This window comes from Lactuca serriola, chromosome 6 (assembly GCF_051521515.1).
Source record: "Lactuca serriola cultivar US96UC23 chromosome 6, Lser_US96UC23_V15, whole genome shotgun sequence".
Taxonomy (NCBI): Eukaryota; Viridiplantae; Streptophyta; class Magnoliopsida; order Asterales; family Asteraceae; genus Lactuca; species Lactuca serriola.
Window position 1 is genome coordinate 3,648,837 of NC_136413.1, and position 72,089 is coordinate 3,720,925.

The following is a 72,089-nucleotide window of genomic DNA, read 5'->3' on the forward strand; positions in this document are numbered from 1 at the left end:
AAGCTTCCATCAAAAATATTGAGACTCAAGTCGGGTAAGCTACTACACTTGTGAAGGAAAGATTGTCACTCAGAAATTCTAATCTAATACCGAACCACATGTCAATGGCCATATCCACTAACGAAAACCATAATTTAGAGCATATAGAGATCCATAATGAAGCCTCTAAGCAACCCGATCCACAGCTAAATAGAATGAAGATTAAAGAAAAAGAAAGGGTTGATGCGTAGTTCTCACGACGTGAGGCATATATTATCACATCGTGGGCCTAGTCTGAAACAAAAAAAAATCATCTTTTGTTAAACCATATCAGCCTCCATTACCTTTTCCTTCTCGAGTAAGGGTACATTCACTGGAGCAAGAGCAATTGAGATTCATCAAGCAGGTCAAGGGTATTCTAATCAATACCCCATTTATCGAATTGTTATAAAAAATTAAGCTAACTATATTGGATTGATTGGTTACTTGATATGGTCAAATTGTTGAAAATATTGACTTCTTGATGACTAAAAACCCAAAAGTTCAAATACCACTTGTTGGGATTTTAGTAGCACCAATTTACATGTCCCAAGTGAACAACCAACAACAAAACATTGGACCGAATTCACCTACCAAATATGGCTTATAAAATCAACCACATGAACAACATGACGATTTACCGTTGTTCCATTATCAATGTGATATTGTATATGCCCACGTGATTAGATGATATATTTTATTTTAAATAAGAACCAAAAAATTGTCATGTCCAAAATATTGCTAGTGTTCTACGGTTTTCCTTCCCCCACCCTACCCATGTGATGGGAATCAATGTTTTAAAAACCGGTTTGAATCGGTCGATCAAACCAGTTGAACCGGGAACCGCACTACAAGAAACGAGACCTATAGGGACGACAATTGTCGTCTCTATAGATACTAAAGTTGTACCTATAGATGGTGGCAATGACAAGTCGTCCCTATAATGTTCGTCTCCATAGCCCCGTCATAACAGATTATTTTTGTCGTCGTTGTACATATCGTCGCAATAGCTTACCTATAGAGACGACATACTGTCTCTAAAGGGTTCGTCACTTTAATTTTCCAATCACCATAGATAAAGCTATAGAGACGACATGTTGTCCCAATAGAAACAACTATAGAGACGACATGTCGTCTCTATAGATAAAGCTATTTACCATGACATACACCGACCTATAGCAACGGCAGATCAAGATAGTAGATTAACCTATAGAGATGATTTGTCGTCCCTATACATTTACCTATAGAGACGACACGTTGTCTTTATAGGTATGCCCACAAGTTTACACCCTGCTCTTTTTTCTATGTATTTTTCGAGTTTTGACAATCCCAAAATAGTTAAAGCAATATATTTACAAAATAGCTAAAATCGTAAATTTAATTGCAATAAATAGTGTTAAATGATTTTATTATATGCTTTAAACAATACAAATTGAAGGAAGATTCCCAAACATTACATGTTGTAAAACTATACTAGTTCAGATCTACCAAACTTTGCATCAAATTCTTCAGTTGTTTATACTCCCAATTTCAGAACACCTTCCTGCAAGTGAACATTTGGAAAATGTTGCAACAATTACAGAGAGATTGCTTTGCTAACTATTTGTAGTAATCACCTCCAATAACTTGTAAAGCTTCAAGCACAGTACCTATTGAACCTCCAATAAGCAACACTTGCATTTTCAAATTTAAATTACAAAGTGAGAAGAGCCTATCTACAAGCAATGTTTCTTTTTTTTCATTATTTATTGTCTGCATAAAGTGTTGACTGGATATATGATTATTTAAAATATGGTGAAACCCGACTTTCTCTATTAAGCTCTTTTTGAACGAAAACTACAATAAAAAAGGAAGGAATCAGATTCTTTCAAGAATGGTCCATTCCATTCCACCACACAAACCAAACAGACATTTTTTTTCAATTCGATGGAATGAACCATTCCATTCCTTCCCCAATTCCATCATACCAAACACTACCTAAAAGTTTACCTTTCCCCTCCTATTCCGCCACTTGTTAAAATAGAAACAACCACCACCACCTGATCCAGACTCATATCCCCTATATAACAAAAAGCAAAAGAATTGTTACCAATTATTGCATTCTGCAAAAGGGTATTTCGGTCTTTTACCTTCACGCAAGAAAAAAAAAGAACTAGTTTGTTGACCACTTACTTGCCCGTTAAACTGCCATCATGCAACAAGCTCGGTGACATCAGAAACTGTCGCCCAATATGTTCCTTCGAAAGGGTATTTTCGTCTTTTATCTTCAAAAGATTAAGTTCATGTGTCAACTCATCTCATTTCTCCTGTGGCAACAGGTCCATCGCCACCATCCGCCGCTGGTGGTCACCGCCATCTTGCGGTAATACCTGATTCCGTTCCGGTTTTGTAACCACGCAGTTTCTAACCGTTGTTCGTGAATGATCGATTCTATTCTTTGGACCAGATTCCCGGTTTTGGGGGGTTTCCCCCTTTTGCAACAAGTGGAGATGCAACTCTGGAATTGATGATTTTGGACATCTTTCCGTTGGAATCATGAAAGCTTCCTTGCGGTACCTTTTGTGAATCTCGATTGGGTTTTGGTGTGGGCCCGTCATCTGAAAGTAATATGATTCTGACTTATATATTGCAGTGGAGAACCATTTCAAATGAGTTTGTGATGCTGCTAAGAAACCTTTCGGTTCGACTTTCTATATCTTTACCAGATTAAATCATGTCCATTAAGTAAAAAAAACAAATAACACTTAAGTTAGAATAATCTAATTTATGTATTTCATGCGCCCTATTTACAATTTAGTCCGAAGATATTTTGCTTAAAAAGCAAAGTCAAAAAACAATTGAAAGGGAAAGAAGTTTGTCCAATCAACATAAGTAGAAGTAGAACTTTGAACTGTAGAAACAGAATAGGAAGACAATTAATTCTCAAGTCAAATCATCAACTTTGTGATATAAATTTAAAAAGTTGAAACTTTAAAAGTTTAGATTAAAGTCACATATACAGCTCTCAACGTCAAATGATTCTCAAGAAAGTACACATTCATTGTAAATAGGCTGGAAAAGACAGTTGTATAAGTTTGCTGCCATAATAAATTTATGTTTATACAAAATAAAACAAATGGATATGCAGTTTGTTCATATTCCAAATGTCTAAAAAAATTCTATCCATTTCAGTTGTAATATGAAAAGAAGAGTCATAGAATAGAGTCAAGGATCATGGCAATGTATTTTCTTAAAACATGTATAATTGTTAGGATAAAGAAAGGTATTTTTCATTCACAAACAAGAAATTAGGTGAAAATAAAACATGAATGGCTTGAGCATTTACCACTCGGTCCATCCTCCGATTTCTTTCCGTCTTTATTCAGAATGAAAAAGGGAATAACGTGAGACCTTAAGCTTACTTGAGGAGGGCATTTTCGTCCTGTGATCCTGTCACTAGTTCATGTAACGAAAAAAGGGAATAAGGCTCAGAGTAGATCTATAGTTTATATCTTATACAAAGAGGCTTTTTATAATCATAATAATGATATTATCAAAACAGATTTCAACCTCCAAATCAGCAATAGAAACAGAGCCTGTTATGGTGCCAAAGCATCAAATTTGATGCATGTATCAGAATTAAAGATTAATTCTGATACAAGTTTCTCAAAACTTGAATTTCAATTCCATATATCATTATCAATGTTATATACAAGGATCAAACTAGGTTCATTGTCACATACACAATTTTGTCCTATAATGTTGGTTGAATATAAAATCATATACATTCAAGATTTACAGCACAAGCAGGACACAAATGCAGATTTGATCCAAATCGAACAATTATTGCTAATAATAGGTTAAGTGATCAAAACTTACACAATCATAGATACAAAAAAGCCTACATGATCTACTGGTGATATCATGCAATTATAACATCCTTTTTATCAGTTTTACCTTGTACATTACTTTACACAATCCGATATCAGAGAAATTTATTGGTATATAAGTTTGATGATAAGAAATCGCATGTAGATATTCATCAATGTAACAAAGATTTCAAATTTGTGGTGTACCTTTACTGAAATCGTCATGCTAGTAATGTACAGACATAGAGTCGTTGTGCAGTGGAGTCCGGGTGGTAAAGTAGCCGTTGATTTCGTATCCGGAAAGCAACAAACCGTCGATCAAAGGAGAGAGAATAGTTGTTGTTGATGAGGCCGGAGTTGAAGGCAATCGTCCCCTGTTCCGTGTATACTTTCCTTATCCCGCGAAAATTTCTGCCTAAATTGTTGGGACGACATGTCGTAGCTACATCTTTTTCAGAAACCCGCCAATTATCCGCATAACTTGTTGCAGCAACACGTCGTCTCTATAGGTTAACGAGTCAAAAAATGTTGGTCAACCCTATAGAGACGACATGTCGTCTCTATAGATGATCTATAGAAACGACTTTTGTCGTCCCTATAGGTGTCGTCCCTATAGATGTTTATTCTTGTAATGCCGGGGGAGGGAGCGGTTCAACTATCACCGTTTTTATATTGATTTTTGAACTAGATTGAACTGACCGGTTTTTAGAAAAACTCGGTTGAACCGTTCAAAATAAACCGGTTAAACCAAATAAAAACACATGGAAAAGAACCATTTGCATAATAAATTTTGATGATTTTTTTTTCAAATCTATTTAGTTTCTCTAAATAAAACATATGGTAAATGTTATAAAGTTTTTTGATGTGTTTTTATTCATCTAAAATCATATTTTGTTGCGATATTATATTTTTTTTTATGTATATAGATTGACGTAAAACATTAAAATTTATGGTTATGTGTTACTTTAATGTATTTGGATTAATCTACAACTTATTTTTATGTGTATTTTTAATGTTTGAACTTGTAAATGTCAAATTCATAATTTATGTATGTATGTATATGTAGGAAAATAAAAAAAAATATATATATGAAAATTATAGAAGAGAAATTAAATATTTTCCTACTTTTTGTTCTTAAATATACTCCTACTCAATGAAATTGTGACATTTGTAACGTTTAATGCTCATTTAATGAGATTTTATGATATTTTAGGATACTAATATGACACGTGTCATCATTTAAATAGATTTAAATAGGTAGGAGGATTGGTAGGATCAAAAGGTAGGAGAATATTTAATTTCTCATTATAGAAACGGTTGACCCGACGCCATATTGATTTAACCAATGTTGTAAAAATCTCGATTAGGTCCCGATTAATCTCCGATTAATCCCTAGGCGCTACTCGACCGATTAGATGGCGCCTAGCGATTAATCCTTACATACACAGATGAGTGAAACAATAGAGACCAATGAAATTTTAACACTTTGAAGAAGTTATGTCTCAATAGAAACCTTTTGAGGTACTATTAGTGTTGTATTTATCATATTAACCTATTTTGTTATGATATCAGTAGTATTTACGAACTTTTATATGATATTAGTCATATTTAATTTTTTAAAATCTAACAAATTAACAATTAATGGTCCCGGATTAATCCCCTGAATAATCTCCGCCTAGCCGATTAATCCCTTAACCCCAGTCCACCAACTAGCTAACGTCGAGCGATTTTTACAACCTTGGATTTAACTAAAAAAACAAGTTTTTAAAACATTGGTGGGAATTGGGATAGGCATGGGGTGCCCAAAGGTAAGAACTAAAATCTGAACAATTGCAAACACATCCAAAATACCGGATTGTTGTGGTATAAGTATATTGCTTGCCCAATATGTTATAAATGTGTTTCCCGAAACCCAAAATCAAAGCAATATATAAAGCTTTGATTAAGAACACTCAATCACTAATTAACTCACAAAGAATGAACTCTCAAAATTAGTATTTCAGATTGCTTCGTGGAAACATCTTGGTGTATAGAAATTGTTAGGTTGAATCCAAAAAGAAAAACCGTAATGGTATGTCCTTTGCCTGTAATGGCCTTTGAAAATCCATATTGTACACAGGTTTGGCCGTAAATGGTCGAATGCTTGGGCGGATTAGTCTTCCGATGTTGGTCCGCTTTTAACTTAATTACGACAAAACCATTTAAAACCGATAAAATTAAATAAGTTGAATTTACGAAGTAGAAGACACAATTAATGCAACAGAGTCAGGTATCATCATAAATTTCGTCCTTTTTCTTATGCATGGTTCACGTTGCTAAAATCCATGCATGATGCAACAATATGACCCAAACGATAACACTTGTTATTTCTTGCATTGACACATGTAGACGTCTTGGATAAATTGTGATACGTGTAATAGACATACTAATTAATTACTACAACAGTTATAGAGTAGTTTAGCATGATTTTAGTTAATTTTAAAATTAACAGATCGATATTGTGCTTTGAGTTTAAAGCTTGTATTAAATAATAATATTGTAACGACTACAGTGAATTCTTTCGAATCTTTGAGTATTGCATGGGAAAAAATTGTAACAGATTAACACATTAACTCATTCAAATTAAGTAATTTTATTATACGGATATATTTATGTTTTATTCGTTTGTATAAACATAAATACCAGTAGTTTTATCGTATTTTAGTTGAATGGATACTGAAACCGTTGACAATTATCAGGCTTACAGCAATAAAGATAGAGAATATAATTAAATAAATTTATAATCAGTTAATCACTCACCAAATACTTATACATTATTATATATTATATATATTATTATTATTAGAGAGGATTGTTTTAAAATAAAACCAAACACGTTTAATAATAAAATATAAAATAAAATGTAGAAAAGGGTGTCGGCCATGTGCGTATTTTGTCGGTATTATAGCATTTTTAGCATCACGTGAAACATCATGGCTCACTTGGCTATCTCAACCTCGATTTTATCGAATATTCTTCGATGAGCGGCGTTATATCCCTTCAAGCTTTTTTTTTTTTTCAAATCTCATTATGAGGTGTTTTAGTGATACGTATCATATATATATATATATATATATATATATATATATATATATATATATATATATATATATATATATATATATATATGAAATATGAATATATATGTGATTTGTACATATCATTTTTTTTCTTGTTAGAATATTATAACAAGGTTATCTTATTAAATGGGTTTATTTTATAAAAAAAGAAATGAAAGATGTTTGAAATGACTAAATAACTCATAAGCAATTTTAATGCCCGAATTAAACAAACGAAACATTCAAATAAAACAATGCCAAGTACTATATCTTCTCGAACTGCACCTAATTATAATGCCTTGGTGATATTTAACACTTGTATCTTATAAATTTTTAATATTATTTAATAAATGTTAATAATGCATAATATATATATATATATATATATATATATATATATATGGGAAAAGTGAATATACTCTTAAGGGTATATAAGCTTAGGTACCCAAACCCACTATAATACGTTGTTTTGTTTTATATATTCATTATAATGTTCTTAAATTTCAACTCCTAACTTGATTTACTTTCAAAATTTTCGAAATTTCACTATTATTTTCTTCTTATATCACATTTTTATGTCGAACGCCTACTAGGCTATATATATTATAGTTGAAAATGAAAATTATGTAAAAAGAAGATACACGTAAAATTTATAAAAATCTTGAAATTAAATTAAGTTAGAAGTTAAATTAAAATAATATTGGACAATTACAATGTGTATATATGATAGAAAACGACACAATATGATGAGTTTTGGTACCTAAGCTTATATATCCTTAAGGGTATATTCACTTTATATATATATATATATATATATATATATATATATATATATATATATTGCAATTTACAATCATATTTATTACAATTAATATTTTGTATATATAACTATAAGTATTATATGATTTTTTAATTTTAAAATTTGTAAAAATAATAACAAAAATTAACGTGTAGATATTATTTATTTCAAAAATATTAACAAAACTCATGAGAAATTAATGTGGCAAAATAAATCTTATAGTATTATAATATTGTGATACGCCGTCAAGTCTAGTTTAAAATGTGATAACCTTAATTCAAGTTCATACTTGCTTTTCAAAGTGGGGGTGGCGGAAACATTACTCCAACACATTTATTTGCTTTTTGTTTCCATTTTTTTATTTTAAAATAAGAAAGAAACAAAAAACAAGTTAGTGGTCATCTTTATATAATATAAGAAAATTAAGAAATTATTTACACCAAATGGTTAAAAAATAATATTACACTTATTAATAATATTATAAAAGTCTATTGATTTTTCTAACTAATCTGAAAATAAAATAATCATATTAAACATTAAAAAGGAATAAAAATAACAAAATATAATTTCTACAAAAATACATATTATCATTAATATTTGAGAAATTAAACTTGAAACGTTGTGTATAAGTGAGAGAAGAGGGTCTTGAAATCTAATCCAGGAAGAAGGGTGTTCTTCTTTCTCCCCTTTGGATTTCTTGCCTTCAACTCACTGCTTTGGTTTGTAACAATCTTCATCATTCTTCAATTTAGTTTATTTCATGATCTTCTTATAAGTCCTTTTGTGTTTTGGAAATAGAAAACTAGAAGAAGAATTGTAATCCATGGAACAAGAACAGCTTGGGACTTCTTCGACTTCAATGAGATCAATTGATGATAAGAATGAAAGGAAAATCAAACAATCAGCAGACTCAAGATTCCCATTAACGTTTCTCGAAATGGCCGGTGCATCCGGCGTCGTTTTGTGCTTCGTCGTTGGTCTCGCTGGAGTTTACCTAACATTGCCGGATTCCGATTACAGCTTCCTCAAGCTTCCAAGAACCATCGAAGATCTTCATATTCTCCGGTATTCGATTTCCCACATACCCTTTACTTAATCACCATTAAAACCTGGATCTACTGTATTATTCATAATGGGGTTCACCCAAGATTTAATATTTTTCCTTAAACTTACGACGTTACTAGTTTGTTATGAATCGCAATCTTGTTACTTGTATTCTGAAAAAAGTGCTAGTTGTAGCGCGCATTTGACTAAAAACATGGAAAGTTCACCTGTAAACATTTCTGAAATTGATCGATCTCTTGTCATATTTGGGGGTTTCAAAAATGGGTGTTCAATTGTCAATTAGATCAAAGTTCTTCACTTGAAAACACCTTATATCTGCAAATCCATGGCGATTTGATCACAATTCTAGTGTGTGTTTGTTTCTGAAAGTACATTCCCTTTTCATGATAGGGAGCATCTCGAGAGCTACACAAGCGACTACACAATGCAAGTCCTTGTTGGATATTGCACAGTCTACATCTTCATGCAAACATTCATGATTCCAGGAACTGTGTTCATGTCATTACTTGCAGGATCCCTTTTCGGTGTCTTAAAAGGTGTAGCTTTAGTTGTCTTTGCTGCAACTGCTGGTGCTTCTTCTTGCTACTTTCTATCAAAATTAATCGGGCGACCCTTAATCTCATCTCTCTGGCCTGATAAACTTGTTTTCTTCCAAAACCAGGTGAGGACAAAATAGTCATTTCTAAGTTCTCAACTCCAACTCTCGATGTTATCATCTTATATGATAATGATGCTCTGCTTTCCATATATACTCAGGTGGCAAAAAGACGAAGTGGGCTTCTGAATTACATGCTTTTCTTAAGGGTGACACCGACTTTGCCAAATACGTTTATTAATGTCGCGTCACCAATTGTTGATGTTCCATATCATATATTCTTCTTGGCAACTTCACTCGGCCTCATTCCAGCAGCTTATGTAACTGTTCGGGTAAATTTTTCTTTTCTTTCTTTAATTGTCTTAAACTTTGTAAGATTTGTTTTATGAGTGTGAGTTGTAATTTGTAAATGTGTTTTTTTTATATATATATTAATAGGCTGGAATTGCTCTTGGTGAATTGAGGTCGATTGGGGACTTGTATGACATGCATTCTATAGGGACTTTGTTTCTGATAGGGCTTGTTTCCATTACACCTACACTGATAAGCAACAAGAACAATGCATAGTGTTTCCTTGTGGTGTCGTACAGATCTAGCATCAAATTGGAACCCGGTTCATGTTTAAAAGACTTGTGTTTTGTGTAGTGATGTTAAAGATAAACTTTGCAATGCAGTTTAGTTTTTTTTATTAGCAATTGTCTGGATAATTACGTGTTTAAATCTTCTGCTATTGGAAACTTTTAACTTTTAATCGTGGATGCAAAACATTGTGACAATCTTTTTCTACACATTCATAGGATCATAACGCATACATAGAAAGAGTATAGAGGTATGTTTCCTATTATATTATATCGGCTATTCTTATTATTGTTATCAACAAGTGCTATCCAATTAGCATTTCAGAGTTTCTTGATTTTAGTAGCATCTCTCGTATTTGGGTTCTTCATTAAAATAGCAACTATGATATTTGAATTCCTTTGTTAGATAGGACTACTACAAAATTTCTTTTATGGGACGTAAATATGAAAGACATTTTTCATTAAATGTGATCAAAATAGTTTTGTTCGGTTTTGAGAAAATGCCGGTGGTCTATTGAACAAAAGTAAATGAAGGATTTGAAAGCATGCTATCAAATTCTTTGCATTTATGTAACGAGATTTTGCAAGACGTTTTGAATATAACGCAATAATTATTATATGTTGTATCTAAATGGATATTTATATTTTCATCGTCGTTTTATTGAAAGTGGTCCCGATTATGATAATGACTTGAAGTTGAGATTTTTATGGATTCGGAAACATGGATGTCCAAATATGATGGGGATGGATTTGGGTTGATTTTTTTTTTTTTTTATGTAATTGGCCATTATTTTATTCAAAATTTCAGGATATTTTCTTATATAGTTGTGATTCTTAGATGAGGCGTATGCATCTTTAGGCATTAATGTAAGTGGCAAATGTAATGATAGGGCTTCGAGGATTCTTTGAGAATTCGGATCGTATTTCAATGGCAAAAGAAATTTTCGCGACCATGGTAAGATTAATGGACATTCTATTAACGAGTGAGCATGGGTAAGTAACGCTTGAAATTGGGCCAAGACGTGAACATGGTGACAACTAAACCAAAGTAATTCACTGGAACCTTCAAAAACACTTTTTTTGTTTTCTTTCTCGAAACGTCTAGTGCGGTGGTACGTGTATATTTTTGTCTTTATACAGCTACAGGGATATAATCTCATTAGGATGATGTAAGAAGGGATAGATATCTTTGGTTATTACTTTACCTAGGGTAAAGCGATTATGTTCATGGATGACCTTCAGCATTGTAATGGGAATTTGTAATAGGTCATATAAGACGATGAGTTAGCATATGCAAGTTGTAGAATAATATATAGAAAAAACATTAACAAAAGAAAATACATATAGTGATCAGGTGGGTAAAAAGGGAACGTTGCCGAGTAAAATGGGAGGAGAAGCAAGAAAGAGCATTCTAAATGAAAAAGAAGAAGAAAACAAGGGGAATGTATACAAAAAGATCCAATAGTGTGCCTCCACACCTTCCTATATGAGGTTATGTCTTTGGAAGCGTCAGCTTCTTTTTCTGACGAATCTCACGGTATCTTCTTACTTCCTTCTTTGGTTTCCTCTCTTTGTTGTCCCATGCATTATGATCAACTCCACATTTCTAACCATCTTCCTTAATAGCTTTGGACATGTCCAGAAGTGTTTCTTCTCTCAACGTTTTTGATGATTGGTATCCCTCCCAACGTATTTCTAATTGTCACATTTGAATTCTTATCAAAAAAATGTTGCGCATGTACCTCAACATCCTTATTTATGCTATTTACATCTTCTTTACATGCTCCTTCTTAGACAACATTTAGATCCATAGATCATACTCGGACTAACTTCAACCTTGAAAATATTAACTTTCATTTTAACTGAGATCCTCTTATCACACAAGACTTGTATGGTCCATTTCCATTTTAACCAGCCCGCCTTTATGTGGTGGGTAACACCAACCTCCACTCCCTCTCCTTTACATATCAACTCCCTCATGTATTTGAAATTCTCATTTGAATGTAGAACTTGATCCCTAATACATACATATACTCTATCTTTCCTCTCCATATTGAATTGCACCATAAATACACTATCTGAGCAGTGTTGATTAGTAACATCTTCCCTTCCAATGTTATTCTCATAATATCCAACCTAGCATTCGACTCAGTCCCACCAATGACCAATATAATATCATTTACAAAAAGCATACACCAAGGCACAATATCATTGGACATCTCGTCCAAGATCTGAGCAAAGATATACAGGCTGATGAAACCCAATTTTCATCATGAAATACTATATGACACTTATTAGGGTCTAGAAACAAGTTGTACACCAACAATACATGTCATGAACCGGTAGTTTCCAAGGTCCTCTAATTTTCTCCCTAGATATGTTATCATAGGCATTATTCAATTTTATTAACACCATTTCGATATCCTTAATATTTTTCTTATATTTCTCTATTAGCCATATAAGGAGGTGGATCGTCTTAGTCATTAACCTTGTTGGTATGAAACTAAATTGTTTTTCTAAAACGATCATAATGAGGTTTACATTGGCCTCTAGAACTCTCTCGTATAGATTTCATGGTATGCTTAAGTAACTTAATACCTTTATAGTTTTACAGCTTTGGACATCTCATTTTGTTCCTATATATCGACATCATAGTGCTAAATCTATGCTCCCCGGTGATCTTGGTTATGTCTAATATGATGTTAAAAAGGTTCGTCACCACCTAACCATTTCTTCCCTAATTCATTGCCATGTATTAATAGTATTTAGATATGTCCATATGGATTTGTTTCTCCATATCCTCTTTATATCCATGTTCACTTCCATACTACTAATCATCTTCCACGAACCCTTATTGAGAATTTAGTTATTCCCTACAAATCCCTTAACATTCATATCCATGACCCTCATGGTCAGAGTTCCCTCATTAAATAAATAATAAAAATAGATAACATACTTCCTCCTAGTCTCTTCATCATCTACTAAAATTTGGTCGTTGTTGTCCTTAATATACCTAGCGTTATCTATGTCACTTTGTCTTTTATCTTTGGCTTTTTCTAGCTTGTAGATTCCATTCTCCCCTAATTGGTATGTAAATTCCTATACATCTCCCCATATGTCATGACCTTGATTATAGTCATTATTACTTCGTTTGGTGTTCTTTTATCTTTCTTTCACCCCGCCTTTTTCCTCTTGTTCATAACATTATAAAAACTCTTTAAAGCAAATTTATGCAGATTAAAAAATTTTGGCCTTCCATATCAACATCCCAAGTGTGTATTTGGTTGCCTTTATTATGGTTCGAATTCTACTTTTTGATAATTGTTCTTTATTTCTTGTTTGGTTGGTACAAACTACCACCTACAAGACCACCTTATTCCTAAAAGTTTCACTTATATCCACCTTCAAGTTTCTCCAAAGAATTTTCAGTTTCTATATCGTTTCCCGTTATAATGTCCTTCTCATAAGGAGATCTGCTACTAACAAAATAAGTTGTGATACGCCAGATATTAGTGTATCCTACAACAGAATGAGACGTAAGGTGTCCATGTGCCATCTAATTTTATTTAAGAAATTAGGATGAAGGTGTCCACAAAGTCTTAGGTGACTAGGGTTGTCAAAAGTAGGCATGACATTATCGATGTGATGAGAACATAAGTTACAAATTATGGTTATTATGAGTCGTTTGGCATTAATGCTCAAGATGGAGCATATTGCATGTTGTATCCCACATAGGGAGGATTTGGTAAATAAATGCATCAACAATGTCATACTCAGGCTGGGAGGCTTCAAACCAGCTAAAGGACAAGGCATTGTTTGTTGACATAGTTAACTTCATTAACAATGACATAGTTAATTCATACTCACAAACCAAGAGCTACACTTTATGAAATATTTGTTTGTTGACATAGTTAACTTCATTAACAATGACGTAGTTAATTCACATGATTCCTTACTAGGATGCTAAAGGTTGGTAAAGTAAAATATTATGTGTAAAAGCATGTAAAATAATACTTATCACTTAACAAGTATACATATGGTTGAATTACTAAAATAAAAGGATGAATATATGTAATAAAGTGAAAAGGTGTGAGCTTGAAACACAAAATGATCATATAAGGTTTAATATGGAAACAATAGTACCTAATGTTGAAGGAAGAAGAAAAAGTAATACTAATGTATAATATGATAAGGTACGAATGGTATGTATACTTATTAAAAACACACAAATAGTATAAGTACATGAAAATAAGAGTATATAAACTAATGAATTAATGCCAATTAATGCTTATATAATGATATAAAAAAAAAAATTTGTGTATAACATGATAATAACCAAAGGGCCTTCTTACGGTAAGAAGTTACTCTCTCAAATGAGAGAGTCATGGGTTCAAGTCTCACTAGGAAGCATAAGTGGTGTTTAGGATTAAATTAGGAATAGGATAGTTTGCCGTTTCAAAAAAATGATAATATAAGAATAATTCTGAATGTAAGAGTAAAAATAAAGTACAATATAAGTATTATCAAGTAATGATTCGAGGAACGATCTAAGTGTATATTATTGGTATGGTTTGTAGGTGCTCATAGATGGGGAGTTCATTCAACTCACCTCATTAGTGTCACTCAAATGATATCTTATTGTGTTGATTTTGCCAGTAAATATAAATATGTGTAATGTTAACTTATTCCCAAAAAGGGGGATAAGGAGTTGTTCCCGGGGGGAGGTGGATGGAGGATAGGACTGTAGTCGGTACCAACCATACGTGTTATGTGATTTTGTGAAAGTATGTGTTTTGTGAAGATATAATGATGAGTATTGTGTATGATTTTCCCTTAGCCGTTGTTTATTAATCTTTTTTAGGACTCTCTAGGATAAACAGATGAAAGAATATGGCATGATTATAGACAGTGCTTGCATTCTCTAGGAATTTTGGCTATAATATCATTATGACATTAAAAATGCAACCTCGGATATGACTTTCAGATTTTGGTTTATGAAACACTTTTAGTAATTCTAATAATGTGTTTTGAAAGTTTTAACATATTGTTGTTTAGAAGTATTTGATATCAAGAATGCTATACTTTACAAGCGATTTTGTTATAATTAACATTGAAAGCTATGGTTTTAAATACTCTTTTCAAAGGTATTCGCGTTTATTAATAGTTTTCCCATATAAATTGTTTTAAAAGAAAACTTTAGTTTTAACATTATAGTGTACAGTATCAAGTTCACCCCTAAGAAAACTCACCCATGTTTAGTACAATCCAAAAGAAGTGTCTTGATGTAGTGTTTGTCACACTGATAGCGATGTTATGGAAGTTTCGAAACGAGTCGGTTTTTGGAACGGTTAAAATTAAAGAAAGTTACTATTTTTAATTACATTGAATCTTTGTCTTTATTTTGGTTCTTTCATACGAAAGTTACACTTCAAATTAATTAAGTTGGTTGACTTTATAACTCAAGTATAGGGTTGTTAATAGGGTTAACCAGATCGGGTTTCGGGTTAAACGGGTTTGGTTAGTCGGGTTTTTCTAGAAAAAAATATTCACCCGAAACCCGACCCTAGTAAGGTACGGGTTAGTCGGGTTCGGGTTAATCGGGTTTCAGGTTAATAGGGTCGGGTTAATCGGGTTAGTTGGGTTGAGATTTAAATGTAAGATGAATTTTATGTTGTGTCATTTTAATACATAATCCACATGTATAGGGACTTAAAATGTAAAGTTGGTATACGAGATGAATTTTTGGAGTTTTCTGGAGTTTTCTTTACCATATTGGTAATGTAAACGCTGAATAAAATTGGTAAAACTGTTACAACACAACGGTATTGCATTAAGAGGAGAGGAAAGTTATGTCATTTTATACATCTCTATACATAATAATTTTACTATCTGGTTTGTTTAAATAAGAAATATATATTAGTTGTAAAATCTCATGGGATCTAGAATTCATGTCCTTCAACGCAGTAAAAAAAGTTTTGGTAATAAACTCTTAATCGGGTTATTCGGGTTAACCCGAAACCCGACTTCGGGTTTCGGGTTTCGGGTTTCGGGTTAACCCGAATAACCCGGTTAAGAGTATTAAATCCGACCCTAATTACCTTATTTGGGTTCGGATCAGGTCGGGTTAATTGGGTTCGGGTTTTTTTGACACAGCTAAGTAGCGTCACTTCCTCTATGTAATTTTGTATTTCTAGCATCTTCTAGTTTTTTATAATATATTTGGTGTTTTACAAAGAAAAAAAATACAGTTCACTGTGAGGCTATCAGGTATGGTAACGCGTGGAGATGGTGCCACCTCATTTCACAACATCATTACCGAAGGGGGCGATGTTCATGAGAGAGAGAGAGAGAGAAGACCTGTGAAGCCAATGTCAAAAACCCCCGTGGGACCCGATACCGTACGGAACTAAATTTAAATAAAAAAAAAAATAAAAAAAAAAAAAAAAAAAAAAACCGGGAGCGGGGACGGGGGCAATATTAAACCCCGTTTATTTTCGAGACCGGGATCGGGAGTCGGTATTTCCGTCCCGTACTCCCGGGGGGCCCTGGTTGTATATTTATGTAAAAATATATATTTTTAATATAAAATAAATATACAATATAGATTTTCTAATTTTAGGTTTAGTGTAGATTTCACTTTTCCGTTTCCAATTAATGGATGTTGAAGATATAGCGAATTGATCATATATTTTTGGACATGTAATTATTTTATATTTGTAATGTTGGATTTATAGTATTTTATATTTGTAAGATTGTTGGAATTGTCATTTTGTAATGTTGGATTTTTAATTTTTTTTGTTTGTAAAATATTAGGTTTTAAGCTTTTAAAGTTATTAAAAATAGTTTTTTAAGCCTAAAACAAAGCAGTTTTTTAGCAAAAAAAAAATCAAATTTTAAGCCTATAAACCGGGGGGAACAAGGGAACGGGGGCGGGACTAGGGGCGATAGAGGTAATCGGGGGCGGGACCAGGGTCTATGTAAACGGAGGATCCGGGAGCGGGACCGAGGGCAACAACTGATTTCAGGAGCGGGGGTGGGGCAACTATTTCCGCTCCCATTTGGTCCCGCTGACATCCCTACCACCCACTCCACAAGACGACTAAAGAAGAATTCAACGGTGTTCACATAGTAATTAGTCCTTCCACGTAAAATTCCACGCGTGGAATCATCTCCATACCTTATAGTGCCCGGCTAACCTGACAAGAATGGGGCTCCCTTTACCGACACAATTTTTAAGTACCAAACAAGAATGGGGGCTTATATTATACACCTTGTCTCCTATGCTAGAAACCAAATGTCATTTATTTTTAGGGAAATCTGCGAAAAAGTCCCAAAATTTTGCCCAAGTTTATGATTTAGTCCTAAATTAAATTTTACTTATGAAAAAGGACATACCGGCTAATACACTCAGTTTGGCCCTAACAACCGGTAATCCTTATAAGAGCCGGTTACCCCAGCTCATTGACCTTATCACCCTCCGTTAAACACCCCGTCATCAACTCCTCTGTAAAAAACCCCTTCTTACCCTCCATCAAAGCAAAATGGCATCTTCAAGCTCAGTGGGAAATAGGAGCAATATCCAATCACGAAGGCAAGCATTAAGGACAACATGCTTTTGTGAAGATCCCGTTGGTAAGTGGAAATCATGGAGGCCAACAAACCCTGGAAGGAGGTTCATCGGCTGCCCTAATTTTCGGGTAAGTATCCCTTAAATCTCTTTAATTACATCTCAAATGTCTTCCAATTAGGTTTTATTTCATATATAACAGGATGAGGAAAAAGATTGCAAGTATTTTGCTTGGGTCGATCCCCCATTACCAAACAACTGGTACAGAAACTTGTTGATGGAGTTTCACAATTATGACATTCAAGTACACAATGAGTTTGCGGAAGAATTTGTGGACGAAGCTGTAGATTTTCACAACAATGGCATTCAAGAGGTTCCTGTACAAGGTGAAGGTGAAAAATGGAAGATTGGGTTTTTTTTGTGTTTGTTGGTGATTGTGTGGATTATGTTGAAGTAGTTTTAAGTTGTTGTAAAACTGTTAAATGACAGTTGGATGTAAGTTGTATTTTGTTGAATGAAAAATGGTTTATTGGATACCTACTGTTTGAGCAATGTACAATGAAGGATATTTTTCAATATAACATAATTTATACATCAACAAAATGAACAAAATGAAGGATGTTTTTCAATATAACATAATGAACAAATGAACAAAATGGATGTAAGTTATACATCAACAAAACATACCAAAATCAGCCAAAGTGTTTACAAAAGAAAGGGCATATCCCTATTAACAAATTTACCAAAAAGGGCTTCCTAACAAATTTGCCCAATCTGAAGTCCCAAAGTGTTAACAATGCAGCCATATTGTATATTGTTTACAAAAGAAAGGGCATATTAACAAATTTACCAAAAAGGGCTTCCTAACAAAGTTGCCCAAGTAGCCCATATAACTGCTTAAATCCTAACCAATCTAATCCAAATTAAGTGGTTTTTCTGGAGCCATTCCTTTTCCTTTCTTGTCAATCACAATTTTCTTCAACATGTTTTTGGTGATCCTTTCAGAAGTTTTTCTTGTTCTAACCCTGACTTGAGTTCTAACCCTAACTTGAGTATCATCAATACCCTCCTCCTGTGATTCTTCAGCTCCATCTTTACCATTGTCCTCCTGTGATTCTTCAGCTCCATCTTCACCATTGTCCTCCTGTGTTTCTGGTACATCTTCACCATTGTCCTCATGTGTTTCCTTGCATTAGAAAGAATACAAGTTAGTTATGTTATTGAAAAATAAAATTCACTGTCAATGTTATAATATATACCTTTGCAGCTTGTTTGGATTGGTGAATCAAAGCATCAAATCCTCTCAGTTGTGATTGGGTGATATTAAGACACATAAGGATCTCTGCTTCACTGTATTTTGACTCTCTAAGGTAACTCAAATCACTCATTATTTGATCCAGGTCAGCCATATCAATACCATCACCTTCATCATCAATGTTAACATCAACTTCCTGGTGTTTCTGATACATGGTCACTGTCAACAGTAGGTGCTGTTTGGGTGACAAATTGACTCTCAACATTAGGTGTTGTTTGGGTGAAAAATTGAGTCTCAATCCCAGGTTCTTTTTTCCCAGAACTTTCACCTTCTTCATAAACACTGGTAGACCCTCTTCCACCACTTCTACCCCCTCTTCTACCACCTCTTCCACCACCTCTTCCACCTCTTCTACCACCTCTTCCACCACCTCTCCCAAGTCTAGTGCAATTGGTCAATTCTGGATTCAACCTTGGCCTTCCTATTTTCTTCTTAGGCTTTGGTGTTGGTTGGACTGAGGGATTCTTGCAAGACACTTTATTGTGCCCCATTTGCATACAATTCTGACGTTGGACAGTTCCACCCTTAGAGGAGACTTGGGAAAACCTGTCTTGATGCTCAGAGACATGCCTTTTCCTTTTCATACAAGGCCTTCCTGGCATCCTTCTTTCAATAGGTGGTAGTGGTTTGGTGTAAGGTGTTGGTTCCCACATATTACTGCCATTAACAGGAAGGATGTTAGACTCATAAGCACTTAAGAACTTGTCCTTACCAAACCATGTGCTGATGAATCTAGCTGGATCCTGTTGTGTGTAAATTATGGTTGCTTGTGCATGGACACAGGGGATCCCAGATAACTCCCAAAGTCTGCATGTACAGTACATCCCCTCTAAGTTCACTCCATATGAGTGGAAGCCATTTCTCACTTCAAAAGCATTCAAACCACTAGGATGAACATACCAAGTCCTGCAAACACATTAACAGTTTTAATTAGTGTACACATTAACAGTTTCAAACCACTAGGATGAACATAATACTTACTTGATATCAAAAGCAAACTCATCCATTTTCTTAATAGCTCCTGGACACACATTATTCACCCATATACAGTCTACGGAAATTCCTAACACAGGTATGTTGCTCAACCATTTTTTTGATTTGGAATGTTCTTTCAGTGCTCATCCATGAGGCCCTTACCACAAAGGGACATTGAAATTTCTCAGGGTCACTTGCACATACAGCCACGAGCCTTACACTATCACATTTCTTGAACCTAATTGGATAACCCCTACTTATAGAGTAATTTGTCAAACAAAGCTTTAGTTGGTGTGGTGATTCATACCTCTCTCCAAGAACTGGCTTCATATTATTCCATTTCACCTTTGGATCATGGGTTGAGTATTGAAACTGAAATTTGTCTTCATCGTCACCCTCACTATCACTCTGCTTTTCCTGCGGTGCTTCATCTTCCGACATTCCTTCAAAATCATTTAGGTTTATCTCAGGTATGGTGCATTCGTCAAGCGCTTCATCTGTGAGAGTATTTAGGAACTCATCTTTGCATCGACTTCTTTGTTTGTGTTTGAAAAACTCATCCAATTCCACGTCAATGGTATCGAAGTCATCTACTGTCTCCATTATCACTACAAAACAAAAATTAATCAAATATTTTAAGGGAAACACGATACTGGAGGACCACGTGGATTTTCTTACCTTCGATTCTTCTCAGGTAACGTCTTGCTTTGATGGAGGGTAAGAAGGGGTTTTTTACAGAGGAGTTGATGACGGGGTGTTTAATGGAGGGTGATAAGGTCAATGAGCTGGGGTAACCGGCTCTTATAAGGATTACCGGTTGTTAGGGCCAAACTGAGTGTATTAGCCGGTAATCTGTCCTTTTTCATAAGTAAAATTTAATTTAGGACTAAATCATAAACTTGGACAAAATTTTGGGACTTTTTCGCAAATTTCCCTTTATTTTTATGTCTATCAGGCCTATCAACATTACCAAAATCTCATAACAAAAATGATGTAATTAATGTAAAGGGAAGTAAAAGACCTCAACAATAACTTCTTGGAAGAAAAAACAGAATCAAACAAGAGCAAGGAAAAAACCATATCATGAAAAGAAATGATATTATCAAATTTAATTCTTTGTAACAAATTCAATTAAAACCTATAACATGCCAACACACCTATCTAAATGTCCTGGCTTTCTTCTTCTGCCCATTACTCTGTGGTGTTCGGCTTTCTGTCTTCTTGCGTTTCACACCACCACTTCCACCGCCGCCATCACCGCCATTTCTAGCTGCATTTGCCGCCGCCTTCCTAGCCAACACCGCCGGCCTCTTTTCCGATCGCACCTTCCTCTTCACCCCATTTTCACTTCTTGATTCACTCCTCACAGGCCTAGTCACTCTTGTAGCAAACTTCTTCTCCCCGCCAGATTTGGTGGCTCGTACTCCCTGATAAGAGGTGTTGCCGCCCACAACCGCCGCCGCCTTCCTGCCATATGATGATTCCGGCGGTGTTGGATTTGACTTCATGGCATGGGACAACCTCAACTCCCTGTCCCGAATCTTCAGTTTATGTTTTCTAACAACTGTATTTGCTGCTTCCTGAAATAATATACAACAAACACTTTTATGTTTGGATAATTTTATTAAATTTTTTTTTGGGGGTTATCGTGAAAAGACATGCATACCCTTGTGTTAAACAAAACATAAGCAATGCCCTTTCCCAAGCTTGTACCCGGGTCTCTCACAACACGAATTGCCTCAATGCAGTCTTTTAGATTGTTGAAACCATTAAACAACTGATACAATTCTTCATCCTGGAATAAGTAACAAAAAGATTAATTAGAAAATATATATATATATATATATATATATGTGTGTGTGTGTGTGTGTGTGTGGTTTAAACTTTTATTTATTGCAATTTTCCATTCCATGACAGCATGGGAGCAAAAACACCCGTTTGGCTAAGGAATGAAAATTAACAAAAGGAAAGGAATCACGTTCCTTCAAGAATGGTTGATTCCATTTCGTCAGGCAAAATAAACAGGAATGACCAATTCCATTCCTTCCCTGATTCATAAGAGAAATGTTACCTTGACATCAAAAGGAAGGTTGCCAATAAACACAGTTCTTTTGTTGTCATAAAGTGGGGCATTTGCGTTTTCTCCCTTCAATTTCTTGCGAGGTGGACAGGCTCTATCCACATGAATATGATTTCCTCCCACCTACATATAAAAATATATCCAACATAATATATAAAATTATTTAAGTTTTTTCCAATAATTTAGTTTACTTCTTCTGTATGCTAATAATGAGCTCACTTGGGGAAAATTGAAATCAAAACAGTAAACTTACAACTGTCATGTTATGTGACAAAGAAGCTTGCGCAGATTCCTCTGTCTTAAAAACAACATATGCATTAACCCTGAATTTCACGAAGGATTTTAACTTTAATGAACAGATTCATGATTAAGTAAGGACATGGATTATAGAAGAACACAAATCAATAACAAGAAATATGTTGTTTGTTTGAATAACCTGTCAACAGCATCATTGATTTTCTTCTTGATTATAGCACCTTTTCTTGGAGTCTTGTCCTGTAAAAAAACCAATAAACTAAATCAGATTCATATAAACTTGGGATTTAAACATGTATAAGAAAACGTACGTCTAACAAAGGAATAGACCGAATCCTAACGGATTCTATTTCTCCAAACTGGTTAAACTCTCGCATCAATGCCTTCTTCTTCACCTTCAATGGCAAATTTCCCACAAACACAGTCCTTAATAACTTTTCTTCATCATCAAATCCTTCTTTGGGAACAAGTTGATCTTCTCCCTTATCCAACTCCTTCCTCTTCCCCCCAACTTTTCCTTTAACCCCCTCATCTTCTTTCAAATCCACATCCATCGCCCCGTATTTTCTTTCTTCGTACTCTGCCTCAACCTCGCCTCTCTTCCTTTTCTTCTTCTTCTTCTCCTCATCAAAGCTCGAGCTTTTTGAACCTTCTGAAACAACCCCTTTTTCCTTTTTTGATTTCTTGACATCTCCTTCGATGTCAGAATCATCTGAGTCGATGGATTCCGGCAACTTCTCTTTCCTTTTCCTCTTGCTCGGCAATGTGTTTACAGAATCGGGGATCTTGGCGTCATTCTTTTGTGGACTATCGATGTCTAGTCGAAGAACTTCTTGGAGTTTTTGAGGAATTGATTGAGATTCATTGGCGGGTTTGCTTCGGAACGGATTGGAATCCGAGAAGATTGAATCGGAAGTTGGATTATTGGGTTCTTCTAGACCGCCACCAAAAAGGGATTTGAAAATATTGCCTGATGGAGCTGAAGCTGAAGAATTAGGGATTTCAGCTTTGGATTCTTTGGACTTCTTCCCCATTTCTTCAAGAAAGAGGTAGATGGGTTGGAGCTCTCGTCTTAAACCCTAACCTTGCGGTGTCTTGTTTGGCTAGGGTAACAATATAGCAATGTGTGTTTCTTTTGGTCTTACGTTTAGTGAACTATTTGTTTTCTCATTAAAATATGGAATCATATGGTTTTTTTATCAACCAATATGGTTGAATATGGTTGATAATTTATCAATTTTATCTATAAAAATTACTAATAAACTATAAAATACCTATATAAACTATATCATACCTATTATATATTTGAATCTCCATATCTAATAAAAGAGTCATTTTCTTTTGCCACGTGGCATATCTTCAACTCAAAAAATTTCAAAATAACTATTAAGTATATCCTTTACCCCTCGACTCAATATCTAATGGATCCCTGGTTTTAAGGAATTTACAAATTTCAAATTTGAAACTTCAACGCTTATTAAAATTCAAAGTTTAACAACTATTTTTAATCTCGATTTCCCGAATCTCGACTCCTATTTGTTGGTTCTTGATCGCCTTAGATGGCTTGAATTAAGGAGGTTATTATGGAATTTAATTTTGAAAGGTTGAATACACTTATCTCTTCCTGCTATGATTTCCTTCGAATTGTAACTTAATGGGAACGACTTGAAGCAAATGTTATCTACTCCGGTCTCCATTCCCACGATCTCTGCTCACTTTTTCATCTGTTTATTAAAATTTGGTTGCGTTTGTCTTCCTAATTTTGAAATTTTTATGTGAAGATATATTATTTGTGTAGAAAGTCTGGAAAACTCGTGATGTGGAAGTGGTTAACGGGTTCGACGTATTCTCCTATTTTCACCTCTTGTCTCTTTGGATCTTCTTCTACAACATTGGTTCTCAACAACCGTTTTATGATTGGTAAGACTGTAGTTGGCTTTGATTTTATTATTTTCTTAGATCAATGTGGATAAATGTTGGATTTTATGTTTTAGTTGTGAATGAAGAAGTGAAGTCTAAATAATTGTTTATTGATTATTTTCTTGTAAAAATAAGTTTTTATCTGATGTTTTTGTGTGTATTAAAAACGGGTTTTGATTGATGTAAGGGAGTGTAGAAAATTTTGTATGTATTTCTTTTTTAATTCATTAAAACTACTCTTTGAAAGAATGGATATGTCATTTACCCATCTTAGAGGTTGTTTGGCAGGATTTGAATTTTTAAGCTTGAGGTCTGAATTTCTAAGAGGGGTGTACAAGCGTCCGAGGCATCAGGGCCATATTTGCGTACGTGCAGCATACCCTACAGTACGCCCAGTGTATGCAGTTGCCCTCTTCTTAATCCATTTAACATTTATTTCTTCGGCTTAATGTTTCCGATTAAAGATCCAAGGCTAAAATGTCCTCAAGAGTCATAAAGTTTCCAACTTTATGACTTTACATGTCCATTACGTGCTTAAAACACAAAAACTCAACATCTTAATGCATTAATACCCCCAATAGCATGCATGGATCAAAACTAACCATCAAGACCACATTTTTATGACTTAAGACCCTTTCTAAGGTCTAAAAGGACGACTTATTGGGTCAAGAACATGCCATGCACAAGGATCACCATATTTGAGACAAAAAGTGCCTTAAAGGATAAATGTCTAGATATATAAGATGGAGTGATCAAGTTGCAAACAATATACCTCTAGGAGGTTGCTAACAAAAAGGAAATCCTAGATCCAAGATGCTTCCCAAACTCCAAGCTCTTCTCACCAATCTCTTCTTCTTCAAGAACATTTTTAAACACTCCAAAGGTCTCCAAAATGCACTCTCTCACTTAGGGTTTAATTGGTGTCGTTTCTCACAGAGGGAGGCTAAAGACGAAATAAGATATGAGGTTATAATGAGGTTTAAATATGGAACAAACCCTAAAAATTAGGGTTTGCCATTTCGTCAAGTACGCCCCGCATACGAGGTGTACGCCTAGCGTACTAGGGCACGCCCTAACACACCCATCGTACACAACGTACGCTCAGCATACTAATCCTGATCAGAATTACCATATTGCCACTACGGCCATACTAGCACCCTTCCTCATAATCAAGGGTCAAAAACGCAAACAATTCCCATGTTAAGGGCTAAATATGTAAAATTTAAGTCCTGGTAAGTTTTTCTTTTGCCCTTGTTGAGTTTATTTATGCATTTTAGTCTTTGAGTTGTATGTGGGGCGTACCACAAGGTACGCTTAGCGTACAAGCTGTAAAGTGAGTACACGGGGCGTACCAAATGGTACGCTTAGCGGCCTCATGCGAAGGCTTGGACAGGGTTTCGTATGCGTATGCGGGGCATACAGCCTTGTACGCGGGGTGTACTCATGGTTTAATGAAAACCCTAATTTTCAAGTGTGGACACTATATAAACATCATTATGGGCCATGGAACCCTTATTTTCTTAGTTTCCTCTGTCCTCCTAGCCCTATACTTGAAACCCTAAGCCTCTCTCTTGCATTTTAAGCTTATAGTGTCCATTTCGGTGTGCTTTGATCCATGTTCAAGAAGTAGAAGCTTGGTGCAATGTGGTGGATTAAGGAGGAGCTTGTGGATCTCGACCTTTTGCTTCATTTTCAACTTATTTTAGGTAAAAAGCTATGAACTTGATCAATGATGGTTTAGATTTATTTTGTTTGAGTTTTTGTCCCTCTTTGGCACATAAATGAGATCTAGTAGTTTGATACCACTCTAGGAGCTTTGAGTTGCCACTCTTGGTGTTTATGAGGTTCTAGATGCATAAAGTTTTCACCTTTAAGGTTTAGATCCATCCATGCATGAGTTTATGCCATTTTGTGACAAGTATAATGCTATATCTTGAAGTTGGGATCTTTTAGGGTATGCAAAGTCACCAAGTCAGTGACTTTATGGCTCTAGACGTCTTTTAAGGATTAGATTTGTATTTTGGACTTATGATCTTAAGCATTAAGAGCTTAAGACTGATTTTTGGCTTATTGGGAGTCATTTCGAGTATTGGGGCAAGATCTGAAGTTGTGACTTTAGATCTAGACTCCCCCTGGTCCCTATAGCTATAAAGTTATGAGATTTGGCAAGCTTGGGCCTTTCCCTTTGAGTTAACCCTTCCCTTAGTCTAGTTTTGGCATTTAGGACCACGCATGTACGTAAAGTTTTCAACTTTACATGGAAACCATGCCTAAGAGGTTGGATATGCAATATAGAGCTTCGGGGTGGCTTAAAAACATTTGTATAAGTAATGGACTAAATGAACTCGACGAGTCGCTTAGCCGACTCGGTGGGTCGGATGAAGGTTTCCCGTATATGATTATGCATAAACTCGGCGAGTCAGTAAGAGGACTAGATGAGTCAGTTAGGGTTTTCCCCGACTTTTGGACACGCATGGACTCGACGAGTTGGTTGGAAACTCGGCGAGTCGGTTAGGGTTTTATAACTTTCTAAGTTCTTAAGGAACTCGACGAGTTGCTAGCTGCACCCGACGAGTTGGGTCAACATGGACTGTTGACTTTGACTATGAACAAGGCTTGACCAGTTTGACTTATGGGGGTATTTTGGTGATTTGAAAATTTATGGAAGTGGATCATCGGTGGATGTAGGTGTTGGACTTGGAGCTGCCTTTGGTGAAGTTTGACTTTCTCACTTCGAGCTACTTGTGAGGTGAGTTCTCCTCACTATATCATTAGGATCTAAGGCACCAATGTCGACCCTTATCGGATCTATATCTGTGTTTATTGCATGATATGCTTATTGATTTACATATTGGTAGTTAGGATGGTGATATGCTTAGTGAACTACTAGGTCGATATCCTGGTTTATAGGATTATGCTATGTTAGTGATCTGTTAGATCGGTATCCTAGTTATAGGATGGTTGTTATGTTAGTGATCGGTTAGATCTGTATCCTGGTTATATGTGTTGGAATAGTGTCTAAGGCTGCAACTATATTAGGCAAGTACTTGACCCGGTTGTGCATGGTCCTTTTGGGTTGCCTTCACCATAGCAACTTGACATGATGATTTATCAAGAGAGAGTAAATATTATTAATATATTATGGGAATAGTATAAAGAATAATATATTGTTATTTGATTAATATAAGTCATAGAATTAATTGGAATTAATTTGGTGACTTAAAGAGATTAATTAAATAAAGGGGTATAAACTGTCAATTGTTTGATAGTTAAGCTTTAGACTGTAAATCCATATAGATATACAAGGGACGGATTCTAGAAGCTAGGATAGCTTCAAAATCGTCCATGACTTATCTAAGGAAAGGATTTGGATAGCCTTAAGAGAAGATTATCCAATTAGGGTTTAGATTGTAACCCTTAAGGAGTCTACAAGTATAAATAGATCCCATGGGCAAGGGAAATCGGCACCTAACCTAAAGTAAGAGAGCCCTGGCCAATTTCCTCCCCTCTCCTCTCTACTAAGTCATCTTTCTTGCTATTGGTGTTTGTAAGCCATTAGAGGAGTGACAATTGTGACTCTAGAAGCTCCAAGACAACAAGATCAACAAGGAATTCAAAGGTATGGTTCTAGATCTGTTTCAATGTTGTTATTTAACCTAATTAGCCATTAGAAGTCTTGGATTCAAAGCATGTTTAATTAGAAAGCCTAGATCCAAGCATTAGGGTTTTGCATGCGCACATAGGAAAGTTCTTATGGCTAAAACCCATCAGTGGTATCAGAGACTTGCTTGGTTTTCTTTAAATTGTTGCTTAATTAACTGAAACAAACCTGCAAAATTCAATTTTTTTGGTTTCTGAGTCATGGACTCGGCGAGTTCCAAAGTGGACTCGGCGAGTAGGCCTGACTCAGCGAGTCCCTTTGTGCACTCGGCGAGTCCAGGCGTCAGGAATGGCCAGATTCGGGATTTTTTCATAGTTATCTTATGGAAACTTACCTTAATCATAATAGATCAATCTAAATCCGATTTTTTGATATATATGGCTATTATCTTGATCTAGTTAAAGGTATTTATCAACTAATAAAATATTTGATTTCCTTGTATGATAATTAATTAATTATTTTAATTATTTTGGTAATTATCTTTCAAAGAAATCTTGAATAAAATCAAATATAGATAATTAGGATATTAATTGTTAATTGGAATTATTTGTTATTTGATCATCTGTGTTTTAAATGTTTAAAACTTGCCCTCAAGTTTTGAAATTTATATTTGTGATTAAAAGTTTTAATTTAGACAACTTAAATTTCAAACCCTAGATTTTAAAAGGTTTAAAATACAACCCTATACTAATATGATATTACTAGAATAATATATATATATATATATATATATATATATGTATGTATGTATGTATGTATGTATAACTAAATGCTAGTCTTACCGTTAGTAGGCCTCATTCACGAAGCCGATCTATAAGGTGGGTATAAGGTTGCGGCCTATAAAATGGCGCTTAATGGGTGTACACTCACACCCACCGCTTGCTTGATTGGTGGAGGGTCGTTAGCCGAACGGGTAGGATAGGGCAACCTCATCCTCTCATTAAAAGTATAATAAGTGATACAAAGTAACTACACAATTTTATAAAATTTCCCAATCTTAGTTACTTTAGGAAAAGTGAATTGATGCAATCCCATGAAATTACACTTTGCACCCTTGCTAAGAAGTTAGTGGAGCGTGTGTGGTTTACCGGCACACTAATTGGTTCTAAGCAAAGGTGGAAAAGGGTGATTCATTGTTTATCATAGTTCGATGGAGCGTGTGTGGTTTACCGGCACATCTAATAGGTGATCGTTACAATGAAGGCACCATGTGAATTTGCATGGTAATTCACACCCGCTTTGTGATCCTCGGTATCCCAGTCACAAACAAGAGGGGCATATCGAGATTTAAACATGCCATTGAATAGTTTCAATGAATCTCATTCGAACCTAGGAATTCTCAATACACTTAGGACTAATAGTTAAGTTATGTGATGGAGAATTAGTGAATCGTCATTCACTTACCTTCAATTTATTTGCATGTTAGATTACGGCATCCCTTTTCTAGTATGTAAATGTTATTGTTGGATCCTAGCCCTAATTTTCTTATTGGGTGATAATTAGGGATTCTTATTCTAATCTATCTTTGTCCTTTTCTTTTGTAGATGTCGAACGCAAACAACGCTGCTGCTAGTTCTTTCACGTTGATGAGCCTTTGCCAAAAGGTCGCCTTCGATGGAACGAACTTTAGCAAATGGATAAGATACATTTGCACCATTGCTCGCTATGAGGATAAGGAGTATGTCCTTGATGAGAAGCTCGAGAAAATCAACCCCGAAATCGCTACTCTAGCCGAAATAACCGCTTTTGAGACTCATGACCGAGATGCAACGAAGGTACATTGCATCATGATTGCTACCATGAACTCTGAATTCCAAAAGTCCTACGAGGACATGTACCCGTACGAGATGCACCAAGACTTATTGGAGAGGTACCACCAGAATGCGAGACAAGAGCATTATGAGATTTTCACTAACATGATTTCCGCTAAGATGGGTCATGGAGAATCTCTTACCGTGCACTTGCAAAAGATGCAAAGGTATGTTGACCGCCTTCGTAAGTTAAATGTTGACTTTGGAGAAGACTTGGCGATCGACATGGTGCTTCACTCTTTGCCTCCGATGTACAACCAATTTAGGATGACCTACCACATGAACAAGGAAGAGGTCACCCTAAGCAAACTCCAAGGTCTCTTGAGGGTTGCTGAGAGCAACTTCAAAGACAAGTCTATTGCGCCAACTCCCAATCCGCCTGCTGCTCCTGTCTTGGCTATTGGTCAAGGAAAGGGAAAGAAGAGGAAGGCCTCATCGAAGAACTATCGCAAGGTCAAAGCCCGAGATGGTGCCTCTTCTAGTGGGACCAAAGTTGATCCCGCTAAGCCCTGTCCTAACCCGAAGGAGGCAGAGTGCCACCACTGCCACAAGATAGGACATTGGAAGAGAAGCTGCCCAGAGTACCTGCAAGCAATCAAAGAAGGAAAGATCAAGCCATCTTTCGCAGGTATATACACAATTAAATCTAACAATTCTAATCATGCTATTTCTTGGGTTCTTGATACCGGTTGTGGTTATCACATTTGTTCTAATGTGCAGGGACTAAGAAGAAGTAGGGATGTGAAGCAAGGAAGAATCAATCTAATCATGGGGAACAGAAGATCATCGCCTGTGACCAAGATTGGAGTGTATTCTTTAGTGCTTAGGAATAATTTGTGTTTAGATTTGAACAATTGTTGCTATTCGCCAGAAATGGCTAGAAACATCATTTCATTTCATGGTTTATATAAACAAGGATTTAGATTTTCTTTTAATAATGAGAATGGTTCTATTTTGGCTTATCTAAATGGTGTCTTTTACTTTGAAGCTATACCGTGTAATGGAATATATGAAACTGTTATGATTGTTGATAACTTAGGAAATGATGTTTTGAATATAGATTCTTCCACTAGTATGGATAAAGCATCCTTGTGGCATTGTCGTCTTGGACATCTCAACAAGAAACGCATAGACCAACTCCAAAAGGATGGAGTGTTGGAGTCATTCGACCTTAGGGAAGATGACACATGCGAGTCTTGTTTACTTGGAAAGATGACTAAATCACCCTTCACAAGTACATGTGAAAGGGGTGAAGGTCTATTGGACCTAATACATACCGATGTATGTGGACCGTTTAGATCAACCACGAAGGATGGAAACCGCTTCTACGTGACCTTTACCGATGATTATAGTAGATATGGGTATATCTATTTAATCAAGCAAAAGTCAGAAACCTTGGAAAAGTTCAAAGAGTTCAAGAATGAAGTGGAGAATCAATTGGGCAGGAAAATCAAGATGCTTCGATCCGATCGAGGAGGAGAGTACCTAAGTCTTGAATTCCACGATTATCTCAAGGAGTGTGGAATAGTTTCGCAATTGACGCCTCCTAGGACACCGCAGTTGAATGGTGTGGCAGAAAGGCGTAATCGAACCTTATTGGATATGGTTCGCTCTATGATGAGTTGTGCTTCACTACCTATCTCTTTTTGGGGGTATGCCTTAGAGACTGCCGCCCGTATCCTTAACCGAGTCCCTACTAAGAAGGTTGCCAAAACACCTCACGAGATGTGGACAGGGAAAGCTCCCTCGTTGGCACATATCAAGGTTTGGGGTTGCGAGGCTTTCGTAAGACGAGATACTCACGACAAGCTTGAACCTCGAAGTGAGCAATGTATTTTCATCGGCTACCCGCAAACATCCTTTGGATATCTCTTTTATAGACCGAAGGACAATGTTGTCTTCGTTGCGAGGAGAGGAGTTTTCCGAGAGCGAGAACTCATAAGCCAAGGAGACAGTGAGAGGCAAATCGAGCTTGAAGAGATTCAAGAGTCGATAGATGAAGGAACCTCTACCGCTGGCACTCAACCCGAGGAGGAAACTCCGGTTGAACCGGTTGACGAATCCTTACCTCTTAGACGTTCCGATAGATTTAGAGTTCATCCCCAGTTTTATGGTTTTCATATTACTACCGAAGGGGACACGTATATTAGTGATGGTACACTAATAAATCTTGATGAACCTAATAGCTATAAGGAAGCCATGGCAGGCCGGGAGTCTGCAAAGTGGAAAGAGGCAATGGATAGCGAGATCCAATCCATGTATGATAACCAAGTTTGGAATTTGGTTGATTATGTGCCCGGACGTAAGACCGTTGGGTGCAAATGGATCTTCAAGAAGAAGACCGACGTGGATGGAAAAGTACACACATATAAGGCACGATTGGTTGCGAAGGGCTTTACTCAAACTCCCGGAGTTGACTATGATGAGACCTTCTCACCAGTTGCGAAGATTAAATCTGTTAGAGTGATGCTAGCAATTGCCGCATTTCATGATTATGAGATTTGGCAAATGGATGTCAAGACCGCTTTTCTTAATGGAAAGTTGGCTGAGGATGTTTACATGGCTCAGCCAGAGGGGTTTGTGGATCCGAAGCATCCGAATAGAGTGTGTAAGCTTGAGAAGTCCATTTATGGACTTAAGCAAGCGTCTCGCAGATGGAATCTTTGCTTCGATGAGAAAGTCAAAGAGTTTGGATTTGTACGAAGCGAAGACGAATCATGTGTATATGTCAAAGCTAGTGGGAGTATAGTAAGCTTCCTTGTTCTATATGTCGATGACATATTACTCATAAGAAACGACATTCCGACTCTGCAGGAGGTTAAGTCCTGGTTCGTATATGATGGAAATGTTATTTAACTTGAAGCAAGAAGCACGTAAATGGGTGAATAATGTGTGTCCAGGAGCTATTAAGAAAATGGATGAGTTTGCTTTTGATATCAAGTAAGTATTATGTTCATCCTAGTGGTTTGAAACTGTTAATGTGTACACTAATTAAAACTGTTAATGTGTTTGCAGGACTTGGTATGTTCATCCTAGTAAGAGAAAGAAGTAAGAGACTAATTGGACTTAGTCAGAACACTTACTTGGAGAAGGTACTAAAACGTTTTAGTATGGAAAACTCGAAGAAGGGAGAATTACCGATACAAAATAATGCCAAGTTGAGTAAGACTCAAAGTCCGAGTACCGAAGCTGAGATAGCAGAAATGAGCCGAGTACCATACGCTTCCGCAGTTGGCTCAATCATGTACGCTATGACTTGTACTCGCCCTGATGTAGCCTTCGCCTTGAGCATGGTTAGCAGATATCAGGGGAATCCTGGCAGAGCACATTGGATTGCGGTGAAGAATATCCTTAAGTACCTTCGGAGAACGAAGGAATGGTTCTTAGTCCTCGGAGGGATTGATGACTTAAAGGTGCGAGGGTATAGTGACGCCAGTTTTCAGACCGACAGGGACAACTACCGTTCACAGTCGGGCTGGGTCTTTACCCTAAATGGAGGAGCAGTGACATGGAAGAGTTCCAAACAGGAGACCGTAGCTGATTCAACGTGCGAATCAGAGTACATTGCAGCGAGCGAAGCGTCGAAGGAGGCAATATGGCTAAAGAACTTCATCGGTGATCTTGGAGTTGTACCCGCCATAAAGGAGCCTATGGAGATTTTCTGTGATAACGAAGGAGCGGTTGCCTTAACCAAGGAACCGAGGGATCATGGTAGATCAAGACATATCGATAGAAAATACCATTTCATTAGACATCGTGTAGAAGAAGGACAACTCGTAGTGAAGAGGATATCATCAGAAGATAACCCAGCAGATCCGCTTACGAAGGGACTGAGTAGGGTTAAGCACTTGCAGCATGCTAGGAGTATTGGGCTGAAGGATGATATTAGCATAGATTAGATAGTATTAGAAACGTGTAATAGATAAATGTAATTAATATTTGATGATTAAATAAAGGAGTTTTATTTATGAGTAATGTTACTGTCTTATGTTAATTGTTTAACTATTGTTTCATTTTGCATGTTTTGACTTCCAGAATAATTGAGTTTATTAAGAATACTCGAATTGTTCAAATTATCCACAATCGTTCATATGTTGGAAGTAGATATGAATGAAGATTGTCATGAATTGGTGTGTAGATTGTCTAAATGGTTTTAGACATAGCAAAGGGTTGCTGCAACGTTCATGAGTGCTTATGAGCTAGTTTTGAGCATTGGAACAAACTCGCGCTTGCTGGAATCACCTTATGGAATATGATATAAAAGGTGATCGCAAGACGATAATATCATATAGTCTTAAAACCTAGATATATGGTTTGTTATTTGTTAATTGATTGTACATTGATAATGCGAAAACGCATCAGTAACTCGGTGTTATAAAACGCATTGTTGTGTATAGTTGATTATTGAATAAGTAAATGCATATAAGTCGAAGTTTATCTGTAACTATTATCTAAGAAGGTAAAAGTGATATCTCGGCCGCTCGATGATTTGATTTGACTTATGTGTCGGGCCCGGTAAGAACTGAATTGATGTGTTCGATTAAGTTCTATGTTGAATAAATCAGAGATCGAGAAACCTAAATGCTTGACTAACCATTCCATAGGATTGTCAGCATGATATCTAACAGAGGACTGTACGATCCCTTATCTGAAGGACAAGATTGATTAGATCAGAGTTTGACAGCGTCTTTGAGAGCTACGATTGCCAACCAAATTGTACTTGTGCATATAGTTACTAGACTTATCCAAGTGGGAGACTGTTGGAATGGTGTCTAAGGCTGCAACTATATTAGGCAAGTACTTGACCCGGTTGTGCATGGTCCTTTTGGGTTGCCTTCACCATAGCAACTTGACAGGATGATTTATCAAGAGAGAGTAAATATTATTAATATATTATGGGAATAATATAAAGAATAATATATTGTTATTTGATTAATATAAGTCATAGAATTAATTGGAATTAATTTGGTGACTTAAAGAGATTAATTAAATAAAGGGGTATAAACTGTCAATTGTTTGATAGTTAAGCTTTAGATTGTAAATCCATATAGATATACAAGGGACGGATTCTAGAAGCTAGGATAGCTTCAAAATCGTCCATGACTTATCTAAGGAAAGGATTTGGATAGCCTTAAGAGAAGATTATCCAATTAGGGTTTAGATTGTAACCCTTAAGGAGTCTACAAGTATAAATAGATCCCATGGGCAAGGGAAATCAGCACCTAACCTAAAGTAAGAGAGCCCTAGCCGATTTCCTCCCCTCTCCTCTCTACTAAGTCATCTTTCTTGCTATTGGTGTTTGTAAGCCATTAGAGGAGTGACAATTGTGACTCTAGAAGCTCCAAGACAACAAGATCAACAAGGAATTCAAAGGTATGGTCTAGATCTGTTTCAATGTTGTTATTTAACCTAATTAGTCATTAGAAGTCTTGGATTCAAAGCATGTTTAATTAGAAAGCCTAGATCCAAGCATTAGGGTTTTGCATGCGCACATAGGAAAGTTCTTATGGCTAAAACCCATCAATATGATGGTTGACATGTTAGTGATCTGTTAGATCCGTATGATTATCTATACATGCTAGCTAGCATATGATATTTATGTGCACATGTTTGTTGGTTTGGGGGATTGGGTTGAGGCAGGTCCTGCTTTGTGTTATAGGCCAAGATACCCAGGGCGGACCGGATAGACTGCAGACCCGGGAGGGCATATAGTCAGGTCGAAGGCCCGACGAGGGGTCTGGATAGGCTGAAGGCCCTGAGAGGCGGTCCAGACGTGCCGAAGGATCGGAGAGCGGTCCAGATAGACTGATGGCCTCTGAGGCGGTCCAGTCAGACTGATGGCTCATTATGCATGTTGTATGTGTTTATATATGATATGGTTATATATATATATATATATATATATGGAATTGGTATTTTGGGGGTAACTCACTAAGCCTTCAAGCTTACATTTATCGATTATTGTTTCAGGTACTTATGATGATCGCGGGAAGGCGAAGGCGTGATCGTACAGCTCCTCATATTTCACGATTTTATGACTCTACTCTGGGATACTCTAATATTATACTATTTTGAAAACAAGTTTTGTAATAATCATTGGTTTTGAAATGTTTTAAAAAAGTTTAAATTTGGCATGATTTTTATGGATGTTACATAAACGAAAGTCTAATTCATGTGATGTCTATCTGAGGGAAAAATACCATTTTCCCTTCTCATTCATGATACAAATAGGCAAAGCCGAAAACCCTAAAGACCAAAGGTTGAAGATGTATGAAGACAAAGAACCTAAAGAGTATGAGTATAGTAGATTTACCAACCTGAAGAGTATGAGTACTATAAAGAATAAACGAGGAGTAAATAATTGATTTAATTGAATATGTATTTTCATATATATATATATATATATATATATATATATATATATATATATATATATGCAACACCCTGTTCCGAATCGTTTCCTAATTCGGGGCTGTGACCCAAAGATCGGGTATCATAAGGCTTAGGGCCTTTATAAAAGGGAGATTTAGACCCATTTAGGTGTGGGCAATGTAAGTTAGATGATCCGGGAGTCGGTTTTGTGATTTGCAGCCCAATGATATAACTATAAAATGGTAGTCCAGGCTTTTATGAATATCGGATTTTATTTTGGGAAGTTTTAAGGCAAGGATGAGTTGATAGAAGTATTGATCTTCTCGTTACCTTTCCGTGGATATAAAGATCGTTGAAATCGGACTTAAAACGAAGAAGTTATGGCCTCCAGAAGTTTGGTGGTTTAAAGGTTAAGCCTTGTACGCATGGCATACAAGGGAGTACACTGGGCGTACTAGGCAGAAGGAATCACGGGCACCTTATGGAGTACGTTGGGCGTACTCGAAGTACGCGGGGCGTACTCCAGCCAGATAAAAACCCTAATTTTTAGGGTCTTTACCCTATTTAAGCCTCATTATAACATCTTTTGGATACTCATGCTCAGCCTCCACCCCGCTTTACCCTGAAATCGAAACCCTAAAGCATTTGGTGAGTTTTAAGCTTGAAAGATTGTTTGTTGGTGGTTTGTGAAGGAGGAGAAGAAGAGGAACCCTTTGAGGAGTGACTTGAGCTTGTGGATCCTAGATTACCTTCTCATTTACAAGCTTTTTGAGGTAAAAAGCTCAAACCTTGATGATCATTTATGTTAGATCTACTTTATGGTGTTTCTTGGGTATTTTTGAGTCTTTTGAAGTAAAGATGAGCTTTTGATCTACTCCAGAAGTAATGGATGTTAGATCTTAGCTCCATTTAAGCCCTATGTTCATAAAAATGCAAACTTTATGGATGTTTTTGGTTCATGCAAGTATTAAGACCTTTAGTAAGCTCCTTTTGAGATTTGAGTCCTAATAAGCCATGCATGAGTGTAAAATTGCTAACTTCACGTGATAAGTAGCCTTATAGAATCATATCTGAGAGTTTGGCACTTCGTCTTACTCGATTAAGTACTTAATGAGATGGTTTGGTAGTTTGGGGAGTACGTTGGGCGTACCCAGCTGGTACGCTGTGAGTAATGACCCCAGACAGAGTACACTTAGCGTACGAGCTGAGTACGCCCCGCGAACTCATCAGATGGACGTTTGGGCTTAGTATTCTCGATTTATGTCATAGTTCGGGTTGTCATATTTTGGGCCATTAGACTTCTAATTTGGGATTTTGGCTAGTATTTTGGGCTTCTTTGGATTTAGGCCCATGATGGATTTTGGGCCCAATTTGGAAGAAAGGGCCATATTGGGCTTTGGGTTGCCATTTAGAATTTGGTCCTTAGAGAATAGTTGGTTTGGGCCTTGATTTTTGGCCAAGTAAGAAAAAGGGGTAAAATGGTTTGTTATCTTGGGTATGGGCTAAGTAGCTTAGATTCGTGGTTATGGGTCGAGATTCAACTGTTAATTGGATATTATTTTGATAATGATAGCATGGGGATTTTCCGAACCAGTAGCCAGAGATTCATTTGAGTGTTTCGGCAGCTAGAGGTGAGTTTTCTCACTATATCCATGGGTCTAAGGCACCAATGTTGTCCCATTACTTGTTATGTGGAATGCTAGTTGTCTATGTGATGCTTGCATGAAAGACCAAGATCTGGCCTTTGACAATCGTACGAAAGACAAGGTTCTGGCCCTTGGCAAGTGTATGGCAGACCAGGATCTGGCCTCTGGCAGTTGTATGAAAAAGCGGGATCTGGCCCCTGACACTTGTATGTAAAACTGGGATTTGGCCCTTGTCATTTCAAGGAAAGACCACGGGGGTAGCCCATGACACTTGTATGTTTTGGTATGTGGTATTTTGTGGAACTCACTAAGTTTTGTGCTTACGGTTTAATGGTTATGGTTTCAGGTGTTTCCGGTTTGAAAGGAAAGGGCCCACCTTAATCGCAACACATCCACCCAAGTTTCCGCATTGTGATGATTTTGAGATTGTACTATGATGATTGTTTTATTATGAAATACTTTCTTATGTTTGAACAAAAGATAATTGGTGTTTTGATTGTATTAAAAATGATATTTTTACCTAATAAATTTTGGGACGTTATAATATATATATATATATATATATATATATATATATATATATATATATATACACATAGTAGTCATATCTTGAATTTTAAGAGGTACAATATACAAAGTTTTTTGTACAAATCAATTATGCATAACAAAACCATTAATACTTGCCAAAACTTTAAAGACTTGAATTAAGAAAAGTTATTAAAAAAAATTAATTTGGAGCAAAATAACAATTTTAAAATATTAAATTCATCAATATAAGCTAATTTATATTTCTTAAACTAGATACCGATAATAATTAATTTATATCAAATGTATAAACATACAATATAAATATAAGTTATAAACATATATATTTTAATTAAAAGTGGTAATTTTTCTTATTACATAATAACTAATAACAAAATCTAATAATTATTTTCCCGTAAGAAAACTATACAACTTGTTGTGTGTCTAGTTGGTATGAAATGGTGGTTGTTGGTACTACCTGTTGCATGTCTAGTTGATACTGATTGTTGTGAAAACTTATGAGAATGTGAAATCATTACTGATGTAGTTAAACTACTTTCTTGATGTTGAGTGTTATTAAAGACTTGTGTGGATTGTTACTCACTAAGATTTTTAAGCATACACTTGATTAGTGATAGTGGTTATAATATTTAGGATAAAGAAGAAAAATAAAAGGTGTTATGGAGAGATCGAGATTAGATATAGCTAAAAAAACGTTGGTTGTAAGATTGTAAACCCGACTTGATCCTTGGACATGTTTTGGGTTTATTATAACTACTTGTAATGGTTATATAACGTACATGTACACCATGTTTTTTTTTAAAATGATGAAAATTTTTGGGTGTACTTTATGTTGAATGGTCAGGTATTACATAAGGCAACTTCAAAACTTAACGTATAATATTTAACTATTTGACAGTATTCATCTGATTGATATAACATCTCATATATTGATTGAATAAATTAACCATTTTAAAACTCTTTTTAATAAATAAACACCTTTTGAAAAGCAAAAGTATTACACAATGAAAGACCAATTTGTTATTAATAGAATTTTTAAAAAAGGGAACATATGATTCATAATCAAATATAATGTTAGCATAATTATCTTTTACGACATGTACTCTTACGACATCTAGTTCAAAAGTTTTCAATCTTCTAAGTTCTAATATTTCCACATTCAAAGTTTCTAATAACACTTCATTCTTAGATTCAACATATCAAAGAATACATCTATATCTATATCTATATCTATCATACATAATTATAAAACTAGTATTTTTCCTTGAACCTCATGCATTTGAAACCTCCATAAAAATTTGCAAACACCCCATGCATTTGAAACCTCCATAAAAATTTGCAAACACCTCATGCATTTGAAACCTCCTATTTTAATGAATACCACACAAAAGTCTCTTAATAATGATTAACAATTCAAAGGTTTTATAACTTATATAATATATGTAATAAACAATTAATAGATACTCTACTGTAAAAAGATCAATCTTTTTTAGTAGACACACAAATACAAATCACATCCAAATTCACAAAGAAAACAAGCTTAAAGTTTTTTGTGCTGGTTTGAGGGCTTTGAACAATTTTTCGAGTCATGTTATTATGTTGAAGTTTTTAGTTTGTAATTTTGTTATATACTAATTCTTTTTTGTATTTTCTTGATTTAAGTATTCTTTTAAAAATATCATTCTATGTTGTGGTTGAAATTTTAATGTAATTTAGATTACATTCATGTTATCGATCAAATGTTATGGAAGGTGATATATATATAATATTTAATTAACTATTGTATACATGTTTGTATGTTCATGTTGCTTCAAAACAATAATTAATTAAAAATCATGGATATGCAATATTATCCATATTATCTATGTAAGCCTTTTTTTAAAATGCAAATTGTCTATCTTATCATTTTATATATTTAGTATACGTTTCACATTTTAATTATAATAATAAGTGTTTTTTAAAAGTTTCTTTCACTTATTAATAACAACAAGTGGTTTTAAAATTAATAAGCAATAATTATAAATAATAAAATCAAATTACATGGATATAGCATATTACCCATGCAGGTCTCTTTTGAAATGCAAATTGTTTATCTTGTCACTTTATTATTTAGTGTATGTTTCACATTTTAATAATAATATTAAGTGTTTCTTAAAAGTATTCTTTAACTTATTTTTAATAATAAGTGGTTTAAAATTAATGAATAACAATTTTAAATGATAATAACATCAAATTATAAATTACATTTAACTATAAATAAATTGTATTTTAAGTGAACATCATTGTTAAAATTAGAAAATGATTTCATAAGTAAAAATATAATTAATCAATAATAATAATTGTTAAAAATAATAGAGAGTATATAACTTTGAGATAATATTTTTACACTAATTTATATATATATATATATATATATATATATGTGTGTGTGTGTGTGTGTATGTATATGTGTGTGTGTGTATATATAGTGTAAAAATATTATCTCAAAGTTAATGTCAATAACATAACCATTTTAAACATATATTTTTCAATATTTTTACAATATATTTTTAATATTCGCTGCGCAACGCGCGGGAATTCGTCTAGCCATATCATATCATACTATATTATAAAGGAAACATTTTGTTCTTTCACCACATTCATTTGAAACTCCCATGTATTTTTCCTTTCACCACATTCATTTGAAACTCCCATGACTTTTCAATTTCTTTCTAATAATAATTATAAGTTTTTTAATAAGGTTAAATAAATATCAAACCTAAAGTGTAATTATATAAACTAAATTTCAATATTAAAACAATATATTTACCTCTACTTATAAAGTTATGTTTTTTTAACTTTTAACATATTATACTTAATTTATTAGTTATAATATATTGTTGAATGTAAACCATTATCAATTTAAAGATAAATTTTGGAACAATTTGTATAAAATATTTAAATTATTAATTTGTATATAACATTACAGGGTCAACTTAAATATAAATTTTAGTTGAACTTAAACAACCCAAAAAATATTTTGTAAATAGTTAAAAGTGATTAATTGTAGTGTCTTTCTAATAATGATTATAAGTTGGTTAATAAGGTTAAATAAATATCAAACCTAAAGTGTAATCATAAATATACTAAATTTCAGTTTTAAAATAATATATTTACTTCTACTTATAAAGTTATGTCTTTAACTTTTAACATATTATACTTAATTTATTAAATTAATATGTTATTGTATGTAAACCATTATCAGTTTAAAGCTATAACTTTAGAACAGTTTGACCAAAATATTTAAATTGTTAATTTAAATATAACATTACAATGTCAACCTAAATATAAATTCCAGTTCCACTTAATAAAACCAAAAAATATTTTGTAAATAGTTAAAAGTGATAAATTATAGTGATAAATGCAAAAACTAAATTGTAATCTCAATTTAACTAAATTATTTCCTAAATATATTTTTGTAACCGTTAAAAGTTTTTAAATAAACAGCTTAAAATAACTTACAATAACAATAGTTGAAAATAACTCTATATAAATGATTATATTTTTACCTTTAAAATCAAAAAACAATTTTTGATGTTTTAAATAATTATAATGACAGAAATTAAAACATTAAGCAAATAACAAAAACTATAAATAACATCAAACCATATATTATATTTAATATTATTCATGTGTAACTCGCAGATAGAAGTCATTCAAACGATTGAGATTATGCAATTATAATAGATGTATATATTATCATATAATTCAAAATAATCAATATATTATACCAATTTAGTATACGAATTATTATATTAAATTTAACGACAACGTTATTGCTATATTTAAAAAAAACATATATTTGTAAAGACTTCAACTATATAGGTATTACTGAGCAACGCGCGGACATTCGTCTAGTATCATATCATACTATATTATAAAGAAAACATTTTTTTCTTTCACCACATCTATTTGAAACTCCCATATATTTTTCCTTTCACCACATTCATTTGAAACTCCCATGACTTTTCATTTTCTTTTTAATAAGGTTAAATAAATATCAAATATAAAGTGTAATCATATAAAAACTTAATTTTAATATTAAAATAATATATTTACTTCTACTTATAAATTTATGTTTTTTTTAACTTTTAACATATTATACTTAATTTATTAGTTTTAATATAGTATTGGATGTAAATCATTATCATTTTAAAGATTCAATTTTGGAACAATTTATATAAAATACTTAAATTATTAATTTAAATATAACATTACAGGGTCAACTTATATATAAATTTTATATTAACTTAAATAACTAAAAAATATTTTATAAATAGTTAAAAGTGATAAAATTTAGTGTCTTATAATAATGATTATAAGTTGGTTAATAAAGTTAAATAATCATCAAACCTAAAGTATAATCATAAATAAACTAAATTTCAATTTTAAAATAATATATTTACTTCTACTTATAAAGTTATGTCTTAAACTTCTAATATATTATATTTAATTTATTAGATTTAAAATGTTGTTGTATATAAACCATTATCAGTTTAAAGCTACAACCTTTGAACAGTTTGGACAAAATACTTAAATTATTAATTTAAATATAACATTACGGTATCAATTTAAATATAAATTTCATTTCCACTTAAAAAACCAAAGAATATTTTTTAAATAGTTAAAAGTGATAAATTGTAGTGATAAATGCAAAAACTAAATTGTAATCTCAATTTAACTAAAATATTTCCTAAAAATATTTTTATAATCATTAAAACTTTTCAAATTAGTAGCTTAAAATAACTTACAATAACAATACTTAGGAATAACTCTATATAAATGATTATATTGTTACCTTTAAAACAAAATAAAATAAAAAAACAATGTTTGATGTTTTAAAAAATTATAATGATAGAAATTAAAACATTAAGCAAATAAAATTTAAAGAATTAATTAATAATAAAAACAGTTATAAATAACATTAAACGATATATTATATTCAATTTTATTCATGTGTAACTCGCAGATAGAAGTCATTCAAACGACTTACTAAACTACAATATTAAATATTATATTTCTATTTATAAAATTATGACTTTAACTTTTTAACGTATTATAGTTAACTTATTAGTTTAAATATGTTGTCATATGTGAGCAATTATCATTTTAAAGTCACAACATTTGTATAATTTATGAGTTGATGCAAAATAGTCAAATTATTACTTCCAATATAATATTAAACAATTCACTTAAATCAAAATTTCAGTTAAATTTGAAAAAAAAAATCGAGAGTTTGTTTTATAAATAGTTAAAGATTATAAATTTCAGTGTTAAACTTAAATTGTAATCTTAAATTAACAAAAAAAACCATGAAACTTTTTTTTATAATCATTAATAATTTTCAAATAAATAGCTTAAAAATAACTTACAATAAGAATAGTTAAAAGTAATATTATATAAAAAAATATAATATTTTCTTTAAAAATAAAAACAATGTTTTTTGTTTTAAATAACTACAATGATAGAAACTAACAATATTCATCAAATAAATTTTGAAACATCCCAAAAATACAATCTGAAAATTTCGTTTTAAATTAGTAATAAAACCCTATTCATCAATCGTCATATAAGAATCATAAAGAATGTATCTCAAAATATCTTAACAACTGTCAAATATATCAGAATATAAACATCCCAGGCTGAACAAATGGTGTGTGCACTGTAATCTTCCCGAGCTCCTCTTTTGAAAACTGAGTACCTGAAACCAAAACTGAAAACCGTAAGCACGAAGCTTAGTGAGCTCCCCCAAGCTACCACATACCATACAATAACATATAAAGCATCTACTGGGCCTTGCCCACTGCATCGGGCCGAAGTCCGGAAACTACCCAGGGCCTTGCCCTCTGCATCAGACCGAAGTCCGGAACTAACTGCATCGGACCGGAGTCTGGAACTAACCAGGGCCTTGCCCTCTACATCGGACCGAAGTCCGGAACTAACTGCATCGGACCGAAGTCCGAAACTGATTGGGACCTTGTCCCCTTCATCAGACCGAAGTCCGGAACTGACTAAACATAACATAGCATAAACATATCAACTAGCATGAATACATATACTGCATACTTCATCGGAATAGAGTCCGGAACACATAACCAAAACATGCTTGAATCACAAAGACATCAAGCACTCTAACTACTGCATCAGACCGAGGTCCGAAACTAACTAAACATAGCATAACATAATCATAGCATATAATATAAACACACATATTGCATAGTGCATTGGACCATAGTCCGGAACACATAACTCATACCATGTCTGTATCACAAGACACCAAGCATGAACTACTGCATCGGACTGAAGTCCGAAACTACTGCTAACTAAACGAGCCTGCATTGTGGTCGTAGACCCGTTCCTACTGGAAGGAAACTCACCTCACACTGCTGAAGTCCCGCAGACTCAACCCCAGCTACTGGATGACAGATTCCCGAACTGTCAACACCCAATTAATAATTGGGTTCTAACACATAACTATAAATACATGCTTTAGATAATTACTACATTACCCCTAGCTTGGCTTACCCAAGCCCAAGGCCCAATCCATAGGCCCAGAGTCAACTAGGGATCAAAGCCCAACATATGGCCCAACTTTCCAAATTGGGCCCAATCCTTCATATGGGCCTTACTCTAAAGCCCAACTAATTACTCTAGTCCATTTGATTATTCTTGGATGGCCCAACACCAAGCCCAAGTGAAATTAGGGTTTCACATAATATGATAATTAGGGTTAAGTGTTTCTTACTTAAACCATTAAGGGCTTAACCCACTAAGGACTTAATCCATTAAGTCCATTATTGCTTAGATTAATTTATGCCAATGATTGTTATTTAATATTTCACTTATTAAATAAGTCTCGTGTGTGACCTGATAACTTCTCAATATTAGGATTTTCTCAATTAGTCCATTAAGGACTTAATCCATTAATTCATTTACTCTACTAGATAAATGGCATGGAATAGTTTGGGCTTAATTCACAATCCAATCCTAAAGGCCCACAAGTGGGTCCAAATAAGTTCAAGGCCCAAATACTCATAATTAGGGTTTTCCACCCAAACATGGCCCAATAGGCCCAAAACCAATTTCTAAGCCCATTAGGGTTTGCTAGCGGGGCACCACCCACTACCACCTCGGGTAGTGGTGGTTGATGGCGGCTCACGGCGGCGGCCACCACCTTACGGTGGTGGTTTGAGTTTCTTTTCATTAATCTTTGATAATTACAATTACAATGCTAAAACCACAACTAAACACACACACTACTAACACAAATACACACACAATAAAATACGTCTCTTGCTCGGGAATGCACACGACCACCCACTTCACGGTGGCGTACGGAGGTCCGATAGCAACAACAGCGACAAAGCGGTGGCAGCCACCATTTCCAATGGTGGTGGTGGTTCATGTTCATAATTCACACATACTACATCACAATTAATAAACACACACACACAGCCACCTCCTACAGTGGCTGGTGGCGGCAAATTGGCAGAAAACGATGGCAGGGGGCGGCAGCCACCATGGTGGTTGCTTGCGATTTCCGGCGGCCTAAACACACCCCCACTTGACTGGACATGCGATCCTTCGTCACTCTAAGTTGAGCATGCGCCGAAACATACCTCGACACACATACTAAGCCTCCATCCTTACGGCGGCAGATGGCAGCCAAAGGATTCAACGAAAGGGAAACTGTTCGGAGCAACAATGGAGACGGAGCTCGAGAAAATGATGAGGGTGAAGAGGAGAATGCATTACCGGCTGAAGAGATGCAGCAGCTACACGAGCTCGTCGGTCTCCTTAGCCCCCGATGGCGGCAGCGCGTGAGATTTGGCTCCGAATTCTGGCTTCTCCCTGCACCTCTGGCAGCAAAGCATGTGGTGGTGGTGCTCAACGGCGTGGCAACCGACGACCCTATCTGATCGGAATAATGAACAACGGAGATGTGGTGGCAGCTGGAGAGAGAGGGAGTCATAAGGTTGGTGGCTGCATCATTTAGGGTTATGTCACAATTTAGTTTGCATAATGAATAAATACCCGGTGCCTTAAAACACATTCCCATATTAACATATTCGATCCCTCCTTCCTTCTTTTCTTTCAAAATAACTTCATAATCTACACTTTTAACCCTACCTTCAGAAATCTGTACAAACTAACTCCAAAACTTACATTTTAAGCCTTGATCCCATAAATTTCTTTCATAATAACTCCCTAAATTACCAATAACCCTTCAGCCTTCAAATCTTTTCAATTTAATCCCGAACTTACTCTTTTAACCCCTGACTTCTAAAATTCTTCACAAATTAGTCTGGGACTCACATTTACTAATTTTATTTAAATAAACGGGGCGTTACAAATTTAAAAGCGTTAAATTTCTGAAACCAAATTAAAATAATTAAGAGTTTCGAAATACGTTATTTTAAATAACTTACAACAACAATAGTTAAAGTAATTAGATACAAAGATTATATTGTAGTATTTAAAAACAAAAACAATGTTTGATGTTTTAAATAATTACAATGATAGAGATTAAAATCTTAAGCAAATAAACTTTTAAAATTAATTAATCATAACAACAATTATAAATATCATTAAATCATATATTATATTTAATTTTATTCATAAGTAACATGCAGGTAGATATCATTAAGACACTTAGGATTATATAATTTTAAAAGATATCTACATTATCATATAATTCAAAACAAACAATGTTTATACCAACTTATTATAAGATTTATTATGAAAAAGCTAATAACAATGTCATTGGTATATTTAAAAAACATATATTTGAAAATTTTGAAATACATTGTTGTATTCGGCGCAACGCGCGGGCATTCGCCTAGTATCATACATACTTATAAAGCTAACATTTTTTTTGAATCTCATGCATCTGAAACCCTCTTTTTTAACTTTCTCAAACCACATTCATTTGAAACACCATTTTTTAACTACTGCAACTCAAAATTTTTCTTAATTATGATTTAACACTCAAAAGTTTTATAACTTATATTATGTTTAATTAACATTTAGTGAAAAGTTTACTATAAAAATGTCAATCTTTTGTGTCTTTTGTGTTATATAAAATCTTACATGTAAAAAGGATTTGAAGATATTGTGATTCAAAAGTTTTCATATAGTTGAAGCATTCACGATCCAAATATGATGACTTAAAGAAATGGGTTATGTCGCATCGATGGTAATTGTAATATGATTTTTTCTTTCAAAGAAAACAAATGAAGCTTTTCTATTCTTTCTTTATATTCAGTTTCTCTCTGATATTTTTATGTGATTTGTGTGTATTACTCAATCTTGAATGTGACTCTCCAAACATCAATGTTTTGCTTGGAATATCTTTCTGCTTCTTCTTTTTCAAAAGAAATATTTTGATTGCAGGTTAGTGAAGAATCGTCATCAAGTTTCTATGGTTGAGTGGTGTTAAATGAAGAAAGAAGATTCATAAAATGGAAATAGTTTTTTTTTTGCTTGAGCAAAGTTGACAAATATTAGTTTTTTCTTTTGATTTAAATGTATGTTTATGTAACATCTTTATTTATATATTCAACCACCCAATGCTCTTATTTTTTTTATTGTAGTTTTTCTATTTTGATTATGTTTATTTTCTATTATTTTTTTGTTAGGTTATCCTACACAACAAATTTAAAAGACAACATAATTTTGAACATTTGATATGTAATTATCATGTATATGCATATATGTATGTTATAAATTTATAATTAAATATCTTTATGTTTAATAATTGAAGGGATTAAAATGATGCATCAAAACTAATTATTTAGAAGAATATAATAATAATAATAATAATAATAATAATAATAATAATAATAATAATAAATATACATTTCCAAGTACCACATTCATTTGAAACTCACATTACAACTCAAGAGTTTTCTAATTTATGTATATTTATTAGTTACAACTCAAGAATTTTTAACTTATGATTATTAATTAGTAATCAATAATAACTTTTTATTTTCCTTTCTTTTATAAGGTTGTAAAGTTTTGCTCATTAAAAACATTAATGTATTTGAAGAGATTTGTGATTGAAATATGAAGAGTTAATATAAATGTTATAATAGATGTTTTAGTGTTTTTATGTTATTAAAAGTTATAGTGTTTATTTTTCATATTTTTTATTATTCATTGTATATATATCTTTTTTAATATAAATGTTATAATAGATGTTTTTCTATTTTTATGTTACTAAAAGTTGCAGTTCATATTTTTGTTCATACGTTTTGTTACTCATTATATTATCATTCATTTGATATATAATTTACACAATTTTAAACGGTTTATAAAATTATCAAATAATTATATATATCACAATGACTTAAAAATTAAACTATAATGTTTAATAAAATTAATATGTTAATTATATGTTTGCTTTACTACTAACATTTTGTTTCAAAATAGAAATATTAAATAATAATTTTGTAAAAGTTATTATTTTAACTATATAATTCTATTCTCGCGCAACGCGCGGGGATTCGCCTAGTATCTTATAAAGCTAGCATTTTTCCTTTCACCACATTCATTTGAAACTCCCATGACTTTTCAATTTCTTCCTTATAATGGTTACAAGTTGGTTAATAAGATTAAATAAATATCAAACATAAAATGTAATCATATACAAACTAAATTTCAATATAAAAGAATATCTTTATTTCTACTTATAAAGTTATGTTTTTTAACTTTTAACATATTGTACTTAATTTATTAGTTTTAATATATTGTTGGGTTTAAATCATTATCATTTTAAAGCTACAACTTTTGAACAATTTGTATAAAATACTTAAATTATAAATTTAAATATAACATTACATGATCAACTTAAATATGAATTATTGTTTAACTTTAATAACCCAAATAATATTTTGTAAATAGTTAAAACTGATAAATTGTAGTGTCTTTCTAATAATGATTATAAGTTGGTTAATAAGGTTAAATAAATATCAAACCTAACATGTAATCATAAATAAACTAAATTTCAATATTAAAAAAACATCTTTCCTTCTACTTATAAAATTATATCTTTAATTTTTTAACAAATTATACTTAAGTTATTAGATTAAAATGTTGTTGTATGTAAACCATTATCAATTTAAAGTTATAACTTTTGAACAGTTTGGACAAAATACTTAAATTGTTAATTTAAATATAACATTACAGTGTCAACTTAAATATAAATTTCAATTCCACTTAAAAACTCAATGAATATTTTGTGAATAGTTAAAAGTGATCAACTATAGTGCTAAATGCAAAAACTAAATTATAATCTCAATTTAACTAAAATATTTCCTAAAGATATTTGTATGATCGTTAAAAGTCTTCAAATAAGTAGCTTAAAATAATTTACAATAACAATAGTTAAATATAACTTTATATAAATGATTACATTGTTACCTTTAAAATCAAAAAACAATGTTGGATGTTTTAAATAATTATAATGATAGAAATTAAAATGTTAAACAAATAAATTTTAAAAAATTAATTAGTAATAACAACTATAAATAACATTAAACCATAGATTATATTTAATTTTATTCATGAATAACTCGCGGGTAGAAGTCATTCAAACGATTGGGATTATGCAGTTATAATAGATGTATATATTATCATATATTTCAAAATAATCAATATATTATATAAATTTAGTATATGAATTATTATTTCAAATATAACAACAACTTTATTGTTATATTAAAAAAAAACATATATTTGTAAAGATTTCAACGATATAGGTGTTTCTGCGCTACACGCGAGCATTCACCAACTATTTTAATATTTAAAATGTAATAATTAAAAGTTTTTTTTTGAGAAATAGTAAAAAGATTTGAATTGATATTGATATGCAAATGATTGGATGTGAGGTTTCGTGTCAAAAAGAAAAAGTAATACCATGAACATTAAAGATGCTTTAAATATTTTATGATATTTGTTTTATTATTTTTTTTGTAACATAAAAAATATAAATAAAAAGAAAAAAAGACATGCAGTTATTGCTTGCTCCTCATCATCACCTTCAAATGATTAGAAGACTACACTTGAAATCAAGGTTTCTGGCCATTTTATTTTTATTAGTTTCACCATATAAAAGATAGATTGCTAGAAATAAATATGTTTGAAAGAATCTATAATGTCTAAATTATATATTTTTATAGAGTAAAAATGTAACTTTATTTTAATTTGGTTATATTATTGTTTTGATGTGCATACCCATAGAGTTTGGAGTGACTAAAAATAAAAAAACTTCTAAATAATATTTTTACTAAAAAATCTATTACTTTTCAATGCTTTTTAATATTGTTTGAAAATTAAAAAGCTGAAGCTTTGGAGAGTGTTGATTGCATCGGAAACAAACAAAAAGATCTTGTTGGAATATAAAGTATAGTAAATAAGGTAGGGTTAAATAAAAAATCATCATCTCATTAAATTTCACATTTATCCCTCATAAAACAATCATGGCAAACAATTAATTTCTAGTCAATTCATATATATCATCAATAATGAATAAAAATATTCGCTATCAAGATCATTAATAATTAACAAGAATATTCATTACTAAAATCATCAAAAATAAACAAAAGTACTCATTACTAAAATCATCAATAGTAAAAAAGAATTTCCACTACCAAAATCATCAATAATCTACAAGAATAACTATTATCAAATCATCAACTAACTCACTTCACGAAGGTAATGAGTCAAGGTAATATATGTGCTCACCTTGATAATGAAAATTTGTTATCACATAACCCTCCCTTGACTTCTTAGAATATCAACAAATTCTACATTATACACTCTAATATAAAGTCATCATTTAACTACTCATGATTTACCAATTAAGGACATATAAACTTAATTTATCCATTTTAGTCCTTTTAATGTCAATATATTTTCTACAAAATAAATAGAAGTGATGTAATGATTTTTTGCAACCCCCAAGCGAGATAAATTAGTCATATTAAGTATAATTTTGATACATATTATGAAAGAATGATATTAAGAAAAGCACCTTGTGGAATATAAGCCCCAACAAGTTGTTAACATTTTAAAGTTTTTTAATACATACGAGGGTGTAACAAAATTAATCAAGAGACAATATGTTAAAGTAAACAACTTACGACTATTGATATCTAAATTTAATGTCTTTTGATTATCCAAAATTTAGTATTGCCTTATGTGTCACTAAATGTTTCAAACTTATTGCATGTCAAATACAAATGTTTTGCTAAGCCTAGTGAGTATACTTATAGTCAACTATTCGAGGGTAGAGGATGGGAGCAATCATCCAATCCCAAAAATCAAACCCTAAAATAGTTTTCTAAATCTTTAACGAACAATATAACATAAATTTGGGGAACACATCAAAACATAAGCGAGTTTTAAGTCAATTCATAAATAAATAAATAACTCAATAATTAGAGTATGTAATTCATATGAAACTACTCACAATCTTAAGTCGGTTTTGTAGTCCTAATTCATCAAATACAATTAAAATGGGTATGTGTGAAGTTGGCACAAAACCCAATCCACCCTTCGGAGATGTGTGAATGTGTTACACTCATTTGTCCAATGCTATGTTATGTTTTAGGGAGCCACCTTTAGAACCCACACAAGGGGTTACAAGTCGCTCATGAGGCATTCTAATATGTGATCACCAACCCTTAATTTGGACATTCATTTCTCATTTTAGATATTCAAGTCGTGAGTGGCCACAAGTCTTAACAGTTCTTATGTGAATGCATAAGTATGATGCTTAAAAATAGTTTCAAAACAAACCAAAAATTTCTCGAGATGAAATAAGTTTCTTTCAAAATAGATTTTATGCAATGCACAAAATACTTATAGTACTCATATTGAAATCAATCATTCCAAATCAAATAAACTAGATTTAGGGACATGCACTCTTGGTATAACTCACCTTATGTAGGAGAACAAACTCTTTTCACTATCCAGGTTATTAGAATACTTTTCTTTGAACGACGGGGTTAATAGTTAGAAGTTAGCATCACAAAATTGTGCATGTCAATGTTAAAACTCGAGACCTCCAATCTAAGAGGCAAAACCTCTACCAAGTGATCACCTAAAGTTAATAAGGATTGGATTGTTTATCTCATGTTTAAGGTCTTACTTTTAAACATAACATTTTATTGGTCTCAATTATTGTTAAACATCATAGAAGGGCATATGAGAAGATTTGGCATCGATTTGACCGTGTTTGCAAACAATAATTTTGTATCCAAAATATACATTGCACGACCCGTGTATTTTTACACTTGCAAAACATGGGTCTTGTTTCACCCAGCTAAACCATATTTTTGTTTTCTAATTCCTTACTGCTTCCTCGTCAGGTCTAACTTATTCCTATGTTCAACCTAATTCATTCTAATGACTTAATATGACCAAATGACTAAAAACATGCTAAGTACATCGAGTAAGATTTTATTTAATAATAACAACAACAAATCACAAACACTAACAATACTATAAAGACAATATTACAGTAAAAAAAAAAGAGTAAATTACACGAATGGTCCCTATGGTTTGGGGTAATTTGCGCATTTGGTCCCTAACTTATTTTTTTAACTCGGAAGGTCCCTATTGTTTTTTTTGCCATGCACTTGGTCTCTACTATTTGTTTTTGTTACATGCTTGGTCCTTATCTTACCTAAAAATGCTATTATTTAAATAGGGAAAAATGATGGGGTAGCTAAGGTAAGGTAAGTGGGATGGGGTTGAGAGCGTGTTTATTTAAATAAATTAAAAAATCAAGGGCAAAATAGTCTTTTTAGGTAAGACAAGGACCAAGCGCGTAACAAAAACAAACAGTAGGGACCTTCCGAGTTAAAAAAATAAGTTATGGACCAAACGTGTAAATTATCCTAAACCATAGGGACCATTCGTGTAATTTACTCAAAAAACAATAAAACATTCAAATAAAAACATTGGTGTTTTAATATTTCCAATTCAATAAGTGGTTTTACAACTTTAATGTTTAATCTAAATAAGATGTCAATCATTTTGGCTATTTATAATTTGGATATAAAAAATAAACTTATCTTGATTTTTGTATGTATTTGCTCTTATAAAACTTGTTGTACGTTTGTTTTCTTATCGGTTAAGTTTTTAACTTTGGAAATGGAATACAACAAACCATTTTGATTTGGTTTAATTTTTGGGTTAAAAAACTCATATCTACCTCAACAAAGGATAAAAAAGAAAAGAAAAAAAAAATACTAATAAAGACTTTAACACCAAGTTAGAGATCGACCATATGTGCAAGGTCTAAAAACAAGTTCTTCACTGCGTTTGTCTTTCGTCTTCTAACTTCTCAAAACCCCTAACGCATATTCATAAATTTTCTTCCACAAATCTCCCCAACCACCATAGGATTTTTAAATTCGATCAATGATGTTCCAAAACCCTCTGTGAAGCCCCACATTCGTTACCATGGAACCTGCTAAGAGTAATAATGGTGCCACTACCGTTGTCGCTGTAGACGTTGTTGGTACTGCTCCGCCTTCATCTACTCAGGCTCTGGCTCCGACTCCGATGCCGGCCGCTAATGCTCCTCCACCGTTCTTGGTGAAGACATACGATATGGTGGATGATCCTTCAACCGATATGATTGTTTCCTGGAGTGCTACCAATAACAATTTCATCGTGCGAGACCCTGACGAGTTTGCTAAGGATCTTTTGCCCAAAAACTTCAAACACAACAATTTATCTAGCTTCGTACAACAGCTCAACACTTATGTATTATTCTATTCCCCTTACTCTTTCACTGATTCTTATTCAATTGCTATGTTAGTTTTAATTAGGGACACCTTAGGTATATGTTTCATAAATCTCCCTGTTGGAAGATGTTAAGGAGGTTCTGAACATTCATTTTTCATATAATCGGGTTAAAACTTAAAACCCCTTTTGAGTCCTTGTTGAAATAGCAAGGTTTTTCAAGAACATGTGAAAGTAAATTATTGATGCTATTAATCTTGGCTTAACCATTTTCTAGGGTTATCTTATAGTTGCTTATCACAAGGTTAACAATTTGAGAGCTTCATTTGATTTAGTCATAATATTATGATTATATTATCTGCGCTTGACAACAGGACACAATTACACAAATCAATCCCCTCATTTCATGTTTAGTAATTACTTTGAACATAACATTTCACTGATTTGAGGACATATGGTATAAGTTTATAAGCAAATTTCATTTGTTTTTGTGCTGAAAAACAAGGATTTAGGAAAATGGACCCCGATCGATGGGAATTTGCAAACGAAGGATTCTTACGTGGTCAAAAACACCTCCTCAAAACCATAATCCGCTGGAAACCCGCCCCACCACACCACCACCACCAACCAAACACATAATTACAAACCCCTTCAGTCACCTCATGTGTAGAAGTTGGAAAATTCGATCTAGAAGAAGAGGCTGAAAGGCTAAAAAGAGACAAAAATGTATTAATGCAAGAGCTTGTTAGATTAAGACAACAACAACAAGCCACCGATAACACAATGCAATCAATGGTGCAAGGTCTTCAAGGCATGGAACAAAGGCAACAACAAATGATGTCCTTTTTAGCAAAAGCAGTCAATAGCCCTGGATTTTTGGCACATTTTGTACAACAAAACGAGGCTACAAAGCTTATTACAGAAGGGAATAATAAAAAACGGAGGATTAAGGAAGACGATGGACAGATTGTCAAATACCAACCTCCACCTCCCGGAGTTATGATTCAGGAGGTGGTGCCGCTAACCCCAACCTTCGGTGAGTTTTATCTAACTGATATGGTGGATGATGTGGTGAATGGGGATTTGATTGAAAAGATTTTGGAGAATGGGAGTTTGTCTCCTGGTGGTGATGTGGAGTTGAATTTTTGGGAGCAGTTTTTAGAACCGGGCCCACAAGATATGGGCCTAGGCCAGGCTCTGATGAATGGAAATGGAAGTCCCAAGAGTGAGCTCAAGAAGCTCACCCAACAAATGGGACTTCTTTCCTCGGATATGAAACAAGGTTGAGTTTATATGTTTAAATAGTATGTACAAATGTGGTTAGATAAAATAGTGTTATGGTCGTTTTTACCATTTTGACCTTAGAGTGGGAGGCTAATGTTGGATTTCACAGACTTGTGTCTTATATTTTTGTGAAAATCTAGAAAAGAAAAAACAATTTTACTAGTTAAAAACTCTTGATTGAGGAACATAATGGTAATGGTATTGATCGATGATGAATATGAGTTGTTTTTTATGATGAATATGAGTTGTTTTTAAGATAATATTTTTTAATACTTTAGAGTTTGTTAGATCTCTTGACCGAATGATAGACAAGTGGAGATTAGTTGATAGTAAATAAATAAATTAAAAACAAATATAAATAAATGTATCCATAACTTTCACTATGTTTGACGCACTAACTGAAAAACTAGCTGATAAAAAATATTGTTTGGTAAAACTAGCTTAAAAGCTACCTGAAAAATATAAAATGACATTTTAAATAATGAGTTTCTATAATTAATTAAAGGGTATATTTTGAAAATTAAAAAAAAAAAAAAAAAAACTTCTAAAAAGCTGCTCTAAGTAATTTTTTAAAAAGTTAGTTTATAAGCTATTTTTTGATTTGTCAAACATTACAACTTAAAAAAAAAACTCGAAAAATAAGCTAATTATGGCGTGCTAAACAAAATCAAAACCACGAGAATGTTGAATGTAAAAGCTCATGTAAACACATGTCATCTAAATTGTGTTTTTATTTGGAGTATATGTTTCAAAGAGAAAATTTATAATATATTAGAAAATGTTTTAAACCAGAGGGAGTGAAGTGCACTTTCAGCTGATGTGGCACATGAAACTGCAGTGAACACCGCCCCCTTATGCGAGTTGGGGAGTGCGGTTTGGGTGTGCGGCCAAAATCAGGAGCACTCCCTCTCTCTCACTCTTCCTCTCTTTGTGTCCCTCTTCTTTCTCTTTTCTCTTTCTATGGAATATCATTCATTGGATGTGGTAAGTAAGTGTGGCAAAATGAGGAAGTGTGACACCACTTCCTCCAGCCTTAGGCAAAAATAACATTGTTTTTTTTTTTCCAAATAACCATTAATTTCACATATTCAACGTGTGAAATTACCCTTTGCAAAATTACCATATAACTTGGATAATACCTAAATCAAGGTTGTTTTGAAATAAAAATTCTTTTGCATGTTTGACTAGTTCAAACATGTTCGAATAGTGTCGTTTTGTAAAGAAAGTAATAATAATAATAATAATAATAATAATAATAATAATAATAATTACAGCAAAAAAGTTTCATATGTTAATAAAAATCATGACTTTTTAAATTTTTTCTAAATATTTTTTTGGGTACGAATCTTCACATATCATTTCAATGCAAAAGAGAGCTTTGTATTCTTAAGAAAAAATATTTGTTTGAGAGAGATTTCATAAAGAAAAAAATTCGAGAAGAAGAGGTATTTAAGGTCAATTTCGCAAGTTGGACCTATGACATTCATGGTTATTAGACTATCCTCATTGATGATCTTTTGGGGACAGCTCACCAAAAAATATAAAAAAAATGAAACATATTTGGTGATCTAGGCTACTCTAACGTTCATCAAAAAGTTTATGCATTTTTATTTCTTTATGTTGACAAGTGTCACTTTTAGATAGATGGACTTAAATTAACTTTTATATTTAAATCTAATTTAATTAATAACTACGTTTTATACTTAGAAAAAATCAAATAAAATATATTGAAATATAAAATTTATTTTTCTCTACAAAATAAGATCAATATTAATATAATTTTTTTATATGTTTTTTAATATAAAATTAAATTGATTTGGATTGCTAATGGGTATGAATAATTGGATTGGGTTGGCTTGTGTAAGTGGAAAAATCTTTTTTTTTTTTAATTTTTATAAAAAAAAAAGGATTGGATTGGGTTTCTAATGGGGATAGTTTGTGAAATTTCTTAATTTTTGTTTTATTTTAATAGATATATTATTTTCTCTAATTAAATCTTCAGTGCTAACTTCAAAGATGCTTGGTAAACTAGAAAGTTTGGGGGTGGTATTGTAACGTTCACAAGCTGAGGGACAAGATTAATAATAGTAATATTTTAGTTCGGAATTTGGGATATCTATTGAAGGGATTCAGATGAAATTAAAATCCCCAACTAAGTTTTACTTCAGTTCGTTTGAAAATCGAGAACAGAGCCGATGAGCAACAGTTCACTGACGTCATCACCGGCGAGGTCGTCGATATCGACGACGGCGATAATAGGAGCCAACGTTATGTCTTCATCACTAGCCGCCGATGAGGTCCATTTCTCAACCGATCTCATTACTATCCAAGATCGTAAAGACGAGGCTCTTCGAGGTTTAAAATCTATGACCATGTCTATATATTATCGCAAACAGATCATATTACTTATTTTTAATGAACATTTCCATCTGAATAACTTTTTAATTCGCTTCTATATTTCAAGGTTTCGATCATGTTGTTTGCAATTTTACTTGTGGGTGTTTGAATTTTGTAACAAAAGCTCAGTGAATTCTGAATTGAAAAATACTAGGGTTAATATGAGGCAACAGTAACGCATTTTGAAACAAACATGAAACATTCATATGGAAGATGATTTAATGTTGTAAACTGCAATTGCAGCTTTGAAATCTGATTTGATGGCTTCACTGAACAAGGAAGTAAGAATGTTGGATGAAGATAGTTGGATGTTTGAAGGACCTCGTTCACGTATTCACCTTATTTCACGCCCAGGTAAAACCATCAATCATTAATCACCAAACATTAGTCCCATTATCCAAATTCTCATTTATGAACCCTAACTTGGACTAATTCAAATCATGATGTGTTAAGTCTTCCAAGATCATAATGAAAGCATCATACTACTAGTTAGTTTTAAGTTTTAAGTTTTAAGTTTTAAGTTTCTCATTGGGTTGGTTCTACAGGTGGTCTTGTTACAAAGCATGCAGAAACAATGAAGCATAAGCTGGCTGCTCAGAAAAGGCATCAGAATAATGTATCTTCATTCAAGTAGAAGACTTTGTATTCGGTGGCTGCATATTATTAGCAGTATATTCATTCAACTCAAGTTGCAGTTAATTTGGTTTGGGTTTTTAACCATTATTTGATATATATATATATATATATATATATATATATATATATATATATAAATGTTGGCCATTTTTTTTTTTTTTCCAATCAAATGATCCATCTTAACAAGGACTAACATGAGCTCAATTTATTAAAAATGCAACAAAAATACCTAGCCCCATAAAAATGTGACAAGGGGAAGGTCAGATATAGGCAACCTCTACTTGAGTCTTGAGGGTAGGATTGTAGGAAGACTACTTCCATTAACAACCTCCAGTAAAAGGAAAACCTACATATGAAACATCGGCCCATGATAAAAGAATAAAAGGAAAACCTACATACATATGTTCGTTATCTTGTCCAACAAAGTTGACCTTATGACCACCATGTAGAATTTTTCTTTTTAGGCCTTTTTGTCACATACAACTCATATTTATGTGGTTGGTAATGTCATATTCAACACCTTTTATAGATCTTAGGTGCTTGAAATTCTCATTTCGGTATACAACTTGCTAAATGATGATAACACTCTTTCTTCCAATGACGTTTTCCAAGTATCCAACCTAACATTTAACTCGATCATAGGGTCCTCAAAATCATCTCACAATACCTTCTCCATCATTTTTATCCATGTTTCTCTACAATGCATCTCAGGATGGATTGCTTTACTTGTCGATCTCTCATATGCATGAAACTAAATTGATTTTCAGATATTGTTTTACGTCTTAGCTTAGCCTCGAAACCCTCTCTCATAATAAAACTAAGTAATTTCTAGCCTCGGAAACTAAATTTATTTCCCTTTTCCTGGGCTTTATTGTCCACTCTCTTTGGGGAAAATGGGATCTACAAACTTGCACAAACTAGAGAGAGAAGGAAAAGATACCTATATAAAGAATGGACCAAAAAGAAAACATGAAAACCTTGTCATTAAATTAGATTAACCTTAGCCCGATTGTCCACCATATCATGGTTTTTGGTTGAAAACATGATCGGTTTGGTATGATCTATAAACGTTTCACTCGCGCGTATAAATGAACAAATCACCATAAACATGTAAATATTTTTTTTGGAAGAAAATAGAAAGAAATCTAGAGAAAACCGAGTTATCATCAAAGCTCTAAATACCCTATTGTTTTTGCCATTTTCATGCACTTGTTCACGAGCCGTAGAAAATCTATACAAACCGTTAAATTACGATTATAACCTTCCCTTCTCGTAATCCTAACATAACATGTATACCCACCCGACGAAACCTATATCACCAACACGAACACCTCACACACTTCCCTAAACACGTAAAGCATCCGCATCCCAAACACGAAGGGCATTTACGTAACTTCACATCCGGGCATTTCGGTATCACCCACCCACAACAGCAACTGTTCCAGTTCAAACAACAAGTTGGCAAGCCACAACACTCCGGGCAACGAGGTTTAGGGCATTTCGGGCAGCTTGGCTGCCTGACTTTTATACAAGAAGAACAACAACCCCAGGCAGATGATGTCTTTTTTGATAATTTGATCTTTGAAAGACGAGTTTTTGTGGTCATGATCTCCATTTCATATATGAACTTGTAAAGATGACGAATGTAGTCAGGATATAATTCTAAGTTGCAGTGTCCACCTCCTTTGATCCATAAGGGTTCATACGGGTCCTTAGCCATCTTCCATAGCCTGTTTCCATGTAGCCAATTTACCACATCGTCCTCCGTACCCTGTCATTTTTACATCATCAAATTATTAAAACTAAAAGATTCATCTAAACAATCTCTTCCAAAAAAAAAAAAAATCATCTAAACAATAATTCAGTAGTCACTCATCCCTTAACCACTTAATCTAGACAAGACAGCTATACATTACATGGCTCATGGCCGTTTCTTTTTTACTTAATGAGTTAAGCCAAAATAAAAAATAAAAAAAATGAACTAGCTTAATAATCTATTGTGAGACTAACCCTTCACCTATTTCCCCTTTTATGTTATGAATTTGTTTTTTGTAAGGGTAAAATGGTCATTTAACACTTTATCCAGAGTCCAGAGTCCAGACAGACATCATTAATTACCCATTCAGGGCAAGACTTACATGTATAACAAGTGTGGGGGATTTCACCTTCCGAATTTTGTTAACATTCTGCAAATCCAAAATATAAGATAATAAGAGTCTAAAAAAAACAAGATTAAAAGAATTTGAAATGAATATAAAAATAAATAAAAAAACCTTGTAAATGTCTACACAAAACATGCAGTTGACATGGCAGACAACACGAAGGCCAGAAAGAATTGCACTGTGTAAAACAACGCCTCTTAACCTGGGCAATCTAGAAGCCAAATGCAATGTGGGCCCACTTCCTACTGATTGACCATAAAGAATCAAGTCTTCTTGGCTGACTCCATATTCCGTTTGAAGACACTCGTATACTGCTTCTATGTCTGCATATGTATTCAGCTCACTTGCCTGAAATTTATTTAACAAAAAAAAAAAAAAAAAAAAACGAATTTTTAATCACATTTGTATAATCCCAAATTATCGATATTTGGTAATTGGATATTGTTTGTTCACAAGTTTACCTTTCCAGTTGATGCACCATAGCCTGAATAATCATATCTGTTAATGCAAAAAGAAAGTATTCATATATGAATATGAAAGTGAAAAAGATGACTGTAAAAATCTCATCTCCAATACTTAACTAAAAAAAGTAAAAAACCTAATTGGGAAATTAGGGTTTCAGTTTCTACCCTTTTTCCAGATACTTTATAGCCAAAGAACCAGAGAAAAGAAGTAAGATCCTACAAAAGCTAACGACTTTTTTTTTTCTTTTTTCTATTTTTATCTCCACAAGATACAGTTAGTAACCAAGCCAAAAAGTTCAAGAAAGTGGATTAGGAAAAAACATAATTGTAATGCTAGACATATCTATATTATCTACCAAAAGGATCTTGTAAAAATTTTCTATATTTTAGAAAACAAATCTTGAAATCTTTTAGTTTTTTGTACATTATTTTGACATGAAAGGAGAAAAGGATACTTCATGCATCAAACTAAATATAGCATTTCTAAAATCCAAATCCAAATCAAATTTTAAAGAGAAGAACAAAAAACCAAAAAGTCCAAAATCAATCACATCAAAGAGCATAAGTGAAGTCAAATCAATATCATGATCTAAGTAAGTATGTAAAACAAAAAACTAACATCAAATTGAGTACCGAGTTATTAACAACTTTGCACATAGAGATTTGACATTCAAAGAGATCATTCATATCTAAAGGGGTCAAAGCAAACTGTAACAAAATCATGAAGAGACTACATCCATAGATAAAGATCAAAACTTTCTTTAAAGTAAAAGTAAAATTAACAAAAAAAAGAGAGAGAGAGAAATACCCATTACATTAGAGATTGCAGAAAGCTAGATAAGATTATATAACCAAAGATTCAAGAAAAGAATATCATGATTTCTTGCAAATTAAAGAAAAAGAAAAAGGGAAAGTTTCATTATCCTAAACAGGAAATTCAATTCAAACAAACATTCGGAAGCTAAATGTCGATAATTTGGGAACATTAATTTAGGGGAAAAAGTTAGGTAGAAGAGAAAAAACCGACCCCATAAGATTGACTCTGAGATTTGCTTTGAGTTGAACAAAGAGGTCAAAGAGTTGACCCAAATCAGCAGCATTTCCATGAGAATACAGCAGTGTGAGCTTCGCATATGGATTCTTAAGATAAAAAGCTACAATCTTGTTGCCTCTTCTAGTGCGTAGCGACAACACATCAAACGAGCAACCACCACCGCCACCGCCACCACCGCCATCATCAACGGCTCCGACAGCCGATGTCAGCGGCATGGAGGAGGATGTGTATATAGCAGTTAGTTTACCGTCGTCTCGTTTCTTGATCTGATAGGTAGGCGGAGACGGAGGAAAGAAGGCGAATTTCGCACTGAGATGAGAAATTACACAACCCATTCACCACCCCCCGCTATAACATTCCGGTGGACACCCTACTCATCAATGCATCTGTACTGTGTTTATATGTATTTACACAATCTAACAATCAATCTACCGATATGAGTTTTTCTTAGTTTCTTCAAAAATGGGGAAATCTAGCTGGGTTTCGAAGGATCTTTAGAGAGATAAATTGGGAAGAGAGAACGGCGGAGAGAGAGAGAGAGAGAGAGAGAGAGAGAGAGAGAGAGAGAGATGTGGAGGAAGGTGGTGAAGGGGTGCAAGTTTTCAAGAAGAGAGAGAGAGAGAGAGAGATGTGGAGGAAGGTGGTGAAGGGGGAGATGTGCAAGTTTTCAAGAAGCGAGTTTGATGACTTCATTGCTTGTCAGTTTTGACAGTGATGGGACCCACTTTTACTACCCCTCTACCCCTAAACGACAAACATATTTCCAACAGTACTCTACAGATGTATATGAATAATGGTACTTGTATACTTGCTATGCATTATTTACTTGTACGGAGATATGTATGAAGAGAGCTCTAACGTACAACTTATCTATCTTCTTCCTGTCTGGGAAATCATATGCTTAAAAATCATGTGGATTTGGGTTGGCCATCACAATTTGAGATGAGAGAGATCATGCTCAAAGTCTTGTCCCATTTGTGTGAGACTACACCTATCAATTATAAACTATAGATTACAGAATATAATCAAGATCGGATTTCTGTAAAATAATGCCATATTTTATCATTTTTCTCATATGTAGTTATGTTGTTATTGTTGAGAATAAAGGTTTATAACTTAAGATCCAAAAGGTATAATAAAGAAAACTTGATTTGAATGATGAAAGATACTTTTTCAGGAAGTCCTTGTTGTACCATAGTCAAAGGTGCAACAATGGTACATCTTACCAAGGATGAGTGGTGCGTTCCCTCCTTTGAATGATACCAGATTTAAACACCATGTTGGTTCAAACATTTTAGGGTTAGGTCGTAAACGAACCAAACAAACAGGAACAAGGGTTTGTTTATTTTCATTTGTTTAAGTTGGCCGAACAAATAAAAAAAACACGAATGGGTAAACAAACAAGTTGTCTTGTTTATGTTCATTTGTTAACAACTTACATTGTTAATGTTCATTTGCTTATGTTCGTGAACTTGCTAAACGAACATAAACGAACGGAGATAAACAAACATAATTGAAAATATATAAACATAAACAAACATATAATATCGTAATGTAATTTAACACAAAATGAACTTAAATTAACAAACATAAATGAACGTTCAAAAACTTAATTGAACAAACAAAACTATTGTTCATATTCGTTCGTTTAGCTAAATAAACGAGAATTTTTGTTCGTGTTCGTTCGTTTATTAAATAAATGAACTTTCCGTCAAACGGTTCACGGACAATTTGTTGAACGTTCGGTTCATTTACATGCATGCTTGTGGTCTAATTTACTTGAAACGTGGCAAGGTCATGAATATTTATTTTTAATATCAAATGATGAATGTGTAAATTGTAATAACTTAATAGTATGAGAAGGTTCGAAACATAACCAAATATATATATATATATATATATATATATATATATATATATATATATATATATATATATATATATATATTCCTAACGAATAACTTTGATAAAATTGGGTATTTTTCTTTATTACATGAATTGAAATTGTAAAATAATGATGTAATTACTAATCTAGCCAAATTAAGGGGGTAATTAGCAATTTTTAGCCAAAAATTAGTAAATGACCAAAAATAGCCCACGAAACCATAGGTTTCGAGATTCGCCTACTGTTTCGACATTTCGTCTACTGTTTCGCGTTTTCTATAAATAAAAAAATAAAAAAAAAAACATTTTTGCCATACAAAACCGTAGGTATTATAAAACCTACGGTTTCCCAAACCGTAGTCTACGGTTTTGGGAAAAAACTACGTTTTTTTTTTAATCTACTATTTTGGCGGTTTTATCCAAAAAAACTACGTTTTTTAATCTACTATTTTGGGGGTTTTATCTACTGTTTTGTCCAAAAAACTACTGTTTTGTCCAAAAACCTACGGTTATATATTTTTTTTTTCGATTTTTTTCAAAAAAAAATTAATCACATATATAAAACTTACTCCTAATCACAAAGACAGTAAAATTTTGATGAAAAGTAGAAAAACCTGGTTGTTTTCGGGTGCTCAATTAAGAGAAAAAAAGTATCCAAACCAAAGAAAACAATAGGCAAAATGACATAATCTGGAAAAAAAATTCATTATATACTTTGGGCTAACGGACCACGAAAAAGTAAACGGGCCCTTGAAACAGCAGCTCATTTGCACAAAACAGTAGTTTTCGGCCTAAAACAGTAGTCAACGGCCTTGACCGTAGTCAACCATAAGTTGACTACGGTTTTGTGGGCTATTTTTGGCTAAGTGGTATTTTTTTGCTATTTTTTGATAGGTGATTAAGAAAAAGGCTAGATTTGTATTTTTCCCTAAAATAATTGAATGTTGAAAGGTTAGGATGTATTAGTCACTTGTGCTAAAGGTAATGAAAAGAAGATGTGAGAAAGTAGTGTCGATGATAGGATAAGAAAATACTATTGTGTATCGTGATAGTTTTTTTTCATGTTGTGATAATTAAGAACATGAAATCTTTTTATGGTACATAGGGTTGTTATAGTGCTAAAAACCCATCAGATTTGAGTTTTGAGGCCATACATGGAATATTGGCCCTTTCCCTTGTTTTGCCGTAAAAATGGAAAGGACATGCATGTCCCTAAAGCTATGATTTTTATGGTCCAAAAGGTGTTGGAAACCCTTCTGGAAACTTTGGAGAAATAACTATAGGGATTAAGTGCATAATGGGTGGTATGTGCTTTATGTTTCCATTAAGGACTTGGAGTTTTGGATCCTGACTTATTGGCAAGGTTTAAAGGATAACGTTTGAAACTTTATCCATCAAAGTTACGGTTTGGACCTATTTTGTGTTTGGGAACTCCTGGAATGGACTGGAGTCGGCTTAAGTGTAACGCCCGTAGATCCGAGCTAGTCAATTTAGAGACAATAAACATCAAAAACGACTTTTTGATGGAAGATTATTTAGAATGATTAATCTTAAACAAGTTGTAGTATATGTCACAAGGTTTCCGTGCATATAAAGAACGCCAAAATCCGAGTTATAACGAAGAAGTTATGACCTGTCGCAGTTTCGCGACAGAACCGGCACGACCCAGCGCGACATAAATAGTGAATTTAAGGTAGATAGATATCTATCCTTAGTTATTTAAACGAGAGTCGAAGATGTCTTCGATAGTAGTCCAACGATAAAAATACAGACGAAAACGAAGTTCAGATGAAGGAGTTATGAATTTCGAACGGAGTTTTCATGTCCCGGCCTACTAAAGACAATATATAAGTAACATATTTATAATATATTAAAAATAAATTCAAAATTAGCCAATGGAGTCTAAACAAGAGTTGTAGGGCATAATCTCACATACGTGTCGATATAAAGAACGTTGAAAACGGAGTTCGTATGCGAAAGTTATGAATTTCTGAAGTTCGGGGCGCGAAACCCCAAAACTGTTAGATACCACGACGTGGCAAGCAGTGCCACGACGTGGCAAGTCTTCTGACACCTCTGGGAGTCCCCCAGATGCAACTTGCGATGACGCATGCAGTGACGACCAAGCCCACGACGTGGAAAAAGGTGCCACGACGTGGCAAGGGCAGATTTTGCCCTATAAATAGATTTGAAGGGTCAGTCAAGTTTGGTTGCTCATTCTCTCATCTCTCACCCATATTACATCATTTTACGTGCAATTTTAACCTCCCGAAGCCCCGGTATCATTCCCGAGCCCCGAAGCAAGTCTCGAAGCCCCGAAGATCCCGAGAAGTGCGATTCCCGAGCCGAAGCTCTGCCCGCGAGAAGCCAATTTTTTTTGAAGATCTTCCAGATCTACCGAAGAATACTACTTCTACAAGCCGTAGTGTTGTCCGATCATCTTCTAATCAAGTGAGTGTGTGGTTACTTTCTTCTAACACATAAGTATGAAGTATTTGCTACGAAATACGTGTTATGTGTTTATATATTGTTGTTTATTTAAGATATTGGTGGAATGGATGAACTATATAGGTTTTAATGAGTTAAACTGTATATGTATTTTATATCTACAAATATGTTGGGTAGGACATGGGCAGATGAGATTCGTGAGTATGGATCAGATCAAGAGGTTACTTTTAGATCCGTGAGTATGGATTTGATCAAGAGGTTAGTTTTAGATCCGTGAGTATGGATTAGATCAAGAGGATAGTTTTAGATCCGGGAGTATGGATCAGGTAAAGAGATAAAACTTGTTATTAGTCCGGGAGTATGGATTAAGACTAAGTTAATTGTCCCTAGTCCGGGAGTATGGATTGGGCACGGTTATTGATCCGGGAGTATGGATCAGATCAGGATTAAGGTATAGTTAACTGTCCCTATTCCGGGAGTATGGATTGGGTACAATTATTGATCCGAGAGTATGGATCAGATCAGGAGGTTAGTTTTAGATCCGTGAGTATGGATCAGGTAGTTTTAGATCCGTGAGTATGGATCAGGGGAAAAGGTTAGTTTTAGATCCGTGAGTATGGATCAGGGGAAATGTTAGTTTTAGATCCGTGAGTATGGATCAGGTGAAAAGGTTAGTTTTAGATTCGTGAGTATGGATTGGGTGGAGATGATAGTTTTAAATCCGTGAGTAGGGATCATGTAAAGAGGAAAATTTTAGATACGGGAGTTTAGATCGTGTCGTTGTGAGGATTGATGGGGTAGGATAAGAGTTGCCTTTATATGGTGAAATTGTACAAGTTTGGATGTTCTATATTTATAATATATGATATAACATTGTGGGATGAAAACCCTATATGCTCACCAGGCTCCCAAGCCTGACCCACTCAGTTTTCTTTGTATCACAGGTATTGATACGAAGACATATTTCACAGAGAGATTTAAAGGAAATATAAATCATTAGTGTAATTGAATGTAAGTTTTGTTTATGCTTATATGTTTGTATCGGAACATGACATCCCGAGGTTTTATTATTAAATGAAAATACATTCTCTTTGAGAAATGTTTTGATACGTTATTATCATATCTTGTTTTGGGAACAAATTCCACAACCGTTTTCTTTAAAAGATTACTCTGATTTTAAAAACAAAGCATAAACAAATCGGTCTTTTCTGGCCGTGAAAATGGGGATGTCACATTAAGGAATTAAGTCATTCTGACTGATCACCACGACGTGGTGGAGCCTCACCACGACGTGGTTGTCTGGCTGAGCACGTCTGTTTTGTCGCATTGAGACCACGGCGTACCCATGAATGGTCACTGTGACATCCCCAAAATCACGGCCAGAAAAGACCGATTTGTTTATGCTTTGTTTTATAAAATCAGAGTAATCCTTTGATAAAAAGAGTTGCGGAATTTGTTCCCAAAACAAAATATGATAGAATTTATCAAAACATTTCTCAAAAGAATGTATTTTCTTTAAACAACAAAATCTCGGGATGTCATGTTCCGATACAGACCAAAAGCATAAACAGTACAATACAGACCTTACAACAGTTATTTATAACTACTGGTCTATAATCCAAAATCTCTCGTCAAGTCATCCGACTTATACTCTCGTGTCACAACCTGTAATACAAAGAAAACTGAGTGGGTCAGGCTTGGGGGCCTGGTGAGCATATACGGTTTTCAACCCACAATATTATATCTTATATCTTATATATATATATATATATATATATATATATATATATATATATCTTATATATATATATATATATATATATATATATATATATTCAATCATCAAACGATCATTCCAATTATTCATCCCCATTATCTTCCTTACTCTTAGGGGTCTACCCTAAGAGTCATCTATTCGTTCACTCCGTATTAGGCACCAAGACAATAGCTGCCAGGATTCTTTATTAGACACTAAGACAATAGCTGCCAAGGTTCCTTTGTAAAGCACTAATTCCATAGCTGCTATGGTTCATTCACCGGGTACTAAATCCATAGCTACCAGTGTAGGTACTAATTCCATAGCTACCAACGTTTATCTAATAGTACTACATCCATAGCTACCATCGTCTATCTAACAATATTAAATCCATAGCTACCAACGTTCGTTTATACGGTACTAAATCCATAGCTACAACGGTTCGTCTTTCGTCTCATCCTCAAACTCATCCGTCATCACACACTAACTAATTCGTCTACCCATGTTCTACCCAACATATTTGTAGACATAACATACATATACAGTTTAACTCATTTAAAACCTATATAAAACATCCATTCCACGCTTATCTCAAATAAACATCAATGTATAAACACACAACACGTATTTCGTAGCAAATACTTAATATTTATGTGTTAGAAGAAAGTGACCACACACTCACTTGATCAGAAGATGATCGGACAACACTACAGCTTGTAGAAGTAGTATTCTTTGGTAGATCTGGAAGATCTTCACAAAAATTGGCTTCTCGCGGACAGAGCTTCGGCTCGGGAATTACACTTATCGGGATCTTCGGGGCTTCGGGACTTGCTTCGGGGCTCGGGATTAATATCGGGGCTTCGGGATATTTCTTGCACGTAAAACGGGGGTAAAAACGAGTGAGAGAGAAGAGTTTGAACAAAAGAAATCGGCTGTCTTCGCATGCTATTTATAGGGGCTGAACTTTGGGGTTACGCTGGGCGTAATTTTGGAGTACGCTGGGCGTACTAAGCCCTACAATGGGCGTACGCGACCAAAAACGTCATCGCTTACGTATGTGAGCACTCGGTTCCGAGGGGTTCATGCACCGGGGTACGCTGGGCGTACGCCAGTACGCTTGACGTACTTCGGATAAGATCAATGACTCCTTCGGATATACATCCGAATTAAAGATTAAATATATATTTTAATTATTTAATAAACTTCAAAAATTCATATCTTCCTCATACGAACTTCATTTTTGATGCTATTTATATCCACTCGTAGATGAGACTACGCTCTACAACTATCGTTTGGACTCCGTCGGCTAATTTTGAATTTATTTTTATTATTTATTTTTAGTAGGCCGGGACAGGAAAATTCCGTTATAAATTCATAACTTCTTCATCTGACGTTCGTTTTCGTCTGTCTTTTTACCGTTGCACTACTAATAACGAGACCTTCGACTCTCGTTTAGATTGTTTCGGCTAAAAACCGCTCAATTTCAAATTGAGTATTCGGGCTGCATACTGCTAAGTCGAAACTTCGGAAAATCATAACTTCCTCATACGAAGTCGGATTTGGACGTTCTTTTTACGCACGCTCTCGGTTTAACGTATTATAAGACTTTCATTAGATCACTAAGGCCAAATATTGCTTTAACGTAAATTCACTATTTACGTCGCGCTGTGTCGTGCCGGTTCTGTTGCGAAACTTCGACAGGTCATAACTTCTTCGTTATAACTCGTATTTCGGCATTCTTTATATGTACGAAATCCTTGTAACATATACTAAAACTTAGTTAAGATTAATCCTTCTAAATAATCTTCCATCAAAAAGTGATTTTTTATGTTTATCGTCTCTAAATTGACTAGCCCTGATATACCGGCGTTACAGCCATGACATGGCGACCTGTTGGGTTGACCAAGTCTGACTTTCGACTTTGACCAGGTTTGACCTAAGGGTATTTTTAGTTGTATTTAAGATTGGTCACTATATGATGATCAGGTGACGAGTACAGCCGATATTCGAAGCAGAGATTTATTCAGCTATCATTAGACAGAGAGGTGATTTTTCTTCACTATACTTGTGGGTCGAACGCACAAATGTCAGCCCACTAGATTATGTATCCTGGTATAGAGGATGTTGATGTGTTATAATGGTATGTTAGATCGGTATCTTGGTAAATAGGATGTGATATGTGGTAGTGATATGTAGATTTGCCTATTTGTCTGATGATTGGTTATATGTTTACCTGTTTGTTGGATATATGTTATATGTTATGTATATGTCGACATAGTTGATGGGTTTTATGCATAAGAAACAATCATATGTGCTCATACAAACCCTAATGCTTGGATCTAGGTTCCTCTATTGTACATGCTTTGAATCCAAGACTAATAAACTTAGATCTAACATATTATAAACTGAATTAGGGTTTATAGAATTACCTTTGATTGTTATATAGCAATAACAATCAATTCCTTGCTTGGATTGGTTTCAAAAGCTTAGTGCCTCAAGTGTTGCACCTCTAATGGAGTCACAAACACCATATACAACTTGGATGAAGATGAGAAGAAAGGGGGCTGCCCAAAAACGACTAGAAACCCTAGAGAATCAGTTCCCCACGTTTTTGGGGCCTAAGGGGTCCTTTATATACTTGTGAGGGCTGCTAGGGTTTCAGTCAAAACCCTAATGGACAGCTTAAATTCTAAGCAGCCCATGGAACCTTCTGGATAAGGCCATGGACGAAAATATGATGGGCTCCCATCATAATTTCGTTCACCCCTTGTTCCTTTAGCATTCCTTAGCCCAATAACTCAATTATCCAATAATTGCAGTCCAGTCCCCTAAATTTAATTAATCTCTTTTAGCCATAAAATTAATTCTTAATTAATTCTTGACTAATATTAATTAAGCAATATGATTTCCCCTTTAATATATTATTCTCATAATATATTAATAAATCATATTTAAACCTCTCTCTCCTTAATTCATCCTACATATTGTTAAGGTGAAGGCATTCCAAAAGGACCATGCTCATAATCGGGTCAAGTACATACCAAAATAGTTATGGACTTAGACACTAATCCAACAGTCTCCCACTTGGATAAGTCTAATAACTATTTTCCGTATGACTTTAGAACCTGATTAGCAATCGTAGCTTTCAAAAGCCGTTGTCAACTCTGATCTTTTCAGATAGCGTATCCTCTAGATAAGGGATTATATATTCCTCCATTCTCAAGATATCGTATAGACAAAAGACATGAATTTCAATCATTCTCTCTATACTGTTTCCCGACTTCCGATTTATGACGACTGACAACAGACTACAATTGAACACATCAACTTAGTCCCGGCTTGGCCAAGCGCTTAGGTGTCATCACTAAATCATCGAGAGGCCCATAAATATCGTTTTTATCCCACTTTGGATAAAAGGAATGGATAAACTTCGACTCAAATGCTCGCTTGCATTTATTGATCGAATCACACACAACAATAAATTTTATAACACCAAGTTACTGGTGCGTTTACTTATTATCAATGTGCAATCGACCAACAAATAACAACTCACATGTCTCGGTTTCAAGAATATACAATATTATCGTCTCACTAATCACTCGTGATAAATCCATGAAGTGATCAAAGTGAGCGTGGGTTTAATCCAATACTCTAATCTTATCAAATCACTCATGAACTCTGCAGCAAACTTGTGCTATGTCTAAACACTTCAGACAATCTACAGACAGATTCATGACAGTCTTTATTCATACCTACTCCCAACGTATGACTGACTGTGGATGTTTGAATAACCTAGTTATTCTGGAAGTCAAAACATGCAAACTGAAACATAATAATAATACTTAATCCTATATGGCCTCAAACTTGTGAGAGTAAATAAAACACTTCTATTTAACCACCATATTGATTACTTATTATTATCGTTTACTGTTTCAGAAAATCAACTTATTACTCAAATTACAACAATAGTTGTCCCATGCATAAAGCATGCACACTATGTTTCCTATGGTCCTTACTTTGTGAAATAGATCAATTGAAAAACCTTTTCAATGATGCT

The 72,089-nt window shown here is 33.8% G+C and overlaps 5 protein-coding genes and 1 pseudogene across 5 annotated transcripts; 3 read left to right on the forward strand and 3 right to left on the reverse strand.

Moving 5' to 3' along the window:
• Nucleotides 1-8,353: 8,353 nt before the first annotated feature.
• On the forward strand, nt 8,354-10,174 carry LOC145058153 (putative membrane protein At4g09580). The gene is made up of 5 exons (XM_079006065.1): nt 8,354-8,482; nt 8,562-8,828; nt 9,219-9,489; nt 9,585-9,755; nt 9,862-10,174. The coding sequence occupies exons 2-5, from the start codon at nt 8,587-8,589 to the stop codon at nt 9,988-9,990; spliced, it is 813 nt and encodes a 270-aa protein (XP_078862191.1). The 5' UTR covers nt 8,354-8,482; nt 8,562-8,586; the 3' UTR covers nt 9,991-10,174.
• Nucleotides 10,175-18,269: 8,095 nt separating this feature from the next.
• Nucleotides 18,270-19,847, reverse strand: LOC145058396 (uncharacterized). The gene is made up of 2 exons (XM_079006310.1): nt 18,828-19,847; nt 18,270-18,754 (listed from the first exon to the last, which is right to left on the reverse strand). The coding sequence occupies exons 1-2, from the start codon at nt 19,158-19,160 to the stop codon at nt 18,482-18,484; spliced, it is 606 nt and encodes a 201-aa protein (XP_078862436.1). The 5' UTR covers nt 19,161-19,847; the 3' UTR covers nt 18,270-18,481.
• A 1,090-nt stretch (nt 19,848-20,937) lies between these two features.
• LOC145057990 (RNA-binding (RRM/RBD/RNP motifs) family protein) lies at nt 20,938-23,324 on the reverse strand. The gene is made up of 6 exons (XM_079005907.1): nt 22,505-23,324; nt 22,375-22,433; nt 22,192-22,261; nt 21,930-22,061; nt 21,525-21,653; nt 20,938-21,438 (listed from the first exon to the last, which is right to left on the reverse strand). The coding sequence occupies exons 1-6, from the start codon at nt 23,225-23,227 to the stop codon at nt 21,016-21,018; spliced, it is 1,536 nt and encodes a 511-aa protein (XP_078862033.1). The 5' UTR covers nt 23,228-23,324; the 3' UTR covers nt 20,938-21,015.
• Nucleotides 23,325-53,662: 30,338 nt separating this feature from the next.
• On the forward strand, nt 53,663-55,234 carry LOC145058103 (heat shock factor protein HSF8 pseudogene; annotated as a pseudogene).
• Nucleotides 55,235-57,357: 2,123 nt separating this feature from the next.
• Nucleotides 57,358-58,345, forward strand: SAMBA (valine-tRNA ligase). Its single transcript, XM_079006159.1, has 3 exons — nt 57,358-57,586; nt 57,872-57,982; nt 58,174-58,345. The coding sequence occupies exons 1-3, from the start codon at nt 57,427-57,429 to the stop codon at nt 58,260-58,262; spliced, it is 360 nt and encodes a 119-aa protein (XP_078862285.1). The 5' UTR covers nt 57,358-57,426; the 3' UTR covers nt 58,263-58,345.
• A 1,065-nt stretch (nt 58,346-59,410) lies between these two features.
• LOC145057928 (uncharacterized) lies at nt 59,411-62,616 on the reverse strand. Its single transcript, XM_079005844.1, has 5 exons — nt 61,918-62,616; nt 60,888-60,924; nt 60,538-60,774; nt 60,403-60,450; nt 59,411-60,035 (listed from the first exon to the last, which is right to left on the reverse strand). The coding sequence occupies exons 1-5, from the start codon at nt 62,277-62,279 to the stop codon at nt 59,580-59,582; spliced, it is 1,140 nt and encodes a 379-aa protein (XP_078861970.1). The 5' UTR covers nt 62,280-62,616; the 3' UTR covers nt 59,411-59,579.
• Nucleotides 62,617-72,089: the final 9,473 nt, after the last annotated feature.

What these genes read in the sequence shown, in the direction of transcription:
- LOC145057990 (XM_079005907.1), bottom strand. Translation starts at nt 23,227, where the DNA reads ATGGGGAAGAAGTCCAAAGAATCCAAAGCTGAAATCCCTAATTCTTCA. An exon ending in TGTCACATAACATGACAGTT is followed by an intron (nt 22,062 to 22,191) that starts GTAAGTTTACTG and finishes TTTTATATGTAG; the next exon opens with GTGGGAGGAAATCATATTCA. An exon ending in ATGTTTTGTTTAACACAAGG is followed by an intron (nt 21,439 to 21,524) that starts GTATGCATGTCT and finishes ATATTATTTCAG; the next exon opens with GAAGCAGCAAATACAGTTGT.
- LOC145058153 (XM_079006065.1), top strand. Translation starts at nt 8,587, where the DNA reads ATGGAACAAGAACAGCTTGGGACTTCTTCGACTTCAATGAGATCAATT. An exon ending in TTGTTTTCTTCCAAAACCAG is followed by an intron (nt 9,490 to 9,584) that starts GTGAGGACAAAA and finishes ATATATACTCAG; the next exon opens with GTGGCAAAAAGACGAAGTGG. An exon ending in CAGCTTATGTAACTGTTCGG is followed by an intron (nt 9,756 to 9,861) that starts GTAAATTTTTCT and finishes ATATATTAATAG; the next exon opens with GCTGGAATTGCTCTTGGTGA.
- LOC145058396 (XM_079006310.1), bottom strand. Translation starts at nt 19,160, where the DNA reads ATGAAGAAGGTGAAAGTTCTGGGAAAAAAGAACCTGGGATTGAGACTC. An exon ending in AATCCAAACAAGCTGCAAAG is followed by an intron (nt 18,755 to 18,827) that starts GTATATATTATA and finishes TTCTAATGCAAG; the next exon opens with GAAACACATGAGGACAATGG.
- LOC145057928 (XM_079005844.1), bottom strand. Translation starts at nt 62,279, where the DNA reads ATGGGTTGTGTAATTTCTCATCTCAGTGCGAAATTCGCCTTCTTTCCT. An exon ending in ATGGTGCATCAACTGGAAAG is followed by an intron (nt 60,775 to 60,887) that starts GTAAACTTGTGA and finishes AATAAATTTCAG; the next exon opens with GCAAGTGAGCTGAATACATA. An exon ending in CCCCCACACTTGTTATACAT is followed by an intron (nt 60,036 to 60,402) that starts GTAAGTCTTGCC and finishes TAAAAATGACAG; the next exon opens with GGTACGGAGGACGATGTGGT.
- SAMBA (XM_079006159.1), top strand. Translation starts at nt 57,427, where the DNA reads ATGAGCAACAGTTCACTGACGTCATCACCGGCGAGGTCGTCGATATCG. An exon ending in TAAAGACGAGGCTCTTCGAG is followed by an intron (nt 57,587 to 57,871) that starts GTTTAAAATCTA and finishes CTGCAATTGCAG; the next exon opens with CTTTGAAATCTGATTTGATG. An exon ending in TCACCTTATTTCACGCCCAG is followed by an intron (nt 57,983 to 58,173) that starts GTAAAACCATCA and finishes TTGGTTCTACAG; the next exon opens with GTGGTCTTGTTACAAAGCAT.